The following is a 70,094-nucleotide window of genomic DNA, read 5'->3' on the forward strand; positions in this document are numbered from 1 at the left end:
AGAGAGAGAGTGAGAGATTTCCACACTGGAACAAATATGCATGCAGTCAGTCGCACGCCAAACTATTCAACAGTGCGAGCAAGTAGCTCATTGGATCATAGATGGGACAGGATCTGTTGATTTATATTCTGCAATCTTAGTAGCTGAATTCGAGATAGCATTAATAGGGGGGAGGAGGAGGAGGAGGAGGAGGAGGAGGAGGAGCTGAGGAAGAAGAAGGGGGTGAAGCCAGAGGAGGAGGGAGGCGCGGTGGACAATCTGGTTGTCTACGTGGAGCCATCATTGGGGACGGTGGCGCCAGCGGCAGTCTTCGGCCTAAGTTGGTGATGGTGTTGATGATTGATATCCTTTTGCTCGGATCACTTCCTGCTGCATTCCAAAGCTCAAAAGATCAGCAGAGAGGGGTAGATAAGAAGAAGGAAGATAGAGAAAGAGAGAGTACCACGAGATTGGGCGTGGGAGACCACAAGGAGGACGAGTAGAAAGAGCAGAATGCTCTTTGATGCAGCCATGGCATTGGACGAGGAGGATCACCAAGATGGATATATATAAGCAGAGGTGGCGTGTGCCAAAGGTTGGCGATTGATCTGGAAACGGACGATTTGGTGGTTTGGTCAGCAGTCTGGTGGTTGACTGGAAGACTCGTACGGTTGACCAAAAGCTGGGGGGAAGGAGTCGAGCAGGGCAGCCGATTTGGAAATGGCAGATGGGATGATAACTCTGGTTTGGCGCAGCAGTCGCACTTGGCCTTCTTTTTCTTCGCTGCTTGCGGTGGAGAAGCAGCTCGAGCGCCACCGCTGCTTGGCGGTAAGTGCGGTCTGAAGTCAACGCAAGGGGATGAAGTCAAGGATCGACGCCATTCGGAACACAGATTGGAAGGAGCTTAAGGTAAAATTATTTTCTTTTCAGGAATCATAAAAATTGATAAAATGCTAAAAAATATTTTTTTACTCGAGAGTTAGTGTCTTAAGAGGATCAAATCAATATAATAATATCATAGGATCAAAATCTACCTTCATCATTACAATTTGAGAAAAAAAAAGGGGTGTAATTATAAATATTATTCTTAATTGGGAGGATAACTCAATTTGGTCCCGAATTTAGATATTGGAACAACGTGATAATCGATTCCAGCATGAATATTGATGACTAGTTAGGCACAACAGATTAATGATAAACATTTGTTAAATTTAAATGCGTCGTCCTACGATAAAAAAAAAAGAAGAAGGTTATTACTCCTAATTGGGAGGACAACTCGATTTGGTCTCCAAGTTAGGAATAGAGAGATTAACGATGAAGATTTTTGTTAAATTTAAATGTCTCATCCTATAATAAAATATACTTGTCAAATGTGCTTTTTGATCCATCTCGAAGAATTGAAACTTTTATTACCAAAGAAATGACATCGTTCATGGTAATGTATATTTAAATAAGTTAGTTTTGATGGAGAGATTTTTTTTAATTATGTACTCCAATTATAAATTTAAATATATGATCGATACTTAAATCATAGATGGAGTAAGGATTAAAGCATATAAGGAATATAAAAGTATCATTTCATATTTATTTCTATCATGATCTTTTATCGTATCAGCATAAGATTGAGTTTTTGTGTGAAGGATGTTAATCTTGGACCGATGCAATCAATATATTCTATGAGGGAGCGAGGGGTTTTGTGAGGGAGTTTATTAGTTGATCAGAAATATGAATATGAGAAATACGCAGTTGATGTCTGACAACTTAATCTCTAACAAAGTGAAAATTAATGGCAATGTGTTTCATGCATGAGTGGAACACTGGATTGGTACATAGGCAGTTAGCATCGACATTCTCATAGTATATTGTAGTAATGGATTGGAAGGTGATGCCAAGTTTGTATAGCAGATTAGTGACCTAGTTGAGTTTTGCAATGACGATGACAATGACTCGGTATTTAGCCTCGGTAATGGATCTTGCATTGTGTTTTGTTTCTGGAAACCCTAGTTGATCAAATTTGCTTCGAAGGAAGACAATGTAAGTTGACTAGATATTCTATCATCAACGTTGTCTGCCCAATCAGCATCGACAAAGGCACGAAGATTAAGTAACGAGTTGATATACTTTCCAGCCTTATGCGATACCCAAACTTAGGTGAGTTAAATTATTGTCGGTTTAACAACTGGACTGAATGTCTCTGCGAAATCAACACCTGATCATTTGTGAAATCCTTTGGCTGCTAAATGTACTTTGTATCTAGCGATGGATCCCTTTGAACTCTGTTTAATTTAAAAGATTCATTTACATCCGATGACATTTTGTGTGAGGTGATATGATCTAAGGGTCCATGTGATATTATAAACTAAGACATCTTATTTCTCACACAACTTTGAGCTAGTGCGAAGAATTTTGAGCATGAGTGATGGTTGTGGATTCAGTAGACTAAGATGGAGAGCTTATGGTAGCATGGAGATCAAAGATTTAATGTAGTTTGAAGATGTCATTTTTGGAGTGTATTGTCATATAATGTCTGGGCTCGGTGGTATTATCAGGTTGTGTTAAAGGTTTGAGAATTGATAAAGAATTAGTGACACATACTTAATTAGGTTGATGTATTTTGGTGTCACTTGGTCGAGAAGAGAACAAAGATATCATTTGTGACACCGAGGACACTACTTGATCGGATATTGTAGAATGAGTTGGTGGAGAGGTAGATAGAGATATTGTAAAAGGAGTAAAGTGCTACTGAACTAAAGTAACAATAGAGTATAGGTCTAGATGAGAACTATTGTTAATGTGGTGAGAGATGTGCTTCAGGGGGTTTGAGGTATACTCGTATAAACCTTATGATGAATAGTTGTTGCAACGGCTCATATTACTAAAAGAGCAAGATTTTGAAAGGGAAATGTGAACTTAATAAAAATAACATGATATAAACATCGAAAAATACTGAAGTACCTAATAAACACCCAAAGATAATATAAATAACCAAATACAAAGGCTTGGATCTTGATATTAACTTGTGTGAAGCGTAGAGGCATAGCCAGAGATAATATAAACAACCAAATACTTTAAGTTTTTCAAGATTTATATTTTATAAAATAGTTTCTCAATTGGTGACTGATATTGTAGGATTAGAATAAGCATGAAGTTAATGAGTTAGACTGCAGTTTGAAATGTTACTAACCAAAATATTAATGGCTTGGAGGATTGGTGTAGAATGGTGAGACTAGGTTTTAACTATATGTTAGTGCATTCATTCGATAGAACTAACTAGTTGAGGTGTTTATAGTGGTGACTTGAGATATTATATTCCACGTGATGAGATATAAATTGGTAGAGCTTGGTATTCACATCTTTCATTAGAGTAAACTCTTTTAATGGTAGATCGAAAGAAGTTTTTGACTACATTTCTAAAATATGTAAACACTATGGTGACTTTAGATTTATGTTTGAGAGGATATAGTCATATATATTTAGTATATTAATCTACGAAAATAATATAAAATCTAAAATTATCAAAGGAATTGATTAGGTTAGGTCCAATGCATTAATGTAAATAATTTCAAGTGGTTTAAAACATGATTTTAGGTAGCTTCATAAGATAGTACGTGACTTTTATTATTAAAGTAAGCATCACAATGAGTTACAATTTCACTTGATTTAGAAGTCAAAACGAAGTAATAAGAAATTAACTATTGTTGAACAAATGATGACAGATGACCAAGGTGGTGATGTCACACTTCAATTGGAGCAATAATTGAAATAAAAGCGATTGGCTAGGGGATTTGTAAAACCGACAACTACTCGTAGATGCATTTATTCCGGCTTCGGACCAATGATGCTCCTATACTTAGATCCTTTATAAGAAATGAGTCAAAGAACTCAATAGTGATATTATATTATTTATAGAATTAGAAGCACAAGTAAGATTCCTTTTGATGTGAGGTACACATAAAATATCATCGAGTGTATAAGTGTTTATGTGTGAATTAAGTATTGTAGAAGTAGTACGAGTGATAGGAATTCTGTTACCATCACCAATGATGATGTCTTCATTACCTCCATAGTCGGTGTAGATGGATAAACTTGAATGTGAATAGTTACATTCTATAAATCAGAAGTGATATGATGAGAAGTATTAGAGTTAATAATCTAATTACTTAAATGAGTAATCGGTATAGTTATGATATTCGTTTGAGGCAAATTGGGTGTAGTAGGCTTGGGTTGAGATCGATAAACTTTTGTTGTGTGTCTAATTTTATCACAGAGTTGGCAAATGATTTTTTACTAATTATTATTATTAAGATGCTAAAACTACTGATAGTTATAGTTGAAGTTATTTTTTGCTTTGTTTGGGTTGAAGTTACTATAATGGTTAGATAGTTGTTAGTGTAATAAATGATGATGACTCTGTGTATTAACCATGTGTCTTGGAAATATCTTGTTTAGTTCTTTATTGAAGTTCTTATTATTTTGTTTGACCTTTTCTTTAGATTTTTGATTGAATTGAGCTGTGATAATTGATCATGTGTTTCTCTCTTCTCGTTTTAGATATGTTTTATGATCAATCAGTTTGTCATACAATTCTTCAAATGATATTAACGAGTTAAATGTATAAATTATTATCGTTAGTTCCTTATATTCATTTCTTAGGTCATTGAGATCTACAATGACTTTTTCATCATTTAAGGGATAATATATTACAGCCAAATCATTTGTTGTTTTTATCAAAATAAAATAGTTTGCATGTGGGTGTGAGAATGATCGACAAAGGTAGTTTATAATTTGGTTCATTCTTCTACTATAGTACTGCATGAAAAGATTTATGGTGCTATAGAGCAAATAACTAAGGCTTGAATAGCTTATAGAATAATATAATATTATCATACTTATAACTGGTGATCAAGATTTACCATTAGGATGACTAGTAGACAACTAAGAGAGCCATCAATATAACCTGATAGATCATATAAAAAAAAAGAGATTGATGAATTATACCTCTTAAGAAACATAGTTGTCACCTTTGGATAGCTTGTATGAGATTAGCGTTGTTGCATAGATAAATATAAGTCTTATAGGTTGAGATGCTCTGATCTTATAAAAAAAATCTAAAACCAACTGTTGATTTAGTTTAGATGCAAATATAGTGGAGATATGATCTGATCTATTAGAGGAGATCATATTTGAGAAGTGCACAATGAAAGATATGATCTGATGAAGGAGATTATATTTGAAAAGTGCACAATGGAGGATTTGATCTAAGATATGCATAAGAGGACAATCTCTTCCTTCCTCTCTTGAGTCCTCTCGATTGTGAGGGCTGATGGTGTAGTTAAGAGGATGATGGAAGGTAGTAGACTATCATATAGAGGTCGCTCATGGATCCGAGGTGCTAGTGAGTTTGACAGTTGACAAGAAGAGGACAACGACGTTGGTGAAGATGCTAGGTAGTAGGTGCTAGTATAAGAGTAAAGAGAACGCCCCCTAAGTAGAATTGAATAACAATGGAGTATCATTGACAAATCAGGTTGATCATTAGAGAAGGCTCATTAGATTAGCAAAGTAGCGTAGATCTACTACATACCAGATCGTGCTAGGAGATCGATAGGGAGGAGTCGTGTGTCTTCGTATTCGGTGCAATTCTAAAACCGAAAACAAGAAGCAAAAATCGAGAGCCATAAAGCACTAATAGGGAGGATGAGGAAGAGAAATAATAATCGTCAATAAATCAAGAGAAGGTAGTAGACTAACATCTAGATGTCGCTCATGGATCCGAGGTGCTAGCGAGTTCGATAGTTGACAAGAAGAGGACAATGACATTGGTGAATCAGGTCGATCACTAGAGAAGGTTGATTAGATTAGCAAAGTAGCGTAGATCGACTACAGAGCAGATCGTGCTAGGAGATCGATAGGGAGGAGTCGAGTGTCTTCATTGTCAATGCAATTCTAAAACCGAAAATAGGAAGCAAAAATAGAAAGCCATAAAGCACTAATAGGGAGGATGAGAAAGAGAAATAGTAATCGTCCATAAATCAACAAGGTAAGGTACGAAGGAGCCTTATTTAAAGTAAAAAAACTCTAACATTATTAATAATTAAAAACTTTATTGTGAAAGAGATAATATGAGGTAATACGTACTTGTATTTATATAGATTTTAAGAAAAATTATTTTCTCAATCGTGTACTCAAATAATATATCCAAATCATGCACTATTGATACTCAAATCATATATTATTGGTTAAATGATATGTATCATTCTACCATTATCTTCTATCATATTCGATGTCTAAATTTATTAACCCCAAAAATTTGAGTTGCAAGAAGAGAGCATGACGACACATGATCTCTAATCACTTTTTGATTTTACAAATCTAAAACAATTTTCTATTCTGATGATAACGTGATGATGAATCTGATCCATTACCTTTTATCTTTTTTGTTTTTTTTTACCCGAGATGATATCCTGTGTCCTGATTTATGGCGTAAATATTAAAATAGGAAGAAAAAAAAAACTGTATTATCGAAATGCTACAAAGAAATCCGAACACTGCTGCTTTACTTGATAGTATGGCAAGCTGGTCCTCTCTGATGTTGAGCTCCGAGAGATGCAGGCTATGCAAAGTGATAGCGAAAAGGGAAAAGGAATCCCCTTTCCAGGAAGACAGTGCATGGGCAGGCAGAACGACAACAGTGAGCTCAGGTTGGTCGATGATGGAGGAGGAACAAGTGGGGACTCCATTGCTTTTGTCCTTCGATCAACCCATGTCGTCTAAAAGGGAAGCCCTGTTGTTGCTGCTGCTACTTCCGAGGGCCGTGAAAGAAACAGGCTGCAGATTCTTCCTCTGCTTTGGGCACCAAAGACACTTCACAACCACCCCATGAAGTGTGAAGGGCTATCGACAGCCAAATGATCGCTGAATGAATGCATGCCACCATCAGGATTTGCAGAGAATAAAGCTGATGTTGCAGAGAATAAACACGATGAAGGCAGACTGACACACATCTGAAAAGCCAAAGAAAGTCCTTTTTTTTCCTTTATGTCATACAAAGATATGGGCATGATATGATCATAAAGAAAACTGATGATACTCAGCATCAGCATTTATGATAATAGTGTCGATTTTGATCTTCGACCTAACGCGTTGAAATTGATACGATCGATCTATTTTTCGAGTGTTGTTGCATCCGAATGCTTTTTTCCTTTGGAAAAAGAAGTGTTTTTTATCTTCTCAAACAATCCACTGATGAATGGAAAATATGCAATTCCCTCGGTGTGCGGGATGTGAATAGTGCAAGGTCAAATCAAATCTGTGTCGACGATGTTTTAATCAGCTTGAAAACTTGTTCCTCAAGGTAGAGAAATTTACATATAAATCAAACAAAAAATTATATCCATTGACAATTACTGCACTCCAAACAGGAGCAGGTTTGACAGAGATAACTGAGTTCTTTTTGTAAAAGAATATTTATGCCAGTGGATTACAACAGTTCTGAAGTGGATTCGAGTGAACCAATTAAGCGGCAGGTGTCGGCAGGATATCTTTATTGCATGAAGCCCGAACATCCTCTTTGTTCTCTCTTTTTTCTATCTCTGCTCCTCTGTCTCCAATGCTCTGCCTCCACCTATGATAGTAGACAGAAGTGCATTAATTTCCTTCAACAAGAAGCAAAATGGAATCAGACTGTAGTCAATGATGATTCTTGCTTCTTTCTGGGGTTGAAGAAAGTAGAAGATAGAAAACAAGTAGCAACCAAGATCTCATCTGTCAAGGAAACATCCTTTTTTTGCTCTCTTTTTAGCTTGCATCTTTCCTTCATGCAGTTATTTTCAGTGATGGGAGACAGGATTTGGAGAGGCATCTTTAGTTGGTGACTCAGGGTCAACAACTAATCCTTATACTTAATATTTTCCTCTTAATTCATGGTTTTTTTTAAGGGTTTGATCCAATAAAACCTTCACCACTGAAGATCTTATTACCAAGAACAAAATAGTTTGTGACTTGCTGTGTTTAGATTGAATGAAATTCCAGAAAATTTGATGGGAAAACTGCAGCATTAATCAGGACTAGTGTAGAATATTGAGTTGACTGATAGATGAAAATAAGAGATCTGAATCAGTGTGGGGTAAATAGAGACCACTTATAAGCACACACCATAAAGTTGATTCCTTCCTCCCACAATGATTATTTTGAAGACTTGACTAACTAAACAAGGCTAGCAAATTAATGATGCAACTCAAGAATTGGACAAGTAGATCTTAAGCTAACCTCATAATAGACCATAAACCCTAAACAACCAAGACAGGACAAAGTAATGGATTGCTTTTGTTTTGTGTAGTAACCTTGGTTCTGATTTCTGTGACTTCAAAGGGGAGCCACTATGATGTTTCCTTCCCATGGGAAGCGTGTGCATAAACCAATCTAGCTTAGGATATAAGATTATCAAGTCCATATCCAAGAATCCCTATCAAGTGACCTCACAAAAGTCTGGATGGTATGACAATCATGAGACACTGTTGTGACATGAATCATGTGGCAAATAATTTTACAAATGCAGCTACATGATCCTTTTTCAACTGTTCTTCTATGGGAGGAGAATATAATCATTCACATATGCAATGCCATTTGGTGCATCATTGTGTTGATACATATGCAGCATGGTATTAATGATACCATTAGATGTTTCAGTTAACATATGTACTGCTGGCACTGACAAATTTGTAGGTTTGATGTGATCAAACAACAAAGTGGTCCTGCTGTATAAACTCTGTAGCATTCACAGTTATTGAAAAAGTGAGATGGAGTGTTAAAAATGTGAATGTAATTGCTGCATCAATGTTATGGTTTCTATCACAAGCTGGCTAAGTGCAATAAAGCAGAGCAGAAGTTGATCCCTCCCTGTCACAAACCTAAGATCTTCATATGGCTACATTGTTTGGGAATCACCAACTAATTTGCAAACATGGTTTCATCTGTTTTCTGCTACAGGATTTCATAGAACTTTCTTACTCGTAAGCCATTTGACAGGGACTCCATTGGACCACCAAATAAAGTAAATCAAAGCTCTCTGTGTCATGTCTGTGATCAGTGGTGGATCATGTCATATGATTCTGAACCCTGATACAGTCCAAGGCAAATGAAGATCTTGATCAGCTCCTTGGGATTGAATGCATCAGTTAAAAGAATGTACATAAAGTTACAGGTCTGAGCAAAAGAGAAGAATTGAATGCATCTTGTAAGATTTCACTTACAACAGCTTGAATCAGATGCATAAAGGAGGGCTTTTTCCTGGTAAAAATTGGCATAATAGTCACTGATATTACTTTTGGTGGATAGCTAGTCACGTAGAGCTTAGATTAACACCAAGAGCAGGTAATTCCTGACATGATTTGCTTTCATGAAAACCACAGAAAAATGTCAAGTGAATGACACATTGACTCTGATGAGGTTCTGGAGCAAGGACAGATATGTAAAATGCTTTCAGTAATGAACATAATTTTTTCTTCTTTGAAGAGAAGATTGCAGATTAATTAGGAAGCTTCATGGCCATTAGAGGTAGTGAAAATGTCATTTTCCAACTACCTTAAAAGTGTTATCTTTACCTCCATCACTCCCGACTCAGCTCTCTCAAATATTGCTAGCTTCTCTTAATCTTTCTTTTTGTTCACCTTGTTCCTACCACTGAAGGTATCTTAGATCTCAATCCACTGCAATGCAAGGACATTAGAGACTTGCTTCAAGACCACTTGATTGCTTCACCTTCCTGTGCTTCCTTCTCTCGCTGTCTGTCTGTCTTCCATCTAACTTGAACCTTAAGAATATCATGCTCATAATAAATTGAGCTGCAACTCACCTGCCTTTGAGATCCTCCAACTCCTTAAAGACCTCTTCACATCCAAGGACTCATTCTGACATCCTTTGGTGTGCTAACATTTGAAGAATGGGGCGGCATTCTTGCTGTCTCAAGCAGAAGATAAGGAAAGGCTTGTGGTCTCCTGAAGAAGATGAGAAGCTCTATGATCACATCATCAGATGTGGTGTTGGCTGTTGGAGCTCAGTGCCAAAATTAGCAGGCATTTTTAGCTCTTCCCTGTTGCTGAAAATTTTCTTTCATGTTCTCCAAACTCCTCCATATAATTCAGACACTTTTCTTCTATCAGGACTGGAACGCTGTGGGAAGAGTTGTCGACTCAGGTGGATCAATTACCTGCGGCCGGACCTTAAAAGAGGCAACTTCTCTCAGCAAGAAGAGGATACGATTATAAGGCTACACGAGATCATGGGTAACAGGTAACAGGCAAGCCTGGAGGAGATTCTGTAAGCAACTCGATGTCAAACTTCATCATGTTTTGTGGTTTCAGGTGGTCACAAATTGCATCACAATTGCCAGGAAGAACAGACAATGAGATCAAGAACTACTGGAACTCATGTCTCAAAAAGAAACTCCGGCAGCGGGGAATCGATCCAAGCAGCCACAAGCCACTGAGTGAGATAGCAGCACAAGAAGAAGGGACCAGAACACATTGCTCTAATACTGGTGCTGCTTTTGAGCAGTTGCAGTTGCATCCAGTCTTTGACACCTTCCCACTGATTGAAATCCAGACGTGTTTGGATTCAGTAGAGACTAATGTAAGCATCTACGGTCAATTCCATCAGACTTTTGAACCAGTAGGGCAGGATGAGTGCTTAGTCAACTCGGAGTTATGTGATCATGGCAGTGCCTTGGATAATATCGGTCACGAGGACAGTTCAATCAACAGCAGTAACTGGAACTGCAACATAGGATCTGAGATGAAAAGTGTGTTTGGAGATGAAGACTTGAACTGGGTATCTCAGAGTAAGGTGGAAACACCAGCTCATATGCAGATGAATGAGGAGAAGACTCATGAACACAAGTTTAATCATTGGCAAGAGAAAAATACCTACCCAATTCCAGTGAGGTCACTGTCTCATGATCTCTCAGAGACCTGCTTCAGTGTCTCTCGAGATGCATTGGAAAGTGAATTCAATGTGGATTTCTGCTAGGGTCTCTTGAAATGCAACTTGCCCTTCTGTCTCCACTCCATTTGAAAGCCTTTGAAGAGATCTTTGTAACATTATAGGTTCTCTTTTTAGTCTGTTTCTAATCACAATTTTTCTTTCTTTTTCTTCTTTTGATTTCTTTACGAAGTCAATAGAGTTCTAATTGTTCTTCTCGATTCCTTCAAAAGTGGTGAGGTCTTAGAACTTTAGACAAGAAACTAACACAATTCTCTTCCATCCCACCTGTTTTCTGCTGCTTGTTTCTTCTCAGTGGATACTCCCATCCATCAACAGAGATATATATATCAACTTACCATCACTTCTTTGCACACCTTCAGTACATCGTTCAGTGTCTGATCATTTTACCACTATATTTGCTTTCATCAGTCAGATCCTATTGATAGACGTTCTACAAATAAAACTGAAGAAAGAAGCCAAAGCCAACACTTGCTATTTCTGAAATTTGTCTCCAGAGGAAGTGAAGCATCAGGAGCTGTCAATAACTGGTGATCCTGCTTCAGCTGTTTCAGTGCTGTTCTTCCACTGCAACAGAAGTGAACTGTTGATTAGAAGAGTCCTGTCATTGCTTTCTACTGGCTTTTCTATGTGCATATGGCCTTGAAGAAACTTCAGTTTGATGCAGTACAACTTCAGTGTCTGCAGTAGCATCAGTGATGGCATTATATTATGTGGAGAATATTTCAATGTGCTGCTTAAGGATGGTTTATGCCAACTTGTCAATAACTAGTACTGTTTGATTCTTGAAGTAATCTGTTCTTGAGTGAGCTACATCCAAACATAGCATATTCTTCTTCTTTGTACTGGTTTAGGTTCATATGTCATATACTTGCATGGTTTTGTATGAAATGAATCTGTCTACTCAACATTTATCTGTACAGTGGCTTAAAATAGTTTCATGGTTAAACAAAGAGAGATAAATAAGATATAGGATAAAAGATCAAAAATATCTAAGAAAATTTAATTAGGAATAATAAAATAAATATGAATGCTTTTAACTAAAAATATAACAGACATCATCCATCTTGGTCTAACTCATCATGAATATTGGTATATCCTAAAAGATTATGTTAAATGGAAGTAGGTATTACACATGTTGATATGTTGTATAATGGATGAAAAGTCTCATCTTTGAGTCATGTGCAACATTTACAATGGAAGAATAGTTAGCATCTACACAGAAACAGCAAGAAAGGTGATAATAAAGAACTATGACCAAAATATCTAGCACATCTGCTCACACAATAAGGGTGTTTACATACATATGGCATAGAATAACATACATATGGCATAGAATAACACCATATACAAATACCAGATATTAGGTGCATCAATATTCACTGGAGGAAAAAGTAATTTACAATAATAAAAGTTTAAAAACTGTATACCTGATCCAAAATATGTATTTATGTGCTTTCCACAATAAGAAATTTATATAACAAGAATCTATCATGACTGTATAAGAATGGAACGAAATTTTGTAGTACAAAAAATCAGTTCTTAACAATCATGCACCATAAATAGAATTAATTCTTAACAGATGCACTATAAATCTAACCAACAATTTTCTGTGGTTCATCATTGACAGTCAACAGAAAAGAATGATTTGGATTAGAACTCACCTTATTGTACTATTTGATACAGAATTTGAATTAATGCACCTTTTGCCAAAAGGCAGACTACAGCTCCAATCGTTGGAAAAGGACAATGAAACAATAGCATCTTTTGTAAAACCAGGACAATTTGCAATAGATAGAAGTGGATGGAATGAGCATATTCAACCTTGAGAGCTGCAGTGCTGCAGTGCAGCTACAAGAATACCCAAATAATAGCAGGGTCAGTACTTAAACTATAGCCAATATAATGAAATGCATGTCGAATCTGCAATTGACATTATTAAGTTGAACTAATACAGAATTTACTTCTGCAGATCTTCCAGCAACTGCACATTAGCACCTCCAGTTACAATGGAAATAAGTATGTAATTGATTAAACCCTCAAACAGTCTTGGTTATACATGATGAAGATTTTCCCCAATAGCACATACCTTCATCAAAGAAAGGCTCATGTTCATGGCCCCCTTTTGACAACAGTAATAATCAAATACTTCTAAATCAAGAAAATACACATAAGCTTGAGAAAAAAAAAAAAGATTTTTCCTGGGGAATGATCTGTTGCTTACTGTGACAATGCAACTTCCAGTCACCTAGAAGCTTCTGCCAAAACATTATAATTAAATTACACCATTTCAGATGACGATATCGGTAATTAGACTTCAAAAGGATAATAGTAAAACAAGGAATTACAAGATTCACTAAGGCGAATTAAGCTCTCAATTCGCCTAGTTGGTGCTATAACCTTTTAGTCATGGAAAACAAAGATAATCAGGCAAGTGGATGCCAATATTTTCAGCAAGATTTTAGATGCAAAAGATAATAACCTTCTTCTGCTTCCTTGGAGGTTCCTCCTCATTTTTGTGTAATGATGTATCATGCCTCTGCAGCTTCAAGTCTTCAAAAGACAGTCAGTTATGTATATGTTTTCTTGTATAACTAATTTTGCAGAAAATGTACAAAGATCCAGGAAATCTTGCACTCCAAACTGCAGATTTCAATGAAAAAGAGTAAATATACTTTGAGGCAGCACATGAAGATGATAATGCATGTGATTCAATGTGTGTGTAAATGGCCTTCCTAGAGGACATATCCCTCTAACAAAGTGTTCTAATGATCCATTCTGTAGCACACCGGGGAAGATGTGGCTAGCACCTTGGCGGCTACCTCAACATCTGGCTGTAAAGATCAGGGTCATAGTTGCAGCCATGGCGGCCTTCGACGTGCAAAGAATCCCATCCCCTATCTCTATAATGAGTTGGGAGTGCAATTCTATACCGTGGGTACCGGAAGTGATGAAGGAACCAAGGAACCAAGACTGTGATGCTCGTGCCCCAGACAAACAGAAGAGTGGAGTCGGCGACAATGGGGATCACCGCGTCGGGGCCATTGTCCCAGTGTCCTGGAGATCGTTGTCAGTAGAAATAAGGGTGAACTGGCGTCGCAAGTGGGCGATGCCTCCACCTGCGGCCGGAGGTGGACGCCAAAAGATGGCGCGAAGAAGAAAAGCCGGAAGCTGCCCCAAGAGGAGGAAGAGAAGGGGAAGGGACAAGTGGTGGGTGCGCCGTACCATGGTTGGCGATCGAGCTCCACCGATTCAGGGGAGGACGCGACTGCCACGAGGAGAACATCCAAAAGCTACAGAATCCGAATTTTAGGGCAGAGAACTCCAAAAAAACGAATTTTTAGAAGAGAACTTCCAAGAACTGTTCCAGAAAAATAAACTCTTCAAAAACATCAAGAAAAAGTCCTCACGCTGACGGGAGGTCGGGAGGCGTCGATGAGGAGCAGAAGGATCACAGCAATGGCGGCAGTAGAGACTAGCGGGAATCACAAAGCAAGGACACTGAGGGGACGACGCTTGTGGACATGGAACGTGGATCCCATCCCACCGTTCACGTGTGTTAGCACGGATCGTAACGACGCAAATCGCCCGAGTACTCCATCCGTTCACGTGTGTTGGCACGAATTTTAAAGGTACAAATCAACCCTCCGAGTACTCCATGAAACGGACGTATGATGGAGGCTTTAGGATTCGATATGGACATGGATCATGGATCCCTCCCACCGTTCACGTGTCTTAGCACAGATCTTAAGGACACAAATCAACCCTCCCGAGTACTCCATGTATCGGACGTATCGAGGCTTTGCGGTTCGATGTGGACATGGATCATGGATCCCATCCCACCGTTCACGTGTCTTGGCACGGCATTGAAAGACACAAATCAACCCTCCGAGTGCTCCATGTAACGGACCTATGATGGAGGCTTTGGCATTCGATGTGGACATGGATCGTGGAACCCATCCTACCGTTCACGTGTCTTGGCACAGCACTTAAAGACACCAATCAACCCTCCGAGTCCTCCCATCATGTAACGGACGTATGATGGAGGCTTTGCGATTCGAGATTGCTTAAACAAGTCACAGGAATTTGATCTTATTATTTGATTTCGCGTTCATCAGATTGATTACTGTAACCCAATTGCATTAGCGGAGTTCTTCATGCTGCTTTCAAATCGCTTCGGCAGTGAGCAAAGCTAGAAGAGTTCAACAGAGTTACAATTGAAAGATCAAGTGTCGAGGAGATCAAACACAACAGAGGCCAACAAGAGCAAGAAGCAACGAGCTCGCACAGGAGGAGACCACCAAAGATCGCAGAACATGACGACCAAGCATGAGAGGCAAATCACTCCCTTCATGCGTGGTTAACCTTCCTGCAGTTCTTCCTGATCTCACCCATGCTCCCCGTGAGAGGGGTGATGTTGCCCATCTTCACTATGGACCTCGCAAAGTGCTGGAAGAAGAGCTCGCCGTTGGCCGCGTAAAGCTCCACCAGCTTCTTCGTCGCGGGGCTGTTGGTGAAGAGGATCTCGTCGGAGCTGAGGAGGCCCTTCTTGGCCACCAGGTTTTTGAAGTAATGGTTGTCGAACTTGGTCGGGCTCACGAGATCCAAGGGGAAGAGGTTCTGGTCACCGCCGGAGCGTGGGCAGCGGCTCCTCAGACTAGCCGCGTACGCCGGAACAAGGGTGAAGTCGGCGAGTCCGTTCCCGGTCTGGTTGTACAGCCTCTGCCGGAAACTGGTGCACCGCGACTGCCCGATCGTGTGGCTACCTGCAATGATCACGCCGCCATTGTCAGTATGCAGAAGCATGATAGAATCGTTCCAGCTGAGCAATGCGTGGTACCGGAGAGTGCAACGAGATCGACGAGGTCGAGTCCCTTGAGCTTGAACTTGGTGATGATGGTCTGCAGAGTGTTGTTGGGAGCAGGGATGTGGTTATTCGAACCCTGTATGCTTGCTCCCAGTGAGTCCCTCCTTCCTAGTGGAACCTCCCAGTAAGGGCCACCAACCTATCTCAGAAAACCGCATCAGCCATGGATGATGAGCTTCAATCCAGCCACCATTATGGATCGAAGTACAATAACTATCATACCAGGACAGTGGAGTCTCGGGCAGCAAGAGCTAATATGTCGGCGCAGGACACTGTGTGAGGGCATGCCTTCTCCAGCGCAGACTTGATCTCATCGATGACCTCGAACCCCCTCACAGAGTTCCGATTGGGGACGGACATCTTCTCGCTCACGATCGTCTTGCTGCTGTCCAGCAGAATCGATGCGTCGCAACCCTGAAAGGTGAAGGTACAAGCTTGTTCTTGAGAAAACATACGCATTGGTCTCACAAACTACATGTCAGCAACCTTAACGAAGCAGTCGTGGAAGTGGAGACGAAGCAGGGAAGCAGCCATCCGTGCTTCCTTAGCTACAGCTTTTGCTACGATGGACTTCACGATCTCATGAGCTTTGGGGCATGAGCGGTCGTAGAACTGTGGGAAGAGGAACGGACCACCGTGAGGGAAGGCGAAGCAAAGAGGAGAAAGAGCGAGGGCTGTGAGAAGCACAAGGAAGCTGATTGAAAGAGCCATGTTTCCTGGGTTTTCTTCTTCTGGGAACTCAAGGTGATGATGGAAGGCATGGTTAGCTTGTGATACTTATAGGCCAAAAAGATATGATGCCTTGAGCATGATCTCAAAGAAACCTAAAAAAGTAGTGAGGGAGTTGGTACGATGCTCCATAGCTTCTCCCTGCTCCTACTCCCTGATCATTATCGGAAGGGCCAGTACAGAGATGGGTGATCTGAATCACTTTTACTTCTTTGAAGTTTGAAGCTTCATGAGCTAGTCTTTGACTTGCTATGTACCTGCAACTTAATCTGCTTACAATGGAGATCAGAATAGGCTAATCTTAGCTCAGAAGTGAATGGAACCCATATCTACTTCGCCTCATTTTGCAGCAGTACAAGATCTAACAAAGATCCGAAATGCCTTGCACATCTAACGAAGAAGGGAAGAAACAATGTTAAACACATTTCTACCATCCACAAACGAACACAAGGATTAGGTGGTAAGTCAAAGACAGATTCATGGAAAGACACAAAAGCCTTCTTGGAGGAAGAGTAGCGAAGACCAGAGTGGATAATTGAAGAGTATGTTGAATATAATCGACTTGCTTACATAGAGATTAGTGGCACAGGGAACATGAGTTGGTGTGTTAGCTTTTGGATCAAGTTTGCCAACCTTTTCTTCTTCTATGTGGTCATTCTTTAGTGTATCTTCAACTCCTTTAGGTCACCATTATGATGGCCATCAAGTAGCAGATAGTTGATTCTTCAATTGACTCCATGGAAGAAAAAAATGAAGCTTTGATAAAACTAGTTCTTATACATATATTGTTAAAAGTCTTCGCAAACTCACTCGTAATTGAGATCACAAGAAGCTCTCAAGTTTACTTGAGATGATCAATTAATTAGGTTGTTTAAACAATTAGTGGCTACATTAATAGTTTATCTCAAGTGATATATTTCTATTGTTTTAGGTGCTCGATAAACTTGATATGGAATCGAACTTTTTATCTCCTTTGTCCTTCTGCTTGTGAAAAGAGAGTATTAGCTAACATGCATAAAGGATGCAGTCAAAAGCATACCAATCTCGAGCAAAGCATATCTGTTTGTATTATCTGCTACGTTCTCATGTGGGTTTGGTGGCATCATTCTGATGATTGATGCATCCACTTCTACATGAAGCTATATGATCGAGTGCTCCAGCTAGCTAGTTGATGAGTTATTTGGATGACAGTCTCCAGCTAAAGGATAAGAGCTACGAGACAGCAAAGATGGAACTCCTCAGATCATACTGCTGTACAAGCTGTCTCCGCAGTGGTTGTACAAAGAACAAACATATGATCTGGTTTCTGCATGCACCTCACATTTTACCTCTTTTCTTTTGTTTTTTACTTGGAAGGATATTATCAATTTCACATCCTGTTTATGAAATGTAAACAGAAACACAACCAACCTTTTTAAGAAACAGAAATATATGCTATAAGTCAATATTTGATGCAAACCCTTAGCCTTTGAGAGAGAGAGTGATGCTAAGCTTTAATGTAAATTAAACTTCATAGAAAAATTATTGAATTTATCTTTCTTTTTTTTTCTGTTGATAAGTCAATATTTGATTATTATTAGTATAACTACGTAGGCTCATAAGTAATTATCCATTTTGAATATGCTCGTACAATTTTATCTTTTCGGGGCTCATGAGTCCCATCTGAAGATGAGAGTGACCCGAAAGGCTTATAAATACATTGGGTCACCTTTACTTTCAAAGACATTTTTTGGGGCTCATAAATATTGAAAGGGCAAAACATGCGGACACATCCAAAGTGAACAATTACTTACGAGCCTATGCGGTCACACTAGTGATACTCAAATATTAACTTATCAGATGCTACGAGGGCCATGAGCCCTTAGCTCCCCTTAAGAAGGAATAATAATAAGGACATTTGTTCAATATTGATTGAGGAGTAGAGAAACCAATGACTTATAAGTTCGTCGGTAATCAATGACTTATAAGGTGACTTATAAGTTCGCAAGAAAACCATTGAGGAGCAGGAAAACCAATGACTTATAAATTCGCAAGAAAACCATTGAGGAGCAGGAAAACCAATGACTTATAAGGTGACTTATAAATTCATAGGAAAACCATTGAGGAGCAGGAAAACCAATGACTTATAAGGTGACTTATAAGCTCACCTTTACTTTGAAATATACCTTTTGATAATCATATCGATGATCAAATATTGTGCTATTTCGAATATACCATACTCTCACCTATTTTACCTCTATATAAATATATAGTGCTATTTTAAATACTCATATCTTCTAATTCACAAAGAAATTTTTTTTATAATAACTATATTTGTTAGATTGAATTGATGCATATCTTAATAACTATATATTAGATACAATGTATGCGTATCTTTCTTATATAATTCAATTGATATGCATAACTTTTTTCACAGTAATACATATCTTATTAGTTTATTGCATGACATCCTTCCATTTGTCTTATATAATTTTTTTATGTAAACTATAAATTAATTATAGATTATATATTTGAGTGTTTATTGTATTTAAATTTATTTAGACACATCTAAGCTTTATTTTAACATATTTATTCTAAAATTATGTTAAGATTTTAATATATTTAGGATTAAATACATCTGAGTAAGGCAAATTCCTAAAAAAAACCCCTAGTTTTAAGAAATTTTCATCCCTTGTCGTTCTTTTCAAAAAGATAATTTTGTCTCTACCTCTTTAACACTTAACTTTTGCCTCAGCCATCATGCCTATATCTCTACCTTAGCCCCGTCACTCCCATCCCAATCACCCACAAGTGAGTTATATATATAATTTTTAGCCTCCATTTCGATACATTTAGTCAAAAATATATTGAGAAAAAACCTCAGTTTAGGGAAATTTTTTCTCCTAATTTTGTATAAATAGGAGAGGGAACATGTTAATGTATTGAAGATAAAGCTATTTCATTTCTACAATAAAATTTTTCTCTTCTTCAATAATTGTTCTTATCTTCTATTAATTTCATCGTATATATATATCCAAAATATTAGTATTCTCGAGCTCTTTAGCAATTGTGGTGTTCACTTCTTCGTGTGGAAACAAGCAGCTCTTCTCAGTACACCCGCCACCGTCGCTGCTGCTGCTGGTTGCCGCTGCCGCCGCCGCCACAATTGCTGCAACATCATGGCAGACGTCTACTCTCTCGGCCATGCAATGCAGCTCCATGCTCTAATCATCAAAACCAGGAACTGTCAACACCATCACTCTTCCCCTGGACACTCCTTCGCCACCAACGCCGTCGTCCGAGCTTACGCCCGGTCCGAGCGGCCCCGAGATGCCCTCCTCTTCTTCCTCCACCTCCAACAACACGCTCCTGCTCCCCTCCCCAACCACTTCACTGTCACGTTCCTCCTCGCCTCCTGCGCCCGTCGCTGCGCCGCCTCCGAGGGCCGGCAGCTCCACGCCCTGGCCCACAAGTGCGGCTTTAAAGCCGATCGCCACGTGCAGAATTCCCTCATCCACATGTATTGTAGCTGCGGCCAGGTCGACCAGGCAGCCAAGGTATTCGACGGAATGGCTAACAGGGACGTCGTCTCTTGGACCTCCATGATCGGGGGAGCCGTCGAGGTGAACCGACCTCTCTATGCACTTCGTTTGTTCGACTCCATGCAGAGCGATGGAGTCACCCCAAATGATGTGACAGTCGTGTCTGTACTCGGAGCTTGTGCAGAGGTGGGATCTCTGAGCGTTGGCCGCCGAGTGCATCAGATGACTGTACAAGCAAGGCTTGACTCTAAACCTAAGGTTGCAACGTCTCTGATAGACATGTATGCAAAATGTGGCTGCATTGTCTGTGCAGAGAGGCTATTTGAACAGATGGGCAATAAGGATGTTTACGCATGGACAGCCATGATTTCTGGACTTGCAAGCCATGGGAGGTGCGACGATGCTCTCAGCCTGTTCCATCAGATGGTAGACGTGGGAGTGCAGCCTAACGAGAGGACTGTCACTGCAGCACTATGCGCTTGCAGGAGTGCAGGGTGGGTCACAGAGGGCTATCGTATCTATAATTACATGCATCGGTATGGGCTGAGGCCAAAGATTCAGCATTACGGATGTATGGTTGATCTACTTGCCCGAGCTGGGCATTTAGATGAAGCTGAAGGATTTCTTCGAAGGATGCCAATAGAGCCTGACAGTGTTTTGTGGAGGACACTGATTTGGGCATCAAGGTTACATGGAGAACATGACCGAGCAGAGCGTCTGATGACAGAGTGGCAGCAGCTTGAGGTGAACACAACTGATAGTGGAAGCTACGTGCTGATTGGTAACATATATGCTTCTATGGGGGATTGGGGAAAGAAGGCAAGAATTAGGGAGTCAATGGCTTCTAAAAATATCAACAAACTCCCTGGTTATAGTAGGATAGAAGTTGATGGAGTGTTACATGAGTTTGAGGCAGGGGATAGCGGGCATCCGGAAGCACATAAGATATATGAGAAAATCAATGAAATGATGGAGAAAATAAAATTGGAAGGTTATCATCCCAAAGCATCTGAGGTGTTGCTTGATATGGAAGATAATAAGAAAGTTTTGCAACTGCATCACCATAGTGAGAGACTTGCAGTGGCATTTGGGTTGCTCAGCACTAACCCAGGGGAGAAAATCCTGGTTGTGAAGAACTTGAGGTCTTGTGAGGATTGCCACACTGTAATGAAGCTTGTTTCTAAGGTCTATGATCGGGAGATAACCGTTAGGGATAGAATCAGGTTCCATCACTTCGTCAATGGTTCCTGTTCTTGCAGGGATTTCTGGTAAAAGGTATCATATTGGTCAAAAGAAACATCATGAAAGACTAAGATTTTGTGAGGGTTGCCACATTGTGATGAAGATTGTTCCTAATGTCTAGAATTAAAGAGATAACCATTATGGATTCCACCACTCCAGCATTAGTTGTTGCAGGGATCACTGGTAAAGGGTATTGGATTGCTCCAAAAAGACTTCAGGATTCGGTGGCCAAATGCAGGGCTGGGGCCATATTTCTGTTGCCTGAAACTATGACTTAGAGCTATGGATATAGATGGGTATAAGACATGAGATCCTTCTCACCTTTTATAGATTCTGCATAATCCTGGTAATTAACATCACATAAATGGTTCAGAGTCTTCTCTCTGATGGAATAGCACTTCCTTTTGTAATATACTCGACAATTAGAATTAAATTAGTCAAAAAAAAAAGCTATAAATTTTATGCTAAGAAGAGCTACAGATGTAAGCATGCACAAGTATCAATATTCTGGCAGAGAGTGCCTTGGATTGCCTTCAATGATAGGTCACCATACTATCAATGTCATGAAAATTGCCTGCTAACATTTTCAATTATTAGCAATTGTTTGTAATGGAAGTAGTGTGCTGGTAGCATTTTAAAATATAGCAATGTTGTGAGAGTTTCCATTCCAGAACACTTTATGCAAACTTTAGCTTGCCCACCAAATGGATTTGTGATGGCATCAATAATTGAAAATGCAATGAGGAACTATAGGCAAATGCACATCTTATTATCATAAAATATTATTAAAATGTGGTCAGGTAATATCGATATAATACTGTAGGATGCTAGATTTAGTTGAAGCCATATATAGATTACTTGTGCTTGCAGTATGATATGCTTAAAAGGTGATTTTGTAGGCTGTTAGTTCAGCTTGATAGGACTGAGATTTACTGAACGGGGGGTTCTATCCGTGCTTTTGACATTAAGGTCAGATATATTTTGTTGAAGCTCATGCAATTTTAACTAGAAGAAATTTACTGCATCTGCAATTGCAATATCAAGCTCATTTACCTTCAATTTTATCATTCTATCAAAGATGACGATGGACATAGTACTGTCTTATATTTAAATCATAACCTGAACCCACGAGCATCACTGCATTCAATTGGATATTTCTTTCTGTACTTTGGCTGGTGTCTATTCGAATTGATGGATAACCATGACCATTTGTGCTTATTGATGTAGTGGTCCACTTGAGAATTAAATACTTACTCTATGCCATCGTCTCACAAGCAAATGAGAAGACATTTTTCTATCCAGTGTTAGAGAGAAAATTGGAAGCTAACTTGTAGACTCAGAAGGTGTCTCAATTTGCCATCACTAACATTGGGTCATATCAGTGTTCTTTAAACATGCACGTGCTGTTCTTGCAAGTTTGTTGGCAAAATGGATTTGCATTCCTCGTGCACCAACTGATGAATTGCACGTGATGTTCTTATGATTCATTAGGTTTTTCATATGCTGATGTCTTCAATTGGTCTTTGAAGTGATCCAGTGCCTAACTATTATCTGTAGATTTCTGTTGCAAAGTATTTGATTGAAACATGCCCCAAGCTCAAGTGGTTTGATGGTCATGATCAAGCTTTTAATGATGGAAGTCACCAAAGGTTTCTACCATCACAAACAGGCACCAAGTGTGCCCACTAACCAAGGTTGCATTTTTCCTTGCATCTGCCTAAAAACTTTTTTCATGAATGGATGTGTACACATTTTCACTACTTAAGCTGTACTATAAAATTCTGAAGCATTTCTTGACATGCACCCAGATCTCAATATAAAGATCTTGATAGGTAATTTCATCATCCCAACATACTTTTATATGTAGGGTAGATTCTTAATTTCTTATTGTATTTTAAACACCATCCATGTTCACCCACCTGTTTGTCTTCAAACATTAAAGTTCTCTTTTTCAGCAAAGCATTATCAGCAATGACAAAGGAAGAGGTATCATCAAGCAATAGAAAAGTTCCATGGAATATAACAAAGGAAGAAGGATCAGAATTTGCATTTTATTCTTCTGATGCAAATTAATCTCGGGAGGAAAAATATTGATCTTCTGTTGCATACTGGATTTGCCAGAGTTTTTTGCATCCAAAGATGCAAATCCAAGTACAAACATAACAACTTTTGAACAGAAGATGGCAGAACCTGCATTATTTCCATTGGACAGAATGTTATGCAAATATCATCTTTATGGCAAAATTAAAATTAAGCATTGCCCAGATGATCTGTAAGCGATTGACAATCACCCGATTTCAATTGCAACTTCTCAGGTCTAGTATTTTATGTTCATCAGATTATATTATTCAACAGTGTTTATCACAACTGATTAATGTATGCTTGCTACAGGTCCCATTTGGCTTATTGGAACTATATACAAACAGAATCATGCTTTCTAATTTCGACAGTGTGTGCATCTGCTTTGCTTGTGCTTCGCTCATGTGGTATTCAATAAGATAATAGATTAGTGCATGTTTAGCGTGGGAAATGGATTAAAACTGAAAGCAACAGTCTTTTGTATCCATTGATGTCCTATTTTTCATGATTTTGTAAAAATATGAAACAATGTGGATACTTTGACCAAATAGGAAAACCATGTACAAAATGACCTCAGATGTTTCACTGCTTTCACTTGGTGAATTAAGTACATGTTGAGATTTCAAGGAAAGAAATCCTCCATTTTTTTCCAGTATAAAATGACCTAGATCTGATGTTTCATTGTTTTCACTTATTGAATTAAGTTCATATGTTGAGTTTTTCGAGGAAAGACATCCTCTTTTTTTTGCGAGTCAATCTTTTAAGTTATCTACTATATGCATCCTTCTCTGCATGAGTGGTGCTGGACAAATTTACTAGTTTAGCTCCAAATTTTCTTGGTTAATTCCTAGATATTATCTGAGTATCTGGTTTTCTAATTGAACTGTGAAAATATATTTCTGCCTGAATTATTTTGTTCAATTTTCTAGGTGAGTGTTAATGTCATGTTTCAGATGCCAAAACAGACTGGAAACCTGTTTTGATGATGTGGAATAGCCGTAAGTGTATTTCTTTCTGCTCTAACTCAAGTGCCAAGATGTTAATCCCAGATCAGAAGGTGAGTGTCTCAAACTCCTTCTCCCTATAGTTCGAGTACCGAAGATTTATATGCGTAATTCTTGTATGAGTTTCTTCTTTGTCAGCCAACAGCACTTGGTTCAAAATGTTCACTAATCACAGGGGACAAATGATTGTGTGGATTGGTTTTCCTCAACTTTAATAATAAGAAGGCAGTACTTAGTTTTGTGCCTTTGGTTCATTTGTCATGACCTAAGCATTTTTCTTTTTCTTTTTTTTCTGATATCATAACAAGGCAGCAGTCAATTTTGTGCCCTTGGTTTTTCCTTCATGGCCTAAGCATTTATTTTATTTTTCCTGGAAATCATATTTTTCAATACCCTTAGAACTTGGCTTCAGGTGGTGATATATTTTTCAACTCCTTTATCATCTACAGTCTTTTGATTGCTAATATATTTCCCTAGAGTGAAAATTACTTTACAGATTCAATCATTGATTCTTGCCCTCAAGCAACAATGTCAAAAATCTGAATCCAAAGATATCGGTAATTGAAAATTCCTCAGGTGAAAGCACTAGAACTATTGGATACCACTGATGTATTCACTGTGCTCATATGGTTGCTTGCTTCAGCAGATTCCAACCCAGAAAATGTATGCAACATGGACAGATCAAATAGAAATCCACCGTATCAACATGTTCAACTTGTTTTTCTCATGAGCAGTCATTAGTGTGGCCAGCCAGCAAAGTCCAAGTAGAAAAAGGAAAGGGCAGACATCAGCAACAATGATTCCTTATATTATATTTCTTGGAGCTCACTGATTAAGATGTCTATTCTCTTTTATAGTATGTATTCAAAGTTCAAACAAACATGAAGACCAGTTATACTTTTGTCATGGGCCAAACTATCCAAATTATTTTTATACTCCACATGTTGCCAGTCAGTCACTATATCTTCCAATCACTCTGACTCTTGAACTGTTTACCACACGGTGGAGTTATTGATCAGTTCTAATAATGTCATTGCATAGAGAGAGAGAGTGAGAGCAGTTTAGATCAACATGAACTGTTCATTATATTTTAAATAAATAGATTACCTAACCATGATTCTTGATGCAGATGCATAAAATAGACCATACAGAAGCCAGCATGTGACACTCTTCATGGCATTCAGACAAAGTCATGTTCTTCATACCACTCTGGGCTGTTCACCTTCTGCACCTGAACATGAGAACTACAACATGACAGGAAGATGGATAGAGACCAACTCATTGACAAAGCACTGATAGCACCATTCGCAGACAACAGTCTCCCTTTTACGACGGCATTTGTGACTTCTTCTCTGTCTGTATGGGAACATGTCTACTGAAGCCATGATGGGCTGCTTCATGTAAGTGAAGTTGCATGGATTGCTGAAGCTATCATTGATCTGAGGGCTGTCACAGAAAGGCCATTGCTGATGGGGTTGTTTCCATTCAAGCATTGAAGGATCTCGTCAAGAGACTGCAGCCTGCTGCTGAGCTCCATCATCTGAGTCCTGAGGACAGAGTTGTCAGCCTCAACAGCAAAGTAATGGTGTTTGGTGAGGGTCAAGGATGTCAGGATCTGGCTGTTCTCCTTTCTCAGCTGGTTCAACTGTGCTGTCAGATCATCCAAGTGCTTCTGCTTCCTTATCCTCGACCGCCTTGCAGATTCGCGGTTCGATGTCATTTTCTTTTGCTTCTGGTTTATCACTGCCTGCAGATCCTGTTCGGAGCCTGAGTTTCGGAGCAGGCTGGATCCAGAAGAAGTTCCACAGGGAGAAGCCATGAAAGCTATGGTCTTTTCAGGTAAAATTTGAGTTCTTCAAGTAGTCTATTTTAATGCTAGTGCTTCAGGAAAGACTATACCTTGGCAGGAAATATAGCTGAACGGTATAGGTATATAACGAGATTAATTCTCAGTAAAGGACTCAGGGAACAAGTTCATGAGAACACATAGAACCAGTAGAGGAAGACAACAGAGAAGGACTGAACGAGATGGGTCCTGCGCCTAAGAGTGGAACTTATCATAAACCCAGAGAGAAGGATCTCACTTATGATAGCCGACATAGATCAGAAATATCAAGAGAAACAGATGCTGCATGTGAAAAGTTACCACAGGAGGTTTGAGCACGTAAACTTCAGATCCTTGAACCAAGAGATTTCAGCAGCAAGGTGGTATTTTTAGAAAAAGATCGAGCAAAGGCCAGATTTTGATGAGGTTTTGGATCCAGAATCAGAATCTATAGAGAAAATTTTGGCAGAGTTTCCTCAACAAGCAACAGCAGAAAGAAGAACAGGAAGCAAAAGAGTGACCTTTCCCACCGAGACGAGGGACAGCAGAAAGAACACAGTATGCAGTTGTTGACCAAGAAAAATCTTGAGAGAAGGCCACTGGAAGCAGGGCAAGATGGGGAAAGAAGGCTAGAGAAGAAGAAAGCAGCAGAACTTCCTGAAAGCTTAAGCTAGGAAGAAGAAGAGGAGGAAGGGAATTGGAGCCAAGCAGAGGGGTGGAATTTATAGAAGAAGCTGGATCAAAGGGAAGACAAAACAAAGAAAGAAAAAGCTGACAAGAAAGATTTGCTAAAAACGAACAAAGAAGGGCCGGGCCCTTGGAATCTTTTGTGTAGTAGTTGAGGGGATTCTCCAATTCATTTGAAGGTCAGAGATGGGATTTCAAGCAACATGCCAAGTGCAGGACTTGGCAAAAATCTTATTTCATCTTGTCTTAGGTTTTCACTTGGGAAAAGTTTTCTACCTTCTCCAAGTACTGCCACTCAAAACACATCTAGAATCTATCAGAAAAGAACATTCACAATAGCCTCTTCTTTAAATTAGTTTTGAAAACCAGCCTTGCAGCTAATGAATTGATGATTTCTGTGGACTTATCTTGGATTCCACTGAGATTAATGCTGCTGCAAGATGAGCTCGAACAATGTAACATCAGGCTGCAGGTTAGCTCAATTATTCCACCTGCAAGTGCAGATGGTATTTTAGACGTGAATCAAAATTTGATGTTCACACATATCTATCTGCTTACCTAATGATGCCAGTGACAGGTAAACCTATTGGATTCTTTTTCTTTATTTTTTTCTTAGCACTTGGATTCTTGTAGTCTATAGCTTGATTTTATGGCTCAAATTTATTGGTCAAATCCATGTGCTTTCAGCCAAGAGTAGGTCTAAAATAAATTTTTGGATTGTTACTATGGGAGATAATAAATGAAATGGATCATCAAGTGGCCATCTTGCATGAAAGACCCATTAATCAGTTTTGTCTTTAGTTTTGTAACTCCACATATGGTTTGGTGCATATGTCTGTCCTCATATATGCTCAACACTTACATGAATGATCTTATAGTAGCAAACAAGAGCTCCCCTTCCATCTGTCCATCTGCTTGCTTACAGCTAAAACATAGGCAAATCTTTTCCATTTATTGGTTGTGTTGATTCCCATTAGTGCCTTTCCTTTCATCTACTGCATATTAAAGAGGAAAACATGTAAAAACGACTGACATTAAAGAGAGGCACCCCTCAAAGCGGCATCTGGTATATCCTTCCCTCTGAAAGAATCATTCAGAGCACAACTCTAGACCATAAGATTAAATACTGTTGACATTGTTGGTGATGTATGATCATTTCATGGAGGTTGTAGTAATGTCTTTGCTTTAAATTACACTTTAAACTACTTCACACATTCATTGCTTTGGAGCCATTTTACACAGTTCACTCTTGCTCGCAGGATAAACTATGTGAGAAACAGAGGATTGATGAAAAGAAAGATGTTCCCATAGATTTCATGGATCAACACTCCTAAAGACCGGTAAGTTTCTTAACCTTGGCCATCATGCAAACTTGGCTGTTCAATATAATATGTTATGAATCCATCATATACCAAAGGTAAAAAGACTCGAAGAAGAGCTTGATGGCCAAGGCTTTGTGAGGACGGACATGAAGGCATGTGGAATATAATAGTGGCTTGGAAGATACCTCTGTCTGATCCTTTCTCCCACATGAAACTACTTGTTTTCCCATTCAACATCTACTACATAATTAAAATCATTGCATGCATTAGTTTATATATATATATATATATATATATATATATATATGCCTCCAAAAAGATTATGACCGTCGGATTAGACCAGGATTGGTTGATCTGGTGGACCTGGTCCATCCAAGAATATTTTCAGGAAGCCACGGGATCCAATGGCTAGGCTTCAGCCACGTTGAGCTTTGGATCCCACAACGCCGGCCTTTTGGGTCCCGCGGAGTTGGGCCCGTGGGGCCCAGCTAGAACATATATAATGCTGGTACTCGCACGAGTCAACAGAGAAACAGAGAGAGAGAGAGAGAGAGATGGTGGTGGTGGAGATGGCGGAGGCGAACACGAACACCTGCTTCCGTGGCTGCTGCAGCAGCTCCTCCATCCCCCTCCACCTCCCAGCCTCCTCGTTCACCCTCCTCTCCGCCATCGCGAAAGGTAAGTCTATACTTGATTCTGCTAATCCTCGTCTTCTTTTTTCCCCCTTGCGTTCGTGAATTGATCGATCGATCTCGATTCCGGGAATCCAAAGGTGCCGAGAGCACCGTCTACGAGGCGAGGCTCCACGATGGAACCAGGGTCGCCGCCAAGAAACCCGTCCTCTCCACCGCCGACGACATCGACCGCTTCCACCGCCAACTCCAGCTCCTCTGGTCCGTGCATGCCCAAGATTTGTCTTTTCGCGTGGTTTTGATTCTTATTTTTGATTTTTTTTTTGTAATTGTTGTACTGGGTGAAGTAAGCTGGATCACCCGGGGCTAGCGAAGTTGGTGGCGGCGAACGCCAGGCCGCCCAACTACCTGCTCTTCTTCGAGCACTACGAATCGAGGAGCGTGGCCGAGAAGTTGCATGTCGAGGAGTGGAGCCCTAGCGTTGATCAAGTGATCGCCATCGCTTATGACCTAGGTGCGCATCAGCTCTGGATCTTGGTTCTCGACTACTGATTTTACTTTGTCCTCGTTATGTTTCGTTAATTAGGGCTAGAAAGGTTTCTGTACCACGTAGTTCTGTTCCTAGCCTTTTCAGAATGAAACACCGCAGATAAGGTCGTCAACTGTTGGCTCAGATCCTAGCACTGATCCGATGTTATCGACTTCTTGTAATGCTTTGTTTCGCCTGCCTAATGATTTCCTTTCAGAAAATGCATCATGTAATCTATTTTTTTTTAGACGTGCTTGCTTTCATGTTTATGCTGTAAATATTTGTGATCTTGGGTTAATTACATATTTTTTTATGTGCTTCACACATACACATGCACAAAAAAAAAAAACATTAGGGTAACAAGTATTTTCCATGGATGTCCATAACTAGTTTGTCCCAAGCAGTACATTGTTAATCTGGACTTATGTGAAGGATTGACCAAATACTCAATTTGAGTTGTAACGGACATCACTTAATTTGAGTTGGAAGGGAAACCACCGCACTTCTTTTGGCCCATTATTATGTTTTTCCCAGGGTACCTTTTTTAACCTCTTGTTGACTCTGTATGCTTTTTCGTTTCCTTTTTCAGCAAAAGCTCTTCAATACCTACACAGCCTTGGAATTGTACATAGAGATGTTAAACCTGCAAATATTCTTGTAAACATCTCTATTCTCTCTTCTTTTCATCATCTTGAATGACGTGTAACCTTAAGCCAATATAATCCTCTAGCTGGTCCATGGTGCAGCTTGACAGGAACCTTTATCCACACCTAGCTGATTTTGGTTTGGCCACATATAAAAAGGATCTTAAACATGTATCAGTTGAGAATTGGAGATCAACTGGCAAGCCTACCGGTGGATTTCACAAAAGGAACATGGTGGGAACTCTCATCTATATGGCGCCAGAAATTCTAAGGAAGGATATTCACACAGAGAAATCAGATGTCTACAGTTTTGCAGTATCTATCAAGTAAGACAGTCATATTTATGCATTCATGTATTAACTATCATGCCTGTTCAATTTAAGTATTTGTAAAGTATGTTACATGTTCGAAAAAAAGCTTCCTGTTATTTGCATATCCTATTATGATATCAATAATTATATTAATCGATATCTAGTTTATTAATTTTTCATGTTTAATTAAGACAAGTTGTAGCATAATTATGAATTTTTGGATGGACATTTTGTGCTGCTACAGTTTCCATAAGTATTTAACAATTTGGCTTTGCTATTTTGTGCATGAGCTGTCAGTGTTATGATTCTTCTGTAACCTTCTGCAGTGAGCTTCTTACTGGAGTTGTTCCTTACACAGATCTACGAGCTGAAGCCCAGGTACTGTTGAAACTTTTGATGTCATATCTTAATATTTCCATATAAGTGAAGCTAAAATGTGCAAGTGGGCAGACAGCTATTATGATAACAATAATATAATCCTTATTATGATAACAATAATATAATCCAGTTACTTCTAAGCTTTATTACATTCTTTATCTCATGTTGCTAGGTGGTTATTTTTTTTGAAGTTACGTCATAAACATATTCCACTCATATCAGTATTTAAGTTCATGGCTTGGGTTTTAATTTTTCCAGAATGATCACTGATAATGATTTAATAGCATAACCACCATTCTCTTAGGCCCACACAGTGCTTGAAATGAGCTACACCGAACAACAACTTACAGCAGCAGTTGTCTCCAGTGGTTTGCGGCCTGCTCTCGCTAACCCTGAATCTGGTGCTCCGCCAAGTCTATTATCTCTTATTGAAAGGTCTTGGGATCAAAATCCTTTGAATAGGCCTTCTTTTGATGATATAGTCAAGGAATTGTACTCGCTCATGAAGCATAGAGACATATCTAGTTTACCATTATTTACTCCCAATGATCAATGTCAAGACAGCAACGATGACCTCAAATATATTCAAGAAGATTTGAATTGGTTATCTCGTGGAGAAGAATTAGCCAAGAAAGCACTTGCTGAAAAATCAAATATTACATCCTGGTCTAGTTCTGTTCATGATTCTCTACAGTACAAGCCAGTTTTGTCTTGGGGATCATTTGCAACATGTGGAAGAAGGGAGAAAATGGAAGATGCGCATTTCATGCTTCCACACCTGTGCAATGAGAAGGATGTTCATGCTTTTGGAATCTTTGATGGTCATCGAGGTGCTAAATTGATTCTATTCCTTTTTCATATTGTGAAAACAGAGTCTATTAACTAAAACTCTGACATGTACAGGTGCAGCAGCTGCTGAATTTTCTTCCAGAGCACTGCCAGGATTCCTACGGAATTCTGATTATATATGCAGGTTTCTTTCTGTTGCATACTTATTCTAAAGTTTTGTTCTCTTTGCTGTCATTTAATTACTAGATCAATTGCAGTCCTGCAGATTCACTTATTGAAGCTTTTCTAAAGACGGACTTAGCATTCAGGGATGAGCTAGTGTTGCACTGTAACTCGAGAAGAATTACTCAGAAAGATTGGCATCCTGGTTGCACGGCAGTTACAGCACTAATAGTGGGGAACAAAATTTTTGTTGCAAATGCTGGTGATTGTCGGGCAATTATAAGTCGTTCAGGCAGCCCATTTCCAATGAGTAAGGTGTGAAACATGACATAAGTCTACTTTAGTTATTTAAATAATTTTCCTGAAAAATGGAGATCAGAATGACAAATTGCAATTATAGTATACTCAGATTTTTTGTTTCCAGAGCAAGATCAGTTATCATGCCTTACTGATATTGGTAGGATCATGTTGCAAGCTCTCCTGAGGAAAGAATGCGTGTCATGGGAGAAGGTGTCGAAGTGAAATGGCAAGTAGATACATGGAGGGTTGGACCAGCTGCACTTCAGGTGCATTATTTCCTTCAGTTTCTGGATACATTGCTGTTTCTCTGGAATTGTGTTACATAGGTTGATCTGCCGAAAAAGTGAAATTATAACATGCTTACATATTTGAGTGTCTGATCGGTTGAGCCAACATACAAATTAATTATCTTATATAGCTGATGTATGTCTTTTCCATTATCAAATTTAATTTTAATAACTTCCTCTTGTCAGGTTACACGATCAATTGGTGATGATGATCTAAAGCCTGCAGTAACAGCGAATCCTGAGATAATTGTTACTTGTATTTCGGCAGATGATGACTTCCTGGTAAGTTTTGGATGGCTACTAAGTTATGAGTTTTAAGCAAGGCTACCTTTACGTTGCTTCCTCATTTATATGCTGTATGATTTTCTCTTAAATACATATATACTATGTGATAGTCATATCTGCTGGCCTTGTAATGATAAATTTGGGTTTGCTTAACTCAAATAGAGATGAAGGTAAGCATAGCAGCTATATTCATGATTATTTTCTTTTCTTGTCATTTATGTTGAAAACTTAATGAATGCTACTGCTCCTAGTACATGTGATCTTAACCTTCATATGGACTACTCCCAAGGAGCAGTTTTGCAGGATTGCTCCTGCTCCCTGTATACATGAGCTTCCAAGAATAATGACTCGTCCAACATGCCCAATGACAGTTTAGGTTCACTTGAACATGCTTGGTTAGATATTTTGACACACCCATCCTCAGAATGTTGATATCTCATATCAGATATGAATTTCATTGATATTTATCAATTACTGCAAGTATCTTTCTCAACTGGCATTATGCTGTATGGTGGACCTCAAATTGCTGTGAAAGTTTTGGTTGACGACCAATTCATTCAATTCTTCAAAATGTGCATTAAAGATTGGCTAAATTAAGCTTTACCTTCTGCAGTTTTCATCTATCATCTGAAGTAATCCTGTAATAGATTGGCTAATGAGTTTGTTTACAAAATTTTGTTTTCTTCATCCTGAAATTGGTTGCTGCATCTGTCATTTGGTCAGTGGGCTCTTGTATGTTGGTAATTGCCATGTTGGAATGTGATTCTTCCATAAGTGATTTTGGATTTTATGAATAATCTATGGAGGCCCCGATCAAATTGGATTTATTGGGGCCAAGAAGAAGACAAAATAGTTTGATTAGCTGCAGACCCTATGTTGATCTTTTTTTTTCCTTGGATAGCTTATGCACAGATGTAATTTCATAAGTTAGGCTACGTATGCATTTTAATGAAGATTCTGTTGTCCCCAGATTCCACAAGTCGTCTTCATTCCATATGTGTTGACTATTGATTAGGTCACAGAGGCCTACGTTTTGATCATCGACCTCAGATATGCTCTTCTTTCTGTGGCCACTACAATTGCATCCATGCATGCACGTCATCTATCTATCTAATATTCTCATGGCAAACAGAGTGCTATTGGTGGATTTACATGTTTCTAACCACCCATCAACTAGTTCAACTTACTAGTGCAAAATTATAGTGCAGACCTTTGTAACAGAATTATGAAAAAGTTATTCTATGATAAGATTTGCAAGGATTTGTTTACAGCAGAATAGATTGGAGTCTTCTGGAATATTAACAGAATGAAGAAAATTACAGTCTGAAGAATACTTATATGTGTCAATGGGTAATCATAAGTCCATGAGACCTGTAAATATGTTTACTACATCTGTTTGGAAAAAAAATGTGTAAGCACCAGAATATAGTGTTGTAGAAAGATGTAGATTATGATGGAGAACTAAATTGCTGACCACTTTCATGTGGCCTTTGCAGGTGATGGCTAGTGATGGACTCTGGGACGTAATAAGCAATGAGGAGGTGGTGTCCATCATCAAAGACACTGTCAAGGAGCCGTCAATGTGTTCGAAGAGGCTGGCCACCGAAGCTGCTGCACGTGGCAGCAAAGACAACATCACGGTCATTGTTGTTTTCCTTCGTCCAGTCTCAACTGCCGAGAGAATTTATTAGCGTGCGAGGAGCCATATGTTGCGCATGCGATTGTGCTTCGTCTTGGTGGCCGATGAATGTGGCAGCAAAGAAACCGGAGGAGTCATACTGGAGGAGTCAGCCAGGAGAAGTCACTAGCTTTGGAGGAGTCATACCGGACACACGCAATTGCAATTCACGTTCTTCGCTGCATTGTTTTTACTCGATTCTTTACCAGTTGTAGATTTCAATAGAGCCAGACAAGGAGGAAAGTGTCTGAAGGAAATAGTGATTGTCTTGACCTTTCTTGATTCCTTTTTTGGGCTGAAGTAGGCTACTATTGATGTGGTTTTTATGTAAAATTATTCGATACTCCTATAACATTTTTTACTCTTCATTACTGTTCAACCCCATAATGCAACAATTCCTTCATGTTATTAATGAAGGGATTGCATATGGAGAAAAATTGTTCCTCCATGGCTATTTTGAGAAAGAACTGTGATCTTGATTTGTTGTTCTGGACATACAAAACAAAACTGTGATCTTGATGTCGCTTCAGAGGAAACTTGGCGGTCCATGTCTTGGTGTCGATGTGCATTTAGATCAAGTCAATAAGAGATACCTGACCTGTTCTTGTTTCTCTGCTGCTTCTATATCTCCCTGAGTGGCCTTCTTGCTAAGGCTGATGTGAGCGCCTCTTATTTTCTTACAGACGAGATTACCTCTAGCTTTTGCCCCGTTGTTGCTCATCAACTCCATCACCATAGGCCGCTCATCCATGTCCTCGTTGCCTTTGCCCTTGTCACCCTTCAACGTCGCCTTTGCCTTTCCACGAGGCCTTCTACCTCATGATGCTATTGTGGAGCACCCTCTCGAGCTCCATCATCTCATCTTGAGGGTGTTAAAAAAGATGAACATATGGATAATATGGGATAATATGTCATCGTATGAAAAAGGTCGGATAACTGAAATCATAGGTAACACAAAGCAATCAACATTTATTAGGCATATGCAGACTCAATATTCACCTAGCATTTACGTGGAATAAAAAATAAATACACTAAAGATATTGCATCACCCCTCGCACAAATAACTAAGGCTTGATTCGCCCTAATACCATCAAAGGGTTTCTAAGGTATCGAGACAACTAATGTTTTACACCGTAAGATCATTAATTAATAGTCAATCCATGGCACATGAGAAGGATTATGCTTAGACTATTTTCTTTTTCGTGCAATACCAACACATAGAAATATTTGCAAGTACTTTTTATCTCTTACAGAGAACGTTCAAAAACAATGAAAATAATATAAAACAAAAATCGAAAGTATCAAGGAATCCATTGATTGCATTACTCCATAATGCTACCCGTCACCTCCTGCTCCCAACGTTAGATCCACGCTCATGCCCTCAAGAAAAGAAGAAATAAAAATATAAACGATCACGTAAAGATAACGAGGCCTTACAGTAGAGTGAACACACTAGGGATAGACAATAAAGAGAGAACACACGAGTGAGACAGGACAAAGGCGACAAGTAATAATAAATGATGATGTGACATCAATGGGATAGAGGTCAGAGATAAATTTTTTTTTTTTAAATAAGAGGTGTTATGCGAGAATAAAATAAAATTTATGTTTTGTGGAAAAAATGAAAACTTATTTTTTTGAGATTGTGTATATATATATATATATAGAGAGAGAGAGAGAGAGAGGAATGACGTGACGACATTGGAATTAATTTATTCTCATTGGAATCTTGGCTACCACAAAACCCACACGTCTCATTCCTTCTTCCCCATGGAAAGAACGAAGTTTCTCACTGCTTGACCAGTAACTCAGCGTCCCACTTCCCGCAACACACACAGTAAGGCTACAGGAGGGACTCGCTCTCCTTGCTGTCGTCGGCCGGCATCAGATCATCGTGGTGTCCGGAATCTTGACCAAACCATCGGACACATCGAATTCAAGAAAGATAACAGAGAGAAACATGCCGCTATCGACGGGGATCGGCGGGGCGGTGGTCCATCTGGCCCATCTTCTTCCTGCGCTTGGCCGCCTTCCTCGCTTCCGACGTCAAGGCGATGGACCGATAATTACTAGCAGCATCGAATCCATTCTTCTTCTTCCACCATCAAATTCGAAAACAAGTTCCTGCTTTAACTCAGAAACTCTGTGCTTCCATTCCAAACTCTGATTTGGCATAAGGTTTCAGGATCAATAATCAAGAAAGAGATGAGGATGGGGAGGAAAGTTGAGAACTTTAAGGTGGTCTATGTTAGTGGTGTGGATTTAGTAAGGAGATATCGAATTGATTATTAATATATTATTACATAAGTAATAGATCTCAAATTTAAATTTATGTATTAGCATCATATTATTTTATATAATAAAATTTTATTTAAAAATTTAAAATTAGCTCATCATAAAATTTAGATTTCGAGGATACGAATGTGGTAAGTATAACTCAAGCCGTAAAACTCAATTTAGTGAGGAGAAAAAATTAAGATGTACATAAATATTATTGTCAGAAAAAAAAAATATATTGATGGATATTACTCATCTAAGCACGTTTATTTTAATTCGATAAGGAATTACTTTTTTGTTATCTCTCAGCATTACTGTTCCTAAGCAAACACCAGATTGTGTAGAGTGTGATTCATGTTTCAAAGAGCTTATTCATAGTTTTATAATGGCTATAAGAGAGAGAGAGAATCCAAATGATAAATTTAAAATACCATATCAATACATTTCAAATATAAACAAATACAAATTTTACACATTTAACAACAGATCAATTTTCACAATAAAGGGAAAAAATAAAAAAAAACAGAAATCAAGCACACTCCAATTTGACTTATTACCACACCAAAGACACAACACAAGCATACAGACCAAACTTGATGACCACCCAAGGCTTGCAACGGCATCAGGTCCTTCACCTTCTGCCAAATATCCCTCCATGGATCGCAAGAATGTACACCAGCTGTGTGGCTGACAGAATGATCAAGAAGGCCTCCATTGTCCTCTGCAAGTTACACAAGCCAGCCATTTCATCAGCCGTGCTTTGCATGCGATAGCTTTGAAGTGAGAAAGTGCACTCTATCTTTCTTTCGCACAAGGCGAAAAGAAAGGTTCAATTTGACCATCTCCTTCTTATATCGAGCAAACAGATCGATGGCAGGCATATCACTGTTTGATAGCTTTTGAGCTCAATGCTTGCAAGCATCTAAGTCACTGTCACCTACTGAGCACAAAGGTAGATAGATTTGCATCTTACCAGGCGAGTGTTTCTTCCCTCCAAATTGATCTCTTTGCAAGCCAGACTGCAAGTTGTGTTGGGTATGTTATCAGATTCTTGTAGTAGAGGAAATGGATAAGTAGAGCGGCTTCACTTACCCCATGGCAACAAGAGTTAGGCCCCAAGCTATCACGGCTGAGGACGCAGCAGACGGCAAGGTATCAGAGTTCCATCTGCGGGCATGCTGGATTCCGGCGATGGCCGCCGCGGCGCCCACGACACCAGCTATCAGCGCAAAGATCACGAAGAAGCCCGTGGCCTGGTTGCCCATCGGGAAGTAGACCGGGGAGAAGTGAGCTGGTAGTGCAAGGCCTTGACCTGCCGGTATCAGAGAAGGAACACAGCAACCGTGAGACCCAGAAGCTAAGGTGGCACCGATCATGGTGGTGCTTCATGGCTCGTGCATGGCGTGACGGCAAGAATACCTATCGTGAACCCGTGATCGATGGCGAAGTTGAGCGCCCATCCGCCGATTGATGCCACGATGACGTACATGCAGAAGTTGAGGAACAGCAGAAGCGAAGCGACAGGCTTCATCCCCTCGGCCGACATTGCAAGGTGGAAGATGATGAGGGTGATGGATGGATCGATGACGCCGCCTCTGCTGCTGCTACCGCTGCTGCTGCTGCTGCTGCTGCTGCTGCTTATATAAACTGGAGGTGGCGCCTGCCAGCCAGGTTTTGTTCCTTGCTTGTCAGGCCATGGAAGCATTGAGTGCTCGTGGGGATAGGAAGAAGGAAGCTTTAGATTGAAGGAAGCTGATGTATTTGAGCTTTTACATTATCGACTCTGTTATCTTTCTTTCTTTGGAGGGGATTCCTTCAGACACTTGCACTTTATTCTTCTTCTCGATCCCAACTCATAGTTTACTGAAGCAAAGCAATGTCAGGTTCCTTTCGATTCTTCTTAATTAAACGGAAAGCAGGAAAGCTGTTGCTGTTTCAATTTGTTCTCTTAGATCGAACACCTTTCACAGAATCCAATGTGTTTAGCTCATCATCAACAGTGCAATGCGGTGGATAGTTAGACAGACTGGACATGTTGGCTTGGATCTTGCTGGGCTTTTTGTTTCTCACACTCAGTTGAATCACTGTCACAGAAGGAATTCCCAAAGAGCAGCAAAGATGATGACACACACATATATATATATATATATATATATATATATATGTGTGCCTCTAAATGCTTCTGATCTTTCATCCTAAATGGATAACCAAAAATGTTTTAATAAGATCCTATTGTTAAGTATTTATCACTAACATCTAATCTAATATGAAAACATAATTCAAAAAAATCTTCTCTAATTTCACTAATCATGTCTTTCCGGTCATATGTGAATATTTATACTTTGTGCCAAGTCGAGCTGTACTATATAACATCCATCGCCTATGACAAGAATTAATTAAAAGATTAGCAAAGATTTAAGGAGTCGATTGGCAAAAGAAGTAAGAGCTTAGTTTAGATGCCTACGTTCATTAAATTATGCTCGTTAATGATAAATGGCCCGATTTCAGTGACGGATGGCTCTCATTAATGTTAGGCGTAAGGTTTGATGAGACTCTTATTCTGTTCGTATGTCTAAGAGGAATGTGGTCCGAATGGAGTACCGTCGTCTCCTGAGAAGTCAAACAAGTCAACCGGATTTGACCCTCCTTTCAAATCAGTCAGATCGCATGCGCTGCGTGTCAACGGCAGGTGAGAGCTGAGAGCCGTCCGATGTCTGCTTGCTTTCTGTCAACGTCGTCGAGGTCTCCATGTGATACTGGTTGACTTTTGCTTCCGCCGAACGCCAGTACCAAAGGTCTTAGAAGTCAACTCTCTCTCCCTCTCTCCCTCTCTCTCTCCTTCAATCCATAACTCACTTTTACCTGCCCCTCTGATGAGTTCGACGAACCACACCAATCCCACCTGCAGATATTGCCGTATTGTACGGTGTAGGAAATGGCTATTAGCCAGTGGTGTCGCCTCCGGACCATCGGCCACGGCTCCACCGCCACCGTCTCCCTCGCCATGACCTACCCCTCCGGACACCTTTTCTCCGTCAAGTCCTCCGAGCTCTCTCTCTCCGCTCTCGTGAGGAGAGAGCAGGCCATTCTCTCTTCTTTGCACCACCCCAACATCGTCTCCTGCCTCGGTTTCAACGTCGCCGCCGAAGCTCCTCACGGCCGTGTCTTCTACCACCTCTTTTTGGAGTACGCTCCCGGGGGTTCGCTCTCGGATTGTATGAAGAAGCACGGCGGCCTCCTGGAAGAGGCCGTGATCCGGTCCTACACGCACGACATCCTTCATGGCCTCGCTCACCTCCACGCCATGTTCGTGGCGCATTGCGACGTCAAGAGCCAGAACGTCCTGATATGGCCGGAGGGGCGCGCCAAGATCGCGGATCTCGGTTGCGCGCGGTCGGCCGCGGGCGACGACGATGCCCGGTGGCCGATCATGGGCACGCCAATGTTCATGGCGCCGGAGGTGGCGCGCGGGGAGGAGCAGGGCGCCCCGGCCGATATATGGTCGCTCGGGTGCACGGTCATCGAAATGGCCACTGGTCGACCGCCTTGGCCTGACGCCGTCGACCCGGTCGCAGCCTTGCACCGCGTTGGATTCTCCTCCGACGTCCCGAACCGCCCCGGCTGGTTGTCGGAACCCGGCAAGGACTTCTTGGACAAGTGCTTGCGGAGAGACCCGAGAGAGCGGTGGACGGCGGAGCAGTTGCTGGAGCACCCGTTCGTGGCGAAGACGAGTCCAGCGGACTGTTGCTTCCTGGAGAGCAGTTCGAATCAGGTGGTGGTCTCCCCAAAGAGCACGCTGGAGCAGGGTTTATGGGACCCTGTAGCAGAGGAGGAAGAAGGAGAAGAGGTGGCACGTCGATCCGACAGCCTGGCGGCGAGGATGCTGCAATTGGCAGGTGACGGCTTTCCGGCCATCGATTGGAGGTGGGACGACAACTGGATCACAGTTAGGAGCAGCGAAGAGGAATCTGCATATGCTACAGTACATGATGACGATGAACTCAACACCAACAGCATAATCGATCACATTACTTCAGAGGCAAAGCATGGTGTTCCAGAATGTAATTGTTATGCCGGATACTTGTTGTTGGTGACAATGATACTGTGTTTTATGCTCATCTTCTGCATCTCAATGAGTTCTTCACCATTTTCCACATTCATCCCCATCAGCAATTAGTAACACCGCATTCTGAAACCTCACGCATGCAACAAGGCCAGGACTTTCATCGAACAGATGGTTCATTGCAACCCGTACGGCATCTTCCGATGGTGCAACATCAACTGCAGCTCCATCACAGAGACACACGGCAATCCAAGCGTGGCGACCAGATGGAGAAGGTGATAGCTCAGTTGCGACAGCTTTCAAATGCCACACTTGTTCGTTGGAGTGCCTTGTCATCTACAATAAGGAATTGCTGGGTAGACAAAGCACTAATGCCTCTTCTCTTCTCAGTGTGTTGCTACAGTGTGTTACTATGACATTCCTCTTTCTAATAATCTGTGACTCAATCCTGCAGTTGTTCTGAGAAAAGCTGGTGTTTCTTTGGAAGTCTAATTATGGTTGATCATTAAGTCAAATTTGTTTGCAGAGTTTCCAGATTCTCTGGTCTTATTGATACTGGCAGTCAATGTGCAGTATTAGATAAGGACATGCTTGGCGAATTAGGGAACGCAGCCACTGGTCACTGCATATTTTGGGTCATTTATTTCTATTTCCTCTGTTTTTTTCAATCCTCTGTTTTGTTGGTGTGGCTGAACGAGTTCGTTGTATTTACTTTGTATGATCATTCACCGAATCAATCATCCACCGTTGGTTTGCGCTTCCGGTGTGCCTATAAATGTCGCTCAGCTAACCATTCGCGGGGGCGTTCCCTCCCTCGGCCTCTCGTCTCTCTCAACACCGAACCCCATGGCCGACGAGAACCCGCCTCCGCCTCCGCCACCGCTCCCGCCTCCGATTCCAGCCACCGCGATATTCTCCTCGAGGAGATCCGATTCCTGAAGGAAGAGCGGTCCTCCCTGCAACACGACCTCTTCGACGCCCGCGAGAAGCTCGCCGCCGTCGAGTCGGAGCACGTGGCCAAGATCAAGGATCTGAACTCCTCCGCCAAGCATCCCGAGGAGGCGGTCACCGCCCTGGAGAAGAAGGCGAAGGATGCGGCGGAGGAGCACAAGAGGAACGTGGAGGAGCAGTTCTCTGCCGTGGGGACTGCAATAGCGCGGTTCGTCCAGCTGACCATCGAATTGAAGTCCGACGCCGACAGATCGGCGCGCTTCCCCACCCTGGGAGCGATCGGATTCGCGGGCGTGGCGGCGGCGATGATGCTCCTCCGCAATCTCGTCAGGCGGAGGTAAATCTGGAGCGAGGGCGTTCACGAATTAGCTTTGGGTCTCGTGTATGATATTCTTGATCTTCCAAGTTCTCGAGTTCTCTGGAAGCTTCTTGTGAAGCTTGATTCCAAGCAAGGTTCTACAGTCGCTTTCTATGGTGGGTGCATCATATACCAACAGCTGGAATCTTCATTCGCAAACATTATACTGAATGCTTTGATGGTTCCTGTGGTTTCTTGAGAATCTTTGTTTGCATCATCACCGAACAATGCAGTTCAATTATATATTAATCCATATATATTAATGCTTAAAAATTGCAGCGTATGGTTATTCGATTTTTTTTTTCATCTTGATTTATTGGTCGGTGAGGTTATACGAAATTATTTTGTATCATTTTATTCCCTATATAGAATTTTTAATTTCCATTTCAGATATAATAATCTAAAAAGAAATAATGAAGGAAAAAAACAAAATATAAATGAGAGAAAGGCGTGTCTGGCTTCTCATTGGCGGAAGCATGTTGGCCCTTGCGGGGCTCGTGATGTGATTGATCACTGACCTGATGGATCGATCATCCACCGTTAGTTAGCTCTCCAGGTATGCCCGTATATGGCCGGCTTCTCTGCTGATTCGACATCTCTCTGCTTCCCGCTCGACGATGTCTCCCATGGCCGACGAAACCCTTGCCTTCTCGACGACCTCCGCAGCCCTTGGCGAGGAAATGCCCATCTCCGATTTCAGCGACAGCGACACCTTCTTCGATTCCAGCGACCGCGAGTCCACGAGGAGCTCCTCAGGAGGCTCACATCCATCCGTCAAGGTCGTCTCCGAAAAGGCCGCCCGCCTCGAGAACGAGCTCCGTCTTGTCCAGGACGACATCTCCAACGCCAAAATCGCCACCGTGGAGTGCCAAGAGGCTGTTCTCCGCCTTGAGGTCTCCATTAAGGACCTCGAAGCCTGGTCCAAAGTCGCGATCGAGGATCTTGATGCCAAGATCCGGGTTCTTGGAAAGAAGGTGAAGGATGCGGAGGAGCACGCGGCCGCAGTGGTGAAGGAACTGGAGTCGGTCGTGCATTCCTATGGCCGGAGCACCGCGGCGGCGATCGGGTTCGCGGCCTCGGTGACGGCAGGAATTGTCATCCTTCACCTCACAAAGCAGCGGTAAGCCCTGAGTTTCTTGGTGGCAACTTTCTGCGCTCTGCTTGGAGTTTCTTGGCGTTCTCTATCTTCCAGCTCTGCAAACGCGATCGTTTCAGTAGCATCGCACGGCTCAATTCTCATTTCGCTTACTTCATAGACGGACTTGATGGGTACATGGAGTGGGACTTCTTTTACCGGTGGTGGAGTTCTTGATGATGTTTCTTGGGTTGTCTGGCTGATCCTGTGGCCCGATCAAATCTGTTCTTGCCTGAACATTAACCTTTTGCTCTCTAAAATCAATAACGCCTTCTTGCTTACGATGTCGTGATGCGTTCAGGTATATCAAGAAGTTGCCATCCTGATGCAAACATCCTTCCTGATTCTTCTAATTGTTCCTTCTTTTTGACTCCTCCTTGAGAGAGAAATTAAACGAACAAAAATATCATGTCATATTAATCGGAGACAATCCTATTATATGACCTTAAATTTAAATATGATATAGCATTTTTATTTTTTTTCTATTTATTGGAGTGTGAGCGTTACTTGAAATCATTTGCCTCTTTTATTTCTTCCATCGGATTTTTAATTTCCATTTGAAAAGACAAAAGAGAAAAAAAAAAATCCCGCGTTTTTGGCTCTCTAAACCCTCCCATCTTGTCGTTGGTGCGGTTGGTGTCCGCGGCTGCGGGGCCCACGATTTTTCCAATCATAAACTAACGGGTAAACGAAATATATGTTATTTACCCACTCGCTTACCTAAAGTCTGGTGTGCCTATAAGAAGTTCTCACCGTCCCGTTACTCGGGCATTTCCCTCCCTCGCCCTCTCAGCTGCCTCTCAACACCGACTCCGATGGCCAAAGACCCCACGGATCCCACCGCCGGTGCCGGCGGCCACAATCTCCTCGAGGAGATCCGAGTGCTGAGGAAAGAGAGGTCAGACCTCCAGCGCAAGCTCTCCATCGCTCACGTGAGGGTCGCCGCCGTCGAAGCAGAGCTCGGGGTCATGATCAACGATCTTGGGGTCATGATCAACGATCTTGGGGCCTCGCTCATTGAATTTGAGAAGGATGTGGACGTTCTCGATACGTACGCGAAGAATTTGGACGAGGACCGCGCAAGGGAGCTGGCCGCGAGGAAGGCGGAGCAGGAGGCAGCCGTGAACGACGAATTGAGGTCCACGGTCGAGCATGAGATGCATCTGCGGAAAGACATGGCGATGAGATTCGCTAAACTGGCGGTGGTGGTAATCCTCGTTCGCTTCGCGAATTTGATGAAGAGCTAAAACGAGGGTTCACAAACTATCCGATGCCTGTGTGATGAGAAATTTGGGGCTCTGGTTTGTGCTTCTTGATTCTCCATTATCTACTCCTGCAACTCCTTAAAGAAAAGCTTGGTTTAGATGCATATTCATTAGAAGCTTTCCTCTGATCGATCCAGTTCGGTACATGGATTGCGATTTAAGGTGGTTTTACTGGATGAGTAGTTCTTCCTGTTGGTGTTTCTTGTATTGTTTCTTCTTCTTGAAAGCGAGCAAACAGCTCGATTATTGTGTCAACTGAAGCATTTCTTGCCCGATTTTGTAGCTACCATTTCCAGTATAACAATCTTTTACTGATGATGGGTTCCTTGTTACATGAGTTGATATCGGTGGCATCTCTATATTTAAGACAAACTGGTTGAAGCGGTGGTGAATCCTATGTTAATAATTTTGATTTGTATGTTGTATCTTCTCCATGATATCTCGATCTCATGATCTTATCATTCGAGTAGAAAAGGGTTTTAATAGATCCACAAGTTGTTGAAAGCATCCTCGCTTGTAATCGCGGGAGAGTTATTGTCTTACCCGGGGCCCACAATTTCTCTAATCGAAGGTAACAAAACGGGTACACAAGAAAGAGTACCTTTGTATGATCATTCACTTCAAGCATTTCCGCTCTTTTGGGCGTTCCTTTGCTCTTTCCTCCCCCGGCGCCGACTCGAATGGCGACGAAACCCTCGCCTGCCCGTGGCTTGCGCCGCTTCGGGCGAGGAAGAGATGGTTAATACGGAACCTACCGTCACCGGAGAGAAAGAGCCGACCGATGAGGAGCCTGTCGCCGATTCCCTTGACCGCGGGCTCCTCTCCGAGGACGTCCAACGATCTTGAGGCCGCGACCAAGAATCTTAAGAGGCGGAGAAAGTGTCCGAGAAAGGAGCAAAGGATGCGGAGGAAGAGCACGCGAGGAGGTCGGCCGCAAAGGAGGCAGAGTTATAGGCTGGATGTCATGGTGGGATATATATATATAGAAGAAATGATGCCCAAGGTCCAGGAGGAGATTTATCTCGAGATAGATGATGAGGAAGATGCCGAGGCAGCTTCCCACAATCTGGGAGCACCACCGGCGGTCGGATTAGCATCCAAGGCGGTGACGGCAGTAGTATTACTTCATCTCACGTTGCAGAGGTAAATCTGGATCGAGGGGTCACGAACTCCCTGACTTTGTTTCTCAGCTCTCTATGTTCTTCTAGGTGTGTACACTTATTACAGCTGCTTGGTTGGGCTAAACACTCTCCTGTTGCGTCCTTCCAAGCCATTCTTCTACATTAGTTTCTACCTTTTAGTAGATGCCTTGATAAGTGGACTAGATAGGTACATGCAGTGGGATTTACCAGTAGTTTCACTGGTAAAATAGATCTTGCTGGTGTTTCTAAATTCTAATGCATCAATGGTTCTTTGATACAGGAATGGATTAGTTCGTCTGTCTTGGCAGTGGATGCTGCTTCTGTGCCTTCGACATAGGATTCCAATTCCATGGGAACTTGGTTCTTTAAGGTACGTTTCTTCTTTGCGGCACACATTCGTTCTCTGTCATCCGCCAGGCCTTCCTCCCTACTCCTTATCTAACCTCCATCTACACATTGACAGTAAATAACAAAATCGGTGATTCCAGAGACATGACTGTCCCGAGTACCTCATTGGTGACATTGACTGCAACGGCTCCGTGACATGGGTAACCTGCCCTCCTATAGTCTATTCCTTCAACCTCGCATTGATCTAGTCCTGTTCCATGGTCTAATCTCTTTAGGTATATTAGTTATGTGATTTGTTAACTGGGTGGCGCTTATATCATGAAGTCTTCATAGTCTTGGCTAGTTGGCCAATGAATTTGGAACAATTGAGTTTAGAGCAAGCTCATACATGATGCGGACTCATAATGATGACACCTAGTGGCTTGACGTTGCTTTAAAGTAATGTGGACATGGAGTGAACGGACCAATTAGGATAAGAGGACTGCATTTGGGATATGGGATGTGTAGTCTGGATCTACAATATCAAAACACCTCAGCTGTTTGGCATTTTCTGTGGTTTTTACTGTGAAAGGTTCATGTGTTATAAAAATCCAGGCTTAAGGAATTAATTAGCACTCTTTTTATTTGCAGAACATTTTACTTTGTGATTCTTTTTGTAAACTTATTGTAGCAATACAGAAGAGTTCAAAGGAGAGAAGAGAAGGGATTCTTGAGAAATGTTAGCATTTGATTTATCTTCTTTTGTATATATAAGATCAGTGTCTTGCTGACTGTTTTCTATAATAATTATGTCATTTTAATACTGATCTTTGGTGACTTCTTTTTATGCTCAAATTCTGTATTTATTGAAAATTTATTTTTCTTTATAATCTTTGGTTGTGTAATGATGCATTCTTTCATCTGCAACAGATGTTCCTTATAGTTTGATTCATTTATGTGATAAATAGCTAAACCTAAACCCAGTTATTATCTTCCTTCTGCCACACATTTATAATCACATTTCTTGTGTTCTGAGACTTGTACTCTTCTTTTTAACTTTATTATTTATTTCAAATGCACTTGTAATTTCTAACTAGATTTTTTATCTACTATTTGTCATCTTAAGATTTCTCGTTACTGTTATCTTCAGTTTTGTCGAATTTTTATAAGAAATCAGCACTTCACTGGAAAATTCGTTTCAAGAATGTAGAAACAGAAAATGGTGTTTCCCATTTGGAGCTAGTCCCCTTTGCACATGATGGATGATCTCAAAACATGGAGATTGGTATAGTTATTTTGTCTCCATCAATCCTATAATCTATGCTATGCTGCATTGCTTGATATTAGTATGACATTTTAAGAATACACTAATAAGAATGCTGGGAACAGAAACAGTATCAAGAATACTTGTAGGTTGAGAGATGATCTTTCTTCTCCCTTCCTCTCTATTCATTTTCCTTTTGCTTTGCCTCAAGCTGCTAAGAGGGAAGACCCGAAAATTAGAAACCAAGCAACAAGTGATGCCCAGATTATCCTTTCTTTGCCTGACACTAAAATAAAAATGGAAGAACATGTAAGGAGAAGTATGGTATCAGTTTATGACAATGGAACTACGGATGACCATGCAAAGAGGATTGTAGTTACAAGTAACAACACAGCCCCCTTGGACAAAATTTTACAACCAGTTGTCAATTCTGACCCTTAGTGCTTTAAAGTGGTATTATTTTATAAGACTTTGGTTGAGAACATTAATAGCTAAGTTACATATAGAATTATCGATCCTAACGGTTGTAATTTAAGCTAAGCTAATACAACTATGCATAGGTGAGAGTCAGTGGCGAGGGACTTTCAAGCTTTGGCATGGAGCTCGATGATCCCAGAAGGAATTATTAACGTGTCAAGCCAGAAAAATATGACCAACCTTTCTTCATGATCTACTTCAAGTTGCATATTGATCATTACTAGCACAATTTGCATATCTCTGACCATAGGTCGCAACTGACAATTTCTTTGGCATGATGAACATTCCAATTTGACCAGCATTCAGTAATAGATTCTGACAGAAGACATGGAAAATGCATCTATGTTTCTGCCTCCAATTTCTCCTAACCTAACCTGCTAATGACACTGTGCATTTTGACTAGCCAGTGGTTCTGCTGAATGGTCAGTGGATGTTTCTAGCACCTTGGAATATCAGCTTAATTTGGATTATAGATAGTGGCTTTGTTGTGTCGTCTTGTTAGCTATACTAATGTTGGCTGGCTTGGATCATGAGATTGATCTATTATTTCTTTACTTTCTGCAATAAATCTGAATTTACTGCATGGTGAAGGTATTGGAGAAGAAACATCATGCTGATCCGCAATCAATTTGATAAACCAGACGATGAGAATTTTGGAAAGATCACACTGTCAGATGTTGTTGAGAATCATGATCGACACATATTCAGGGAAGAATGGTTGAGCACTATCTATATGCATTCTCAGTCGCAAAGAAAGCAATTTCTGAAAAGGATTTCAGTGATGCAAGTTGATTTAGCTTTAAGTGGAAGTGAAGTATTCTTAAGAATAAGATCTAGTAAGAATCATCCTTATAGTTTGATCTATTATTTCATCAGCAATCGAGCTGGAAGATTCAAACCTTCATTTCAGAGGTAAATAAATGCTTAAACTGGAGTGAGTGTTCCTGCATATGACACATTTCTTTTTGGTCTGGAGAGGATCTCTACATGGAACTGGGGACCTTTCAACAGTCATTGCTCACATCTTGCTGCTATTTGTGTTTCTCGTGCTCTCTAAGAAATCACATACAAGAAGATCCCTCTTTAATTTATGATCGGTGGTGACTATCTGTGTGATCAGCATAATTTACAACCATTTGGAAGTGTCAGTATAAACTATACCACTAAAATATTGATGCGCCTGCAAAACATGTGTTGATTCTAAAATTTCAGGGCCCCCTGAGATGTAGGCAATTCTATTGAACTAATGAAGCAAGGATCTCGCAAGGATTTGATGTTGAGATTCTCAGACACCAACCAGTTAATTCTTGCTTGGATCTACCAGGTTCAGATAGAAAGCGAGAAGCCTACATGGTAGTTAGTCGTTGATCATTAGAATTAAGCCATAAGGAACATTTCCAATCACTTGCAATAGGTTTATTGCAAGGGGAAAAAGGGAATTCACATGGCAATATAATTCTTCTTGACAACATGTGCTTCATTCCACCATAGAAAACTATGGAAAGTTGCATCAAATATCTCTATATTTGTATTCATTTAAATTTGGTACAACCTTACAATCTTTTGCTGTCAGTGAACAAAAGGAGGAACACATTTTTACCCCACCACCAATTAGACATACACACTCCATTCTATCTTCATGCTGTTGGATCGAAGATGGCAAAGCGAGCTGAACTGTGGATTCTAACAGCACATCAGCTCTTGCAGGTCCGCGTCCATGTCTGCTTACCTTCTCCTCCAGCGTCGGCATGGAATCAAGCTTGGTTTCCTGGGCGTCATCGTGTCTTCCCTCCTCTGTCACAGAATTGATATCACGAACCCTCACATCGATCCAACCATCGGATGAAGAACAAGAACTCCAATCGGGCAGCTGCGTGTTTGCGAGATCCCGGACTCGACCAACAGCAGGAGGAAGAACACGAGAAGCTGGACCTTCTGCTGCTACCGATTCCATCGGGCCCCAATCCGTAGAACAGGATGGGGGGGATCTGGAAGACGAGGACCATTGAGATAACCCAAAGACACTCCGAGGCGAGGCGTCTGCCACACTGCAATGTTTGCCGTCCACGGCGGCGGCTTCCGCAGAGTCATCGACAAGATCATCATCTGGGGCCACGAATGGATGCTGCAGCAGCATCTCCGCGGTCCACCGCTCCGCCGGGTCCTTGACGAAGCAGCGGCGCAGGAAATCCTTCCCCTCCTCCGACAGCTCGCTCGGGATCTCCGGCAGTTGATCGCCGAACCCGATCCTGTAGAGCAATTCCCACGCGTCTCCGCCACCTGGACGCCCCCACGCCGGCCTACCGGACACCATCTCCGCCACCGCGCATCCCACCGACCAGATGTCCGCCGGGGCCCCGCACTCGCCCCGCGCCGCCGATTCGGGCGACATGTACAGAGGCGTGCCTCGGATTCCGCCGCCGGCGCCGGCGCCGCCGTGAATCTTGTCTCCGATCCTCTGTGCGAGGCCGAAATCCGCGATTTTGACGTCTCCACCGCGGCGGTCGACCAGTATGTTCTGCAGTTTGACGTCGCAGTGAGCGTAACCGCGGGAGTGCACGCAGTGCAGTCCCCGGAGGATCGAGCGCGCGTATCGCCGCACGGCAGACTCCCGGAGCGAGCCGCCGGAGCGGCGGAGCAGGTCGTGAAGGGTGCCCCCGGCGACGAACTCCAAGAACAGGTTGTAGGTCGGCGTCCCGGTGGCGGCGTCCGGGGCGACCTCTTCGCCGAAGCAGCGGACGACGTGCGGGCAGTCTTGGAGGTCCGACAGGACGGCCTTCTCTTCCCGGAGGAAGGCGGCGCGCGGGAGGGGCGCGGACTTCACGGCCATCAGCGGTGGGAGTTGCCGATGTTCGTCCTCGCCTCGGACGAAGGCCAGGCTGACAGTGCCGAAGCTGCCGCGTCCGACCACGGCTCCTCTGGTCCACTCCATGCTCTCTCTCTCTGTCTCCTCTTCCTCTTCCTCTTCCTCTTCTCGATGGCTTTGGGCCGCAGCAATGAGCAGTAACAGAAGGAGGGGTTTCAATTCGTGTAGCTTCTCTCTCCTCACCTGCTCGGCTGGTGTTTCATGGAAGGGCGAAGGAGAGGCTTGTGGTGGGATGGTAACAGCAAGGAGATATATACCGCGCATTGAGCACGTTTGCATCGAGGAGCAACCGCTACTGCTGCGGCTGGAGAGCTCTGCAGTCGATGGGCTCTAACGCGTGACAGATCTTTTTGCCTGCTTCCGATGGTTGGCCTCGCGGTCCTCCTGCAACGTGCGGAATTCTTCTCGGAGAAGGTCACCCAAATTGGTGTCGTTCCAAATCCGATCGACGAATCGAATCCACCTTTAGATATATTAAATTATTTGAATTCATCTCTAATATCATACTTTTAATTAATTACATGCATATGAAAACAAATCATAAATAAATCTAATTATAATTATTTGTCCTTTTATTGGATTCCACATAGAAATTCCTCTATCTTAAAAACACATTTTTCTCTCATGGAAAATAAAAAAGGAATAGATTCATGAATGTGTTGGGCTGTGATTGAGAGCAAAAGGAAAACGTACTTGTCACGAATGATTGTCCTTTATAATGTGTGGCTAATGCATTGCATGCAAGAAAGAGACGTACAAGCAAGCGTTTATGGATTGCGAATTATGTTGTGCCCAACACTTGGTGTTTTAACTTATTATTGAGGCATCACATCATATTCCTACAAGTCTTTTGTGTGGTACATTTTCTAATTGAGTTTTCAATGTCAAAATCAGTATTATTTTTTTTTTTTAGACTTTATTGTTATTATTGTAGGAATAATGTTGTGGAAACCAATAATTTTATGTACAATCAAATTATTTATATTTCAGAAACCAATTATGAGCAGTGATATCATTGAAAATTAGTTCGATTAAACCTCATTCATGTGTCGAGAGGAATGAATCTAACGAAACATGTCATCTTCCTTTAGAATTCAGATATTTAATATCGACAACTCTAATGTTCATAGTCAGATTGCTACCCAATTAGCTATCAACCCATCCATCTCAAACCTAACTAACTCGAATAATTAATTAATTTCCTACTTATACTCACCATTTAATAATCCCAAGGAGTTCAACCTACTTTGGAGGCAGTATAGAATGTCAAGACCACGTTATGAAACTGCTATCTATCAAATCGAGCATTCAATATGAAACTTAACATCACAGAAATGAATCAGTTCATGGAGAGAGCACGAGAAATAAGATTGAAACTGGAGTGCATCATTACGAAGCTTTCAGTTTGAGTATCATCTAACTGGTGTGCCAAATCAATCAATATTAATCAGTTAGATTGCAAAAAGTATTCAAAACTGATCACAATTGATGTGATTCGTGAAACATATACTGTAGCATTCAATCTGAATGTAAGCGTACTGTCTTTGATTGAGGTGTAAGTTCACGTATAGTAAGGATTAGAAGAGTCAAATATTATTGTTTATATAGGGATAGGGGAAACATTCATCCGATCTTAACTCGACACATGATAGCACGATTAACACGAAGAGGACAACCATATAGACATCAGTCCTAATAAACTCATCATAACAATCTACTATTATGTCACACAGTTATTGTTTACTTGAGTTTGAAGTATCTTTTCCTTTAGCAACGCTTAATTAAAAATATTTATATAATACTTTTTTCTTAATTTCACACCAAGTCAATTCTATTTTTAATATAAATATATGAAATTATTATTACTTATTAAATTTACCATCACAAACGTATATTTATATATTTTAAGAAAGAGATTCTATTTGACGGTTTGGCATCACTTCAAGTGACAGTAACGCAAAAAAAAAAAAAGATCTTGGGACAAAGCAGGCACGTTTTGCACGTGCCCCCATAAGATCCTCCACGTGCGGAAAAACAAGGACCACGTGTTCGTTTGACCATGGAACACGTTTCCGTGCCATTTATTCGAGAAACACTTTTGAGAAAGAAGTAAAAATAAAATAAAATAAAAAATAAATTTGCAAGAAGAGATCGGACGATCCAAACCGTCCATGTCATATCGATGCCGTGAAATGTCATCTTCGTGATGGTTGCCGTATGGTAGCACGAGAATGTCATTGAGATTTTTTATTATAAATTATTATGATTAAAAATAATTGTTTTTAGGTTCGAAGTGTTAGGTATTTGATAGAATCAAATGCATTACCGGTATTATTGGAGCTAAGTGGTGTAATAAAAATGATGGGAAAGCTTGTGTTCAATGTGGAAAACTAAGTTTTGGCACAGCAAAGTGGAAGATTTTTTTAAATATAAAATAGTTAAATAGACAATAATATTATGTTGAAAACAGTTATCGTTATAGGAATAGTAAATATATTTTAGATATTTATTTAAAGGTGTTACGAATGGCAATAGGGAATGATGATGTGATGTCCTGTTGGGTGTCAAATTCTTATTGGGTGGGATATCCTGTTTGTTGCCCACCTGATCCCAACGTGGGGTATTTTATCGCATGAGAGCAACGACCGAATGAGTATAAAGACGAGTCGTGTTTATGTGAGTCGACCAAATGAGTTAGGATTCATCGAATAGTTTCCCAACCAAGCGGAAAGCGACAGGTGAACTTTGCATATGAGAGTCGCGACGAACGAGTTAGAATTCGTGGAATCGTTTCTCCCGGCCAAGCCAAGCCAAGCCAAGCCAATCCAAACTCCCGGAGATTAACGGTGACGCTTGCGATGGCAGTCCCGACGAGGAGAAGATGCGATGGCACCACCGTCGGTGTCGGTGTCGGTCTCCGTGGACTCCCATCGATGTTGATGGGTGTAAGGAACAAGACAACGAGCGAAGGTTGTATCAACATTTATGCTATTTTCTCGATTCAAATCCATCGATATAATTGGAATTCAACCCAAGTCACAAACTTCAAAGATACGGATGTGAAATCCAGGTATCAGGTCGGATTCCTTCGTCATTCCGTATAATTTTAAAAGATGTTAACTAACTTGACTGATAAAAATTTGATGATTTATTATAAAATCATGAGTTTGAATCCGAAAAAATGACGAAATAGAGTCAATCAACATTGTACTATTCAAAATAAAGAATCAATAAAATTATATTTATATAAAAAAGAAAAAGATCGATTAATTCATTACATGAATGAAAATTTTTATGCATGGATTTATCGACGAGTCAAAAAGAAAAATTTTAAAAACACTATAGATATGATCTTTTATCACATGAATATATAAATTATTATCTTCGTCATTTATCCTTTGTAAAATATTTATTAAGATTTCTCTTATATTTATGTTCGATTAGGTTCATAAAAGAGATATGACATGATGGAAGAATCAGATGTGAATTTAGAGAATTTTGGGTTTGATCAATCATATTAAAAGTCGAGAAATGGATCCAATGAAAGCATGTGTAAGGTCACCCAACCCAATCCTTTTGATGCCATTTCTTCGTAAATCCAACCCAACACATGCAAATCTAATCATTCCGATGATGACATGATCAAAAATTGAAGTATAATATTCTTGAGTTGCTAATCCAAGGGAATGATAGATAATGTTAACATCTTCGACTTGATCGTTACTTGGCTTCATTCTCGAAATGCCAATCCAAGATCATCGCAGGTGAACAATTACCAACATCGTTGGGCCATGACCCAAGTGAATCCATGGCTGGCCCATTACAGCCCACCATAGAGGCCCAAGGATTAGATCAAGCATTGCAGGAACCCATTACAATGGACTCATCATCATCATTGTTGTTGTTATTATTATTATCATTATTATAAATCATCCAAGTCTTTACGTTGACTAACACCAACTAATACCTTGTGGTTTAGGTAATGGAGAGGCACTCATTTGAATGGACGAGCATCTTTCCATTATCAATCTCTCTCTCTCTTCTCCGTCGTTATTATTACTTTTTGTAAATATAAAAACCATATGTATGTATATTTTTATGTGAAAAAAATTAATGTCAAAATTTGAAATCAATTAACAATTGATCAAATTTACGATACATACTTTTTGATATCATTTAGAAAGCTTTTATCTGATCTATTAACTCAACATAATAGGATCTAAAAATTATAACAATACTAATCTGTAAAAAAAAAATAGATTCATCTTCTCCTCTTTTCTTATATTTGACATGATCGTTACCAACGATAAATTAGAGACAATGGAAGATAAAAGAAGATCTATAATCTCTCATTGATTAGTTCACATGACTCAAGATGAGGTTTAATCATCTGCTGCATACAAGTTTAGCCTACAGCACTTGAATTCAAACATTTCAACCACAATGGAATTTCTGCTCATTTGTTACATTTGCAAAATACTAATTTACATGGCATGCAATCCATCACAGGATTGCACAGTACTATGGTGTGCTATCACTGTTCTTGGACAGCATCAGGTAGGGACGGTGGTGATGAGCAGCCGAACTTGCTGGAGATTGGTGTCCCCTTGCATGACTGGTGCTTGGTGGGCACCAGATAGTCTCAAGTTCTGCTTCATCACCTGCAACCTTGTCGTCATCCTCCCTCTTCTTGAAGGCTGGGTGTGCATATGCATCCCGTAAGTATGCTTTCAAGTCTAGGTTAGGCTCCTTTTCACGTTCTAATGCATCTTTCATTGTTGCTTCCTGATAAAAAGGAAATTGAAACCAGAAAAATAAGATTTCCTCATTGATAATCTTAGACAGAAATAATATCATAGTATAAGAACTTCTATAGCACAATGCAGAACCTTTATCGACTCAAGAACATCTATAAAGATTAAGCAGAGGACATCTTGTACGTCCAGATAACATGCTGACCAACAAGAAGTGGTCACTTTGCATTAAATTGGGAAGTATGAAGCTATTTCTCAATTTTATCAATAGACTAGCTGTTTCTACTATAATCATAACTACGAATCTTGATATCCGAAATCTAATAATTGCATTTATTATAAAAAAATTAAAATACAGCAAGAAGAATAAAAATAACATTGTTTCAACTACTACAAGTAAATGAAGATTTGCAATAAAGAATTACCTCAAGTGGATATTTAACAAAAGCAGGTTCATAGCGATTCTTGCAGAACCTATGAAACCAAATGGTCAACACCAGAAGGGGGATAAGCAAAGGTGTTGACTTAGCAGCATGCTGTGTACTTAAAAGTCCAAGTAGAAGCAGCTGGGATATGACCAAAGCAGTGATAATGTGGCCATGGACATCTGGCCAAAATGCTGCAGCAGTCTCATATTTTTGGTCGTACACATTTATAATCTAATCAAGACAAGAGTGTACATATCAGAAAACAGATACTGGATTATTGATTGACTATTGCATATGACAGCTACCGGATTGCATGCATAAGCAAGTAAGCTATACTGTGAGTGAAAATTAGAAATGGACTCCAGAGACATTCCAGTTCATGTTCTAAACTTGTGTTTTGCAGAGCCATTATTATTTTTTGTTAAAGCAGAGGTCATAGGCATTAGAAGCTTTGTCATTGCCTTATTATCCAGATTGTGTCTAAAACACATCAACTCCAAAGTCTTAACCTGGTTCAATCTATTTTTCTGTTCTTTTTTCACCAACCTGGTTCAGTCTAATATGGATTACATATTTCACAAGGAAAATTTCATGTTCTGTTCTCAAGATGAAAATTGGTTTCATTTTCATCTTGAAAGAAATCATTGCAACCGAAACATCCATTACATGTGTTTTTCAGAAAACAAAAAGTTGAATTTCTTTTATGAAATCATCATCATGAATTACAATTTTCTGGTGGTTTAGCTGTCAGATAATTTTACCTTGAAAATTTCTGCACATGTTTTTTTTTTTCGGTGAGTAATTCAGGTGTCGGTTGTTAATTTAGTAGCTGAAGCAAACTTTGATATTTGCATCTTTTGCAACTATTTAATTTCCTTAACTAAATGAGTTAAAATTTGTATTGGCTTCAGCTTATTCTTTGTTGCAAGAAAAAAACTCTATGGGTACGACGCTGCTCAAAGTTCAAAATCTTTCTCAAGTTTATGGTTCACAGAATCAGTTACCATAGTTTACATTGGAATTTGTAGAAAATAAACTTTTTTTCTAAGAAAATGACCATCATAACAAGACTTAAGTCAATCGTGAACTACAACATAGTAATGAGAAATGCATATAACATAAATCAACAAAAAAAGTTTCATTTAGTCAATGCAAAATTGCAATTATAAATGCATGTATTATTAACAATTTTGGAGTTGCTCACCTGATGGCGAAAAACAACATATGCCAGAGCGAAAAATACCAGAATGAAAGGAAGTAAGAAGGGTGTAACTGCAGCATATACAAGACCAAGTAAGAAATACAGCTGTATTTGAGGTTCAGATGTGGCAAAATTAATGCTTTCAGGATCCATGGCCTTTTCCCTGTCCTTTTCCGTCTTTACCAAGAAAAGATTTTTGAAGTAGAAGAAAATAAGAGGCTTCAATCTCAAAATCTCCCCAGCAATTCCAGCCCAACCATCAACCATGATATAAGTAATGAAGAAAGTTGCTTTCATTGGAATGGATACTCCAATTGTTTTCGGAATTCTGTATAATAGAGTTAATTTCAATGCATTGAAAAGACAAAGAATTAAAATGTCCCAAAATGAAGAACATTACAAGCCAGACCTGATTCGAAGTTATGACAGCATGAAAAGATTTTAGAGTTGACTTTTTCATTAACCAAGTTAGTCTCAGGCACCTCAACCGTATGAGATCTAACAGTATGATTCATAGTAAAGGGTCTCAGAAATCAAGCCAAAAACCCCAGGATAACATATAATATAATTACTAATTGACCGGCCATTCTCAAAGATAAAGAAGGTGAATATGAAATATAATTTCTGCATAAATACTGAACAGTAACATGCCCTAAAAAGCCGAATACACTGCTATAAGTACTCAAAAGGTTCCTACACAAGTCCTATGCAATTATAAGTATCCAAAAGATTCCTACAGAATGGCACTCCCTCTAACAGCTTTTGGATATCTAATAAGCCTTTGGATAGACACCACAAAAGAGTCCCAAAGCAATGACACTACATGTAGCAGAGTGGCACTTCCTCTAATAGTTTTATTCATGACAATGGGAAGAATGGCAATATAACTGAGAAATCTATAGGTACAGCATCGTTTCAAAATGAAATACTTCCCAGCTACAGCAACTGCTACAGCTTCAGACATGTCACAACATGAATCCATGAAATTCTTGCATTGATAAGAGACTAACAGATCAACTATGTTCCTTGTATTGAGGTTTTCTATGATGTTAAGCACTGGAAACCCTAGAGACTCCATCAAAATGTTTCATTGTACGAACTACCAAGTTTATCAGTCATACTACCTAGAAGTCCTTCATACACATGTGAATCAGACTTTCTTTGATTCTGTATGCTACAGGAGTGGAGCAACATATAGCCAGCCACAAATGTAATTCTTTCAAAAAGGTTTCCTTATAACACTACTCATTGATCTCAATGCTTGTATTCAACTAACCTAACTTTTGAAAATGTTGTTTCCTAATTTCTAACATTTTGATCCATAAAGCATTACTGCATTGGCTAATCTTATAGCTGTATATAGCCTTCCAACCATGTGATAGTTTTTTTTTTTTTGTATTTTACTCACATAGAAGAAGGCTCAATCAGTGTCAGTTAGGTAATAGGATTATCATCTTATCATTCATCATCAAATTAAATGTCAAAGAACCCAAGCAAAACATAGATCAATGTCTTTGACTTAAGCAAATCTATATTTTACGATCTGCTTAATGAATATAGGATACATGTCATTAACAGATCAGTCATCCAAGTCCGTTCGATCCAATAAATGACATGTAAAACATAATTATGTTCCATTCATTGTCACATGACTTCTCCATGGAGTAGTATGCATAAGTGTCATCCAAAATTTTACGTAGTTCAGCAGAATGCAAAGCAATACTAGCAAACTGCTAACAAATACTGCAATTAATGTTCAACACAAAACTGACTCAGGATTGGTTTGGAAGCTCAAGCAAGCTGACCAAGATCTAACACATTGTTTAGAACTTTAGTACCATGGACATTTCTGTCAACTTTATACAGCATGAAACTGATATTTGCATTGCAGTAAAGCTCCCAAATTGAACCTGAATGCACTTCAAAGTTCAAACCACCAGCCTGACTAACCAAGCCTGTTCATATTTGTCTTAAAAGTTTAAGCCAGACAGGATAAGGTATAAGTGAACAAATTTATTCCTGATTTGGTGTTTCTCCCTTTGGTTGGGCTCTTTTAATTCACAAATCTAATGTGTTTATGGTCTGTCCATTGGAGGATAATGACACATACATATGAGAGAGAGAGAGAGAGAGAGAGAGAGTTAAGCATATCATTGTTAATAATACAAAACTAAATTAATTGTTTATTATCTTTATGCAAAATATGTAGCAAGTTAATGTAAACAAGATCACTATAGATGGTTGATGATTCAGTCCATCAACATGTTGATGTAGACTTCTATGTACATTTGTGTGCCAGTCACAACACATACATCTAATATATTGCTATTGATGATCCAAAAAACCGGCATAAAGTTAAAGAAGTTTGAACTCTGCAGAGACTTTAGAGAGTTCGCTTTCAAATAAAAAGGAAGGTTGAGAACATACTCATTTGCTGACTGGTGTATAAAACTATTAAGTTGCTCGAAAGCTGTTCCAGCAATTATACTCCCCAAAAACACATTGACTAGTAAGAAGATGTAATATTTAGATGCAGATCTTCTCTGCAGGGCTGACAATGATACAAATCCTTCAAACTTCGACATAAGCATCAGTATCATAGGCAGCAATATAAGAAAGATCTTCAGAACAATTCCGGGGAGAAAACCTTGGATGAATGACTTAATGACAGGTCTGTGTAATTATACATCATTTTATTAGATGGAAAAAGAGATCCATGTAGGGATAAATACTATCACTAGAAATGTAGTAATAGATCTAATTTTGATTTCAAAGTTCTTGATTTTTTTCCTATAGCTAGCCTATCTAATGCAAAATCTAACATTTATGCAGTAGAGTCCATAAACATATTTTCATAGAAGCAACTAGGAAGCAATAAGAAAACGATCAACAAGTATTAAATGTAAAGGAGTGCAAACTAAAATACAACGAATACAGTTAAATCCTGGAAGTTCATGGTTATGGCCTAATGAATCCTATGAATTGTTGACTTTTCCTATAAGTTTCTGACATAACATTAACATCTTTTACTATAAGATTTCCTATATAAATGAACAACTCTTTTTATACTTAAAGAAGATAATTGCCATCAACTGACATTTCTAGAATTTACTACATTTTTGAACTGCATATTTTTTATTCACAGATTATGATCAGCAACTAAGAACTAGGTTTTCTTTTATATTTCAGAGTTGGACTACTTGGTTACCACCTTTTTCTTAGAAAAAGAGGTTTCACATAGACTTGTATTTTAGATATAATGAAATTCACATTTTCTGTCAAACATTGAGATATTTGACAAACCTGTGAGTTTTTATCCCTTTTTTAAAGAAATAAACCAACAACTTCTATTTAAGGAATTAAAACGTATAAACTTTGTTCTTTTATTACTAAAAATTTGTGGATAAAATTGCATGTGCGCCTGTACACTTAGATATTAGAAGTCTCATTTATACCTCTGTAAAGAAGCAAGTATCACATATACTACTAAGAAAACTAAAGCCACTCATATATACTTCTTAGATCTTCAAATGTGGTTATTTCATGTGTGCATACATATATATATTTGGAGGGTGAAAATGAATTATTTCTGTGTTTCAAGAGTATGAGCAATTTTGTAAGTTTGCTAGGTTGAATAATTAATTGTTGAGCTTTAGGACATTAAAAGGCAAGATTCTTTAAAATTGTTGTCATCTTCTAGTAGCTATAACAAAAATATGGATATATGAGCAAGTTATACAATAGATGCTTGAAACGAACGAAAAATAAACAAACTCAAACAACAATAGAAACCAAACAAAAACTATTATCGAACCTCAAAGATAAACAATAAAGTATACTCACACTTCAATTAAGGGCTTTAAAAATGGAGCCACCTTCTCGATTCCTTCAATATTTGCAAGTGATTGTACGAATGTAATTGGAATCATAAAGAAAAAGGTAAGAAAGAAGAAGGCCACTGCTACAATCAACTTTCTAATTGTAATGGAGACGAATGAAATTGATAGGTTCTGCCAATATATATCACGAGGTTCTGGAGCCCACTCAGTCAACCACAATGTGGGATTTCTAGTCTGCTGTGTTTGTGCACAAACAGCAGCCCCCCATCGTGTTCGAAAGGAAACAAATGCAGCTGGCATGATATGCTTAGGGTTCGTTTTTATATTCTCCTGCTTTGTGGCTTCCTGAAATTGTATTCGACCAGAAAATAGGAAACCAAATTTAGTGTCAAACAAAAAGGATGATTTTGTTGTTTGTGTAATAGCAAACTAAAAAGCAAGGTTCTCAATTTCGATGTGCACTGCCCAATACGAGCGATCGTACCGGTCCGAGAGGATACCGGTACACACACCGCCCTCTATTGGGCGGTACTAGTACTTTGACCGGTATTGAGGCATATCGACCGGTACCGAGGTGTATTGACTGGTACTATCCTGGATTTCGATCGTTATCGAGGTATACCGATCGGTACGCCCTAGCGTGTTAAGTAAAGGTAATTTTAAGGTTTTAGGGTGTACAATCGATATACGTGATGTACCAATGGTACATACCAGTATTTACAGTACCGAGCAGAGCTCGGTATACTGATACGAACCAGTACTAAAAACCTGGCTAAAAAGGTGAAGTAAAATCCAACTCCAAGTTAGATGAAACATTAGAGTTAATGAAATAAATGTATGAAACAGATCTAACGATCCACTAATGCCTCCTGTATGCATGAAATAATTCAACATGAAAATACAGATGATGGTATATTAATTTCCCTAGTCCCTACTACTACTAGACTTTACATCAAAGTGCAGTCACTAAGATTGGAAATTAGGAATAGATATAAGGATAAAGTTAGGAATCTATCCATTAAGATCTAGAGCATTAGGTGTAATACTACTGATAAAGTTGGATAACGTCATAACCTTTGATGGCTTTCTTTTAGGAATTTTACCTCCCTATAATAAGATTCCAGAAAAATCTTTTATTTTTCAAGATATCAGATGAAAGATGAAAGAAGATTGACTAAGAGAATAATCTCTTAGCAAATTACCAGAATCAGATTATTTATCCTCAATTTGAACCACAATCTAATAAGTATAAGCCTTTGGGTTGAATTGATAATGCATTTTATATTAACTCCGATAAGTTTCAAACTTATCATTATTTGATTTATCATTTGTTATCAGATCGAAATGGACAAAAAATTGATCTGAATGAGTCAAAATTTTTTAAAAAAATTGAACCAAATAGAATTGGTAAAAAAGATCAAGTCGTGAGATGAAAAAGAAGAAATAAGAGAATAGTCCATGCATAATCTCATTTAAGTTTTTGGATCAATCAGTCTATGTTTCTGCAGGTGTATCACAAGGTTACTTGCAAATGAATGAATGTGATTGCTACTTAATCTAGTCTCATCTTCCCAATCTGCTGGGATGTGACAATGAAAGATGGTTTATATAAGAAAAAGAAATAGAGACATTAATTGGAAGGTCCTTTTCTATCAAATTTGTACATGAGATAGGCTCTGTTTGTTATCTCCCATATTTTCACATCTTATAAATGTAATATCAATAAATCTTACAAATGTAATATCAATAAAGCATCAACATCTCACCTACAGTTATTTGTGGTAAGGTTTGTAGACACAATGCCAATTACTAAACACAGTTATCATGTAGCAAAGTACAAAAAACAATGAAATGATGAGTAGTAATATTCAATATATTCTACAACCATAGAATAGTGAAGAATAAATGTCTATGGCATATGGATAGACAATTTCCTGATGATTTAAATGTTGAATTTGGATAATTTTCCATTAACATATCTTAGTGTGGAAATAAATCATTTAAGGAGACAAAGATGCAAGAAATTTCAAACTTATGCATTGAGATTTTCATTAACTTAATATAAGGAAAATTTCTTGAGTGAAATAAATACATTATTAAGTTACCGAAGCTTAACCCATCAGACAGAACAACCTATATAGTATCACTTACTTCTTTAGAGAGCTTATCAATCTTTGATACATAAAAATCAATTGCATCCACCTTGTGACCATACAATCCCCAAAAACCAGTCTGTTAAAGACCAAGCACTAGTCAGTCTTAGCATAAATAAAAGAAGAATAAAATCAAACATAAATGAATAAAAAATTCAAAAGAAAAGATAATGTCATTATCTGCCAAAGCACCTTTATAGTAGGTCTTTTAGACGGATTGCGATCATATTTCAGTTGATAGAAGTCACGCCAATTCTCCATATGTTCCCTCTCATTAACCAGCTTAGCAATTTTGTTTGCATTGTACACAACCTACACAGTATGCATAAAAAAGATTTTTAAGAAAATTTTGGATGCTGAAGGAGTGACACTTAAAAATATACACACAAATCAGGCAACATGACTGACAGAAAGAGGCACCAAAATTGGTCATAATATCCAACTATATGAATCATGCATGCTTATAGAGTTATACACCAAGGCTTCTGCTAACAAATGACAGAACCATAAGTTAAAGCAAGCAAACAATGATTTCAAGCTGAAATGTATTCAATAGGTTCATGATGAAACTATCCTAGTGCGCATCCATATAACTTAAAGGAATCAGTGACAGAATAAATACCTGATGGGTTAAGTAATGATCAGGATGATTGTCAAGGAAAAAATGTTGAACAAGCTCGCTAACTGACTCATCTGGATCAGGTGGCACATTTCGAACTAGGACCTGAAAGGAGTTAAAATGAAGAATGAGTTAATTTTCAAACATGAGAAAAAGGCTACGTCAGGGATTGTTGTACCACCCAAAACCATATGGTTTTGGTGGTACGTACTAGTCTGAGTGTGAACCGATATGTGAACCATCCCGTTTTGGGCGGTCTGCATTAAAATAATAAAAAACAAACAAAAAATGGTGGGCCCCAATCCATTTGAGCATTAAAAAAAAGCATATTAGGGCTCTTTTTCTTCTTCGTCGAAACATCAATACGCACTGGGTACCATGTTTCCATACACCGATATAGAGCAGCACGTGCCGAAAGGCACACCGGCTCGGACCGGTAAGTCAAACCTTGGGCTACGTCACTCACCGCACTCAAATCTCATTTTAAGTTTTCTTTAGTTTCATTTGATGTTCAAAAACTATTAACAAATGATACTTTCACATGCCTGTACATGGGTCAAGTATGTACTACTACACATACATTCCTCATGTATTTACAGTGCTTTACCATGCAAAAGATGTTATCTAAAAGAACAACATAATTAGGGCAGTTGAATGGATGAATAAAATCTGCCATAGTTGGCAGTTATTATTTGTGAAATGTTAACAATCTTGTGGGTGCAATCTTACTAATCTGTATCAGTGTACCGACCGGTCATTGGTATGGTACATACCAATGCACCGACATATGGCACGATGGAGTATATCGATAGATCAATATGTACCGCCCATATTGATCTCCTATCGGATCGATACGTATTACCCGTATCGAGCAGTATATCACTGTATTGACTGATACGTATTTTTCTCAAGGTTCACCTTGAGAAAAATAAACTTGTATGCATTTAAAAAAAAAATTCAAAAAAATATTCCAAAAATTACAGTAGTTTGACAAAATTTTACTAACAAAATACATTTCTGCTTATCTGATATTGAAATAAAAATATGAACAAGATTACCAAAAAAATTGGACTAATAAATTAACCGACTCGAGGGTAGACAAGCTAAACAATTAACCGAGACTCAGATTATTTGAACTCTCAAATCAGATTAATCAAAATTGAAGATAAGGACAGTGAAGGTATACCGTCCCATTGAAATCCAATGATAAGTGCCATAAAATCTAAAGAAAATTAGCAATCAATTTCTTGGTACACATTATGCAGTAAAATGTACTTGAAAAGTTAGATGATTGAATATAAACAACAATGTGATAAAAAGTAAGTGATCTAGATCTTAGTAGTATTATAATACAACAAAGAGAAAACTCAAGTTTGCAAGCCCCCATTAACTATGTATTTTTATAATTAACTATTGCATCAGTGATGATAAATTGGTAATCATCCTATTCAGTGAATGATACAAATAAGGTTTTCCATCATTGTTTGTGCTCAGTCAAACATCGATTTGTAGCAGCAATATAAAATAGAATGAAGACAATATAAGTAAACAATGAAAATCTAGTTTAAGCACCAGAAGAGTAATTCTCATTTACGATTGAAACTATGATATCTGGAGTTAAAGTAATATATATATTTTTATTTCAAACTTCACAAAAGATTCTCAATTGTAAATTGGGACAATTTATGCTAATAACAATTTACAAATGTCTCAGAGGAGCTTACGGTGAACTGATCAGGACGGCGTTCGACTGATGCAAGAAATTGTAACCTCATTGCCATAACAATTTTGTACTCCTTAAGCAACACATAACATGACCAAAAGGTAAAGACATATGCCATAACCAAATGGACCCAAAACCTGTAATGAAAATAAGCATACATTATACAAGTAATGAACATCATCATTCGACAGAATAAAAGTAAAAAAAAGGGAAGAAATGTGACTGCTTTGACCAGTGAAAACAAATCAAAGAGTAATAGGTTGGAAAACAGAATAAAGGGGGTTGTATTTATGATAGAAACCGCAAAAATGAAATTACAGAATTTAATTCCAAATGTTTGATGTGAAATTTGGCAAAGCTCCCAAACCATTAAAATCTGCAAAGTGCAAACATCTGGCCAGCAAGTTTATCCATATCCTTTGTCACACAAAGTGATTAATACATACATCTTTGGGTGGTATAAATTGTCTCCGATGCCACATAAACTAGCATAAGTTTGAAGAAGTCCTATGCTTCCACCATCACCATACTATCAAAACCCACATCTAATTTAAAATAAGGTTCATCGTACCATGACATACCGGTCCGATAGGAGATTAGTACTGATATTCTGATAGTACATACCGATTTATTGGTATACCCCACCATACCATGTGTTGGTACGTTAGTACTGTTTGATACATACTATACCGATGGCTAATCAACATACCAATACGGATCGATAAGACGAACTATGATTTAAAAAAATAATTTTTTTAATAATAATGCTGTGTTTTGCATGTTAATCATTCTCCAAGTTTGGGCACTTGTTTATAAATCTGACACCATGGCTGGTTTATTGTAATTTGCCTTGACAAATGCATGCAAAAACTAAAGAAATATTCCACTACCAAACATGTTCATCAAATAATTTAGAAATCAGTAATACAGAAACTGAATTTAACTAGTAATTCGCTCATTGACAAAATTCTACTTGCTTACCTCTGTGACCCTGCAGGAACATTTGATATGGAGAGATGGTCTATGTTACTGTACTGAATGCTGTTTAAATTTTTCAGAGTGCTATTTGTCCAGTTGACAGGTACAAGAACAAAGAATGCCAGGATAGTGATGGGAATAAAAATTTTAAGCCTGTAAAAGAGGGGGAAAAAAATAGATGAGCACCACAAAGAAATGACACAAAACAACTATCAGAATATACAAAAAGTATTAAAATTTAGAAAAGCAATAAATGTGAATTGTTGATCCTTTAATATCATAGTGGTATCATAAACTGGCATCATCTTTTCATTTGGAAAAAAGAAAGAAAGCATCTGAGTAAGGATCATTTATCAATCAAGAGGAACCCATAACAAGCCAAAGAAAAACTAGGATAACATATAAGGATGGAAATGTTGCAGGTAGAAACAAGCAAACATGAACTGGACACAACTCATACAAACCCTATCCAAGATATTGCCACGTTGGACCATTGGTCATGTTATCGAAGAACAAGCGAAAGATAAAATGGAGCAATATTGCAGTCGTAAATCATTTTAAAATTCCATTACTCGGATTTCTTTGTAGGAAAGTTATTTAAGGTTGAAGACATTCCGGGGTGCCAAAGTCTAAAGTATAGTGATATAAGAGGTTTACGAGGCCTTAGAAGTAAAAGTTCATTCAAAGAGAAACAAAATAGAGTTGACATATACATCATTAATATTAAATTATTATGTGGAACCATTTTAATTTATTTTCATTTGAATAAATGTCCTAATTTATCACCCAAAAGCATCTTCAATATTTCTAATTTAGTTTCCTAAATTATTAAGAAGAAAAAGCAAATAATGGTAAAATAGATAACCCAAAATTTGATTTCAGTAAATCCTGATCAAAGATTTTAATCTCTATAGGGAAGTGTCATCACCCTACAAAGATGCAAGCCTATTAGTTAGAAACTTCATCAGGAGAAAGATTGTTCTCAAAATACAAAAACATATCTTCTTTAGAAAAAGGAAAGAGTAAATTACTTTATGCAAGCACATAATAAAGAAAAATGAAGTCTCCTTGATGGTATAGGATTTAATACACCTCAAAAGAAACATGCTAAATGAAAAAGTAATTGAATCAAGTATAGAATACCCGATCAAGTATATCCTCAAGAAAACAGCTGAATCAAGTCCTGCATGCTCTATCAATTCAAGTTCAGACATTTTAAGGGCAGCTGGCATCCATTCCAGAAATCTCAAGTATGACCTCGGATTTAAATTGATGAACTTATGGATGAATGTTCCTGAGTGGGTTCTGCTGCTTCTTTCACCGTTAAGATACCACTTGGTGAAGTAAACTCTGCCGTTTATTGGCTGCAGCCTTAATAGAGCAAATGCCATGAGGAATCCTAAGGCACTTAATATGTTCATGGCTGCTGCGACTCCTATGTCAGTGAATGTAGCCATAACTACCTCCTGCAAGTTCCCTGAAGACATGTATAATTTGGATGCATCAAAGAGGATAATGCATTACGATGACAATGAACCAAACTAAAGAAAGCACACCATTCGCAGAATAAACAAGTCAAAAAGATTTTTTTAATTTAATTTGATTTCAATTTTTTTATTTTTTAACTAAAATTTAAAACCAATTGATTTAACAATTTAGAACATGTAATATCACAATGAAACACAAGATTAAATATCAAAGTTATATTGTTAACACTTAAATGCTTAACTACTTATCTATTAGAACATGAAATAAAATTCTAAATTTTTAATATCACAATCTCAAATTTTAAACCATGAACAGCTAAAAATTTCTCACACAAACAGTATAGATGAAATACTAAAATATGCATGATTAAATATAAAAATCATGAGATCCATAATTAAGTTCATATTTGATTACTTAATCATAAAACAAAAACCCTAAACGTCATAAAATCTGAATTTAAATAAGAATATTATGAAGTCTCTCAAGAACAATATAGTTCAAAAGGTAAAAAGATATGCATGAACAACAAAAATTTAAACACAAGTATCATGAATCATTAATTAAGTCTCAATAAAAGATATGAATCATTAACATAACTATAATCTTTAAAATCATGAACCAGCAACATAATGAATTAAAAATTTTGAAAATAAAGGGAATAGACAAAAGGAAAAATCGGAGAACCTACCTCTTCCGAAGATCTTCCTCTCTCACAGTCACCTTGTTGCGGCAATTAACGAACAGGGGTCTACCTATTATTAAATTAAAGAAGGGAGGGTTTCCCACTATGGAAGAAGACCAATCATGAAATTTTTCAAAATTAAATTAACTATTTGATTAATCTTAGCCCTAACTTGCCTACCTGAATTCGGAATTAGATATCTGTTAGTAATCAATTTCCTAGTTAGGCCTATCCAATAAGGAAATAATTATATTCTATTTAAGGTAAAAGTTTAATTATAATATATTAATTTTTCATAAAAATTTTAAATACTTGGAGGTTACATTCCTCTCGTATTAAAAAAATTTGATCGCCAAATTTGATTTACCTTAAGGAAATAGATGTAGGTACGACCCTCCAACGTTATCTTCCATTTCCAAAGTCTAGTCTAAATGATACATACAATGAACTTTCACTAATAAGATAACTTTATTCCTCACAACATGCTCCTTCCTTTTTAAAATTTCAATCGACTGCTCTAAAAAAAGTGGCATCATCTCTCAATCGTAGAGGTCGCAAAGGTTGGTACGAGATAATATAAGATGAATCCCTAACATATTTCAAGAGAATCGAGACATAAAATATACTAAAAATGTTTGTAGGGGCTAGGGCAAGGTCAATAGATAAGCCACATATTTGATCCTCTATAAGATTTCAAAAGAGCCTATAAATCTCGGAAAAAATTTACTCCTCTTACTAAATCTTATAACTCCTCTTATCAAAGATAGTTTAAAAATGACATGAATCCTAACCTCAATTGCTAAATCTCTTCTCCATCATTTGCGTAGTCTTTTGTCCACTCTAAGTTGACAACAATCTCTCCTTTGATATGAATAGTCCTTTGTCGACTTTCTGACAACTTCTTTGAACAATCTCTGACAATATTATCATCTCTGACGGTTTGTCAATCTCCTTTGACATGCAAGTTGTCAATCTTTGACAAATTCTTTCGATAATATTATCATCTCTTTAAATTACTTGAGGTCTAAAAGGCTTCTGCTCTCTAACATCATCCTAACACACAAGTGATAAAAGATCATCGAAAGGAGCCATCTTTATATTAGAATGATAACTATTGTTGTAAGCAAATTTAATGAGAAGCCTATGCTTATCCTACTTGCCTCCAAAATCCAAGGAACAAGCTCTTAAAAATCCTCCAAGATTTGTATTGTTACTTTAGACTAGCTCTAAGATTTATATTATTCTTTCATATTAACTACCTATTTGAGGGTGAAAGAGGGTGGAAGACTACTAAATTTCAATTGAGTGCCCAAAACCCTTTGCAAGCTTCCCAGAACCGAATCTCGAATCCTTATCGGAAATACTAATTGGCACTCTATAACATCTGGTGATCTCTCTTATTTAACACTACTAGTCTGCCAGTTATCTATATTGATTAGTACAAGATAACTCTTGTTGACAAGAAGTAAATGGATAGACTTAGTGAGATGGTATATTATCACACCCAGATTTCATCATCTCTTTTGTGTTAGGAAGTGCCAACACAAAATCTATAGCAACGTGCTCTTTCTTTCATTCAAAAATTGACATATTCAACAATTTCCTAACAGGTACTAGATGTCCAACCTTCACTTGCTACATATCATATATTTGATATGCTGGTCAAATATTTGATATTTGGTGTCTCTTCATGCCTCATTATTTGATACCTTTGTCACAAATCCTGATATATTTTGGTACCCCAAGATTAATAGTAAATTTTGATCTATAAGCATCTTCTAATAATTGCATTTTCTCTCAATAGGTTTTAGGAACACAAAGTCCTCCGTTTGTTGAAATTCTAATCTCAAGCACTG

General features: G+C 39.1%; 7 protein-coding genes, 2 long non-coding RNA genes and 2 pseudogenes across 16 annotated transcripts; 5 read left to right on the plus strand and 6 right to left on the minus strand.

Moving 5' to 3' along the window:
* Window positions 1–8,778: 8,778 nt before the first annotated feature.
* Window positions 8,779–14,469, minus strand: LOC108952520 (uncharacterized). Of its 5 annotated transcripts, none has more exons than XR_010495607.1 (5): window positions 14,388–14,469; window positions 14,203–14,270; window positions 13,460–13,620; window positions 12,642–12,828; window positions 8,779–11,658 (listed from the first exon to the last, which is right to left on the minus strand). It is a non-coding gene; the product is annotated as an uncharacterized LOC108952520 (long non-coding RNA). The 5 variants fall into 5 exon arrangements; XR_010495608.1 differs by lacking the exon at window positions 14,388–14,469 and having other exon boundaries at window positions 8,779–9,096; window positions 9,231–11,658; window positions 14,203–14,381; XR_010495609.1 differs by lacking the exon at window positions 14,388–14,469 and having other exon boundaries at window positions 13,460–13,530; window positions 14,203–14,381.
* Window positions 9,919–11,887, plus strand: LOC103981340 (myb-related protein Hv33-like). 2 transcript variants are annotated; one of them, XM_009398043.3, is made up of 3 exons: window positions 9,919–10,052; window positions 10,140–10,269; window positions 10,341–11,887. In XM_009398043.3, the coding sequence occupies exons 1-3, from the start codon at window positions 9,920–9,922 to the stop codon at window positions 11,002–11,004; spliced, it is 927 nt and encodes a 308-aa protein (XP_009396318.2). In that variant the 5' UTR covers window position 9,919; the 3' UTR covers window positions 11,005–11,887. The 2 variants fall into 2 exon arrangements, with proteins under 2 accessions (XP_009396318.2, XP_009396317.2); XM_009398042.3 differs by having other exon boundaries at window positions 9,920–10,269.
* Window positions 14,470–15,160: 691 nt separating the features above from the next.
* LOC135636040 (peroxidase 72-like) lies at window positions 15,161–16,728 on the minus strand. The gene is made up of 4 exons (XM_065147571.1): window positions 16,331–16,728; window positions 16,067–16,258; window positions 15,818–15,983; window positions 15,161–15,743 (listed from the first exon to the last, which is right to left on the minus strand). The coding sequence occupies exons 1-4, from the start codon at window positions 16,553–16,555 to the stop codon at window positions 15,328–15,330; spliced, it is 999 nt and encodes a 332-aa protein (XP_065003643.1). The 5' UTR covers window positions 16,556–16,728; the 3' UTR covers window positions 15,161–15,327.
* A 3,003-nt stretch (window positions 16,729–19,731) lies between these two features.
* Window positions 19,732–21,366, plus strand: LOC103981342 (pentatricopeptide repeat-containing protein At4g21065-like). Its single transcript, XM_065146470.1, has one exon. It carries the CDS (start codon window positions 19,732–19,734, stop codon window positions 21,364–21,366), a length of 1,635 nt encoding a protein of 544 aa, XP_065002542.1.
* A 4,199-nt stretch (window positions 21,367–25,565) lies between these two features.
* LOC103981344 (bZIP transcription factor 11-like) lies at window positions 25,566–27,038 on the minus strand (annotated as a pseudogene).
* Window positions 27,039–28,655: 1,617 nt separating this feature from the next.
* On the plus strand, window positions 28,656–34,715 carry LOC103981345 (protein kinase and PP2C-like domain-containing protein). Of its 3 annotated transcripts, none has more exons than XR_001977761.2 (12): window positions 28,656–28,931; window positions 29,026–29,146; window positions 29,233–29,399; window positions 30,004–30,071; window positions 30,161–30,384; window positions 30,696–30,747; window positions 31,052–31,577; window positions 31,651–31,720; window positions 31,794–32,013; window positions 32,123–32,264; window positions 32,472–32,567; window positions 34,067–34,715. XR_001977761.2 is itself a non-coding variant. In XM_009398048.3 (12 exons), the coding sequence occupies exons 1-12, from the start codon at window positions 28,808–28,810 to the stop codon at window positions 34,259–34,261; spliced, it is 1,968 nt and encodes a 655-aa protein (XP_009396323.2). In that variant the 5' UTR covers window positions 28,681–28,807; the 3' UTR covers window positions 34,262–34,715. The 3 variants fall into 3 exon arrangements, 1 of the variants encoding a protein (XP_009396323.2); XM_009398048.3 differs by having other exon boundaries at window positions 28,681–28,931; window positions 32,160–32,264; XR_010495904.1 differs by lacking the exon at window positions 34,067–34,715 and having other exon boundaries at window positions 28,661–28,931; window positions 32,174–32,264; window positions 32,472–32,515.
* A 2,207-nt stretch (window positions 34,716–36,922) lies between these two features.
* LOC135634988 (membrane protein PM19L-like) lies at window positions 36,923–38,266 on the minus strand. Its single transcript, XM_065145766.1, has 4 exons — window positions 37,945–38,266; window positions 37,618–37,837; window positions 37,499–37,544; window positions 36,923–37,246 (listed from the first exon to the last, which is right to left on the minus strand). The coding sequence occupies exons 1-4, from the start codon at window positions 38,228–38,230 to the stop codon at window positions 37,157–37,159; spliced, it is 642 nt and encodes a 213-aa protein (XP_065001838.1). The 5' UTR covers window positions 38,231–38,266; the 3' UTR covers window positions 36,923–37,156.
* A 1,194-nt stretch (window positions 38,267–39,460) lies between these two features.
* On the plus strand, window positions 39,461–41,880 carry LOC103981698 (mitogen-activated protein kinase kinase kinase 18-like). Its single transcript, XM_009398440.2, has 2 exons — window positions 39,461–40,586; window positions 41,375–41,880. Exons 1-2 carry the CDS (start codon window positions 39,461–39,463, stop codon window positions 41,878–41,880), a joined length of 1,632 nt encoding a protein of 543 aa, XP_009396715.2.
* A 2,879-nt stretch (window positions 41,881–44,759) lies between these two features.
* On the plus strand, window positions 44,760–46,504 carry LOC108952632 (uncharacterized). Its single transcript, XR_001977684.2, has 3 exons — window positions 44,760–45,440; window positions 45,720–45,809; window positions 45,903–46,504. It is a non-coding gene; the product is annotated as an uncharacterized LOC108952632 (long non-coding RNA).
* A 2,508-nt stretch (window positions 46,505–49,012) lies between these two features.
* On the minus strand, window positions 49,013–50,641 carry LOC135636113 (mitogen-activated protein kinase kinase kinase 20-like). The gene has a single exon (XM_065147688.1). It carries the CDS (start codon window positions 50,635–50,637, stop codon window positions 49,018–49,020), a length of 1,620 nt encoding a protein of 539 aa, XP_065003760.1. The 5' UTR covers window positions 50,638–50,641; the 3' UTR covers window positions 49,013–49,017.
* A 4,229-nt stretch (window positions 50,642–54,870) lies between these two features.
* LOC103981701 (CSC1-like protein At3g21620) lies at window positions 54,871–67,525 on the minus strand (annotated as a pseudogene).
* Between the last annotated feature and the right edge of the window lie 2,569 nt (window positions 67,526–70,094).

Source organism: Musa acuminata, chromosome BXJ3-4, assembly GCF_036884655.1.
Source record: "Musa acuminata AAA Group cultivar baxijiao chromosome BXJ3-4, Cavendish_Baxijiao_AAA, whole genome shotgun sequence".
In the NCBI taxonomy this organism is placed as follows: Eukaryota; Viridiplantae; Streptophyta; class Magnoliopsida; order Zingiberales; family Musaceae; genus Musa; species Musa acuminata.

What these genes read in the sequence shown, in the direction of transcription:
- LOC103981340 (XM_009398042.3), top strand. Translation starts at nt 9,920, where the DNA reads ATGGGGCGGCATTCTTGCTGTCTCAAGCAGAAGATAAGGAAAGGCTTG. An exon ending in CACGAGATCATGGGTAACAG is followed by an intron (nt 10,270 to 10,340) that starts GTAACAGGCAAG and finishes TTGTGGTTTCAG; the next exon opens with GTGGTCACAAATTGCATCAC.
- LOC103981698 (XM_009398440.2), top strand. Translation starts at nt 39,461, where the DNA reads ATGGCTATTAGCCAGTGGTGTCGCCTCCGGACCATCGGCCACGGCTCC. An exon ending in AAAGCATGGTGTTCCAGAAT is followed by an intron (nt 40,587 to 41,374) that starts GTAATTGTTATG and finishes AATGTCGCTCAG; the next exon opens with CTAACCATTCGCGGGGGCGT.
- LOC135636113 (XM_065147688.1), bottom strand. Translation starts at nt 50,637, where the DNA reads ATGCGCGGTATATATCTCCTTGCTGTTACCATCCCACCACAAGCCTCT.
- LOC103981345 (XM_009398048.3), top strand. Translation starts at nt 28,808, where the DNA reads ATGGTGGTGGTGGAGATGGCGGAGGCGAACACGAACACCTGCTTCCGT. An exon ending in TTAAACCTGCAAATATTCTT is followed by an intron (nt 30,072 to 30,160) that starts GTAAACATCTCT and finishes TCCATGGTGCAG; the next exon opens with CTTGACAGGAACCTTTATCC. An exon ending in AGTTTTGCAGTATCTATCAA is followed by an intron (nt 30,385 to 30,695) that starts GTAAGACAGTCA and finishes AACCTTCTGCAG; the next exon opens with TGAGCTTCTTACTGGAGTTG.
- LOC103981342 (XM_065146470.1), top strand. Translation starts at nt 19,732, where the DNA reads ATGGCAGACGTCTACTCTCTCGGCCATGCAATGCAGCTCCATGCTCTA.
- LOC135634988 (XM_065145766.1), bottom strand. Translation starts at nt 38,230, where the DNA reads ATGCTTCCATGGCCTGACAAGCAAGGAACAAAACCTGGCTGGCAGGCG. An exon ending in CGATCACGGGTTCACGATAG is followed by an intron (nt 37,838 to 37,944) that starts GTATTCTTGCCG and finishes TGATACCGGCAG; the next exon opens with GTCAAGGCCTTGCACTACCA. An exon ending in AGGGAAGAAACACTCGCCTG is followed by an intron (nt 37,247 to 37,498) that starts GTAAGATGCAAA and finishes TGTAACTTGCAG; the next exon opens with AGGACAATGGAGGCCTTCTT.
- LOC135636040 (XM_065147571.1), bottom strand. Translation starts at nt 16,555, where the DNA reads ATGGCTCTTTCAATCAGCTTCCTTGTGCTTCTCACAGCCCTCGCTCTT. An exon ending in TCCACGACTGCTTCGTTAAG is followed by an intron (nt 16,259 to 16,330) that starts GTTGCTGACATG and finishes TTCACCTTTCAG; the next exon opens with GGTTGCGACGCATCGATTCT. An exon ending in CCCGAGACTCCACTGTCCTG is followed by an intron (nt 15,984 to 16,066) that starts GTATGATAGTTA and finishes TTTCTGAGATAG; the next exon opens with GTTGGTGGCCCTTACTGGGA.